This window comes from Pyrus communis, chromosome 9 (genome assembly GCF_963583255.1).
Source record: "Pyrus communis chromosome 9, drPyrComm1.1, whole genome shotgun sequence".
Classification (NCBI taxonomy): domain Eukaryota; kingdom Viridiplantae; phylum Streptophyta; class Magnoliopsida; order Rosales; family Rosaceae; genus Pyrus; species Pyrus communis.
The window spans coordinates 4804905-4876993 of NC_084811.1; the positions used below are offsets into that span (position 1 = coordinate 4804905).

At 37.2% G+C, this 72089-nt stretch overlaps 5 protein-coding genes across 5 annotated transcripts in view; 3 read left to right on the forward strand and 2 right to left on the reverse strand.

Moving 5' to 3' along the window:
• Positions 1-1359, forward strand: part of LOC137744973 (uncharacterized) — a 5089-nt gene extending 3730 nt beyond the window's left edge. Inside the window, exons 7-9 of the mRNA XM_068484810.1 lie at positions 1-243; positions 400-812; positions 905-1359. The exon at positions 1-243 is cut by the window's left edge and continues 974 nt beyond it. Coding sequence (XP_068340911.1) covers positions 1-243; positions 400-812; positions 905-965 — 717 coding nt within the window. The 3' untranslated portion in view covers positions 966-1359. The remainder of the gene's footprint in view (positions 244-399; positions 813-904) is intronic.
• Positions 1360-5396: 4037 nt separating this feature from the next.
• Positions 5397-9393, forward strand: LOC137745852 (probable serine/threonine-protein kinase WNK5). The gene is made up of 7 exons (XM_068485883.1): positions 5397-6265; positions 6877-7142; positions 7317-7540; positions 7615-7772; positions 7876-8215; positions 8334-8675; positions 8796-9393. The coding sequence occupies exons 1-7, from the start codon at positions 6164-6166 to the stop codon at positions 9173-9175; spliced, it is 1812 nt and encodes a 603-aa protein (XP_068341984.1). The 5' UTR covers positions 5397-6163; the 3' UTR covers positions 9176-9393.
• Positions 9394-10285: 892 nt separating this feature from the next.
• LOC137745853 (uncharacterized) lies at positions 10286-12574 on the forward strand. Its single transcript, XM_068485884.1, has 3 exons — positions 10286-10836; positions 11232-11592; positions 12028-12574. Exons 1-3 carry the CDS (start codon positions 10397-10399, stop codon positions 12235-12237), a joined length of 1011 nt encoding a protein of 336 aa, XP_068341985.1. The 5' UTR covers positions 10286-10396; the 3' UTR covers positions 12238-12574.
• Positions 12575-34125: 21551 nt separating this feature from the next.
• On the reverse strand, positions 34126-35721 carry LOC137746112 (transcription repressor OFP1-like). Its single transcript, XM_068486181.1, has one exon. It carries the CDS (start codon positions 35609-35611, stop codon positions 34445-34447), a length of 1167 nt encoding a protein of 388 aa, XP_068342282.1. The 5' UTR covers positions 35612-35721; the 3' UTR covers positions 34126-34444.
• Positions 35722-40981: 5260 nt separating this feature from the next.
• LOC137745397 (U-box domain-containing protein 16-like) lies at positions 40982-43388 on the reverse strand. The gene has a single exon (XM_068485348.1). The coding sequence runs from the start codon at positions 43190-43192 to the stop codon at positions 41135-41137; it is 2058 nt and encodes a 685-aa protein (XP_068341449.1). The 5' UTR covers positions 43193-43388; the 3' UTR covers positions 40982-41134.
• Positions 43389-72089: the final 28701 nt, after the last annotated feature.

Here is a 72089-nt window from a genome sequence, read left to right on the forward strand (position 1 = left end):
GTGGCAGTTCCTCCCATGGCGCCACCTCCGGTGCACCCACAGTTTCAGGGCAAGAAGCCATGGGATGCAGTTCGAGAGTCGGTGCAGCTCAGGCAGAATGCATTTTCCCATATGAATGTCAATGGTGTTGTCCCTAGGCCACCATTCTATCCGATGAACCCACCAATGTTGCCTAATGGCATAACCTTTGGCATGGAGGAGTTGCCAAAGCCACGAGGAACCGGAACGTACTTTCCCAATACGGTATACTCATTCTAAGCCTCTGAAATTTCTTGAAGTCATAAAATTTAAGGGCCAGATTGTTGTCAATCTGCTGGTCGTTTGCAGTTTCTCTTTTCAGCTATGTTTCAGTTGCTGGGCCTTTTCATCTGAAGTGCTTTTATGCATAAAATTTTGCAGAATCATTTCAAAGATAGGCCTGTGACGCCAAGGGGAAGAAATCAAGCACCGCTGAGGTCTCATCGTAACAATGGCCATGCCATGATACCATCTTCAGAGAATTATACGTCAGACAGAAGCAGTCGTGATCTGTCACAACTACAAATGTCTCTTCATAAAGGTGGGGGAAAAGCTGGGTCTTCAGAAAGTCCTGCTGGTTCCCCTAGAAGGAAAGTACACCCTAATGCGAATGGTTCAATTCATTCCTCTGAGAAAGTTGTAGAATTTGGGGCAATGGGGCATCCCCCAACAGAGGGACCTGCAAATGGCAAACATACAAACGCTGGCTCATCATTGGGTCAGAACTCAAGCAGTGACCATTTATCACCAAGGATGCAGTTGACAAAAGCTGAGTTGGTTACAGATCAGGATAGGTATTACAATTTCATTTGTTTTTAAGAATTCTTAGTCACCGATAGTGAACACAGATAGGACTCCGTTTAACCTTTTGTTTTTGGACATGTAGGATTGCTGCACAGTCATACCGTTTGAAAGATGAAGAAGATTTCCCTCCTTTATCGGCCTGACAGCAGCGTGAGTGATACTCTATTTATAAGGTTGGTAGAATGAAAGAGTAATTACAGTAATTGCTAACATACCGGATTGAGCCTGTTCTCTGCTTATATGGCTCTGCCGCAAACTTTTTTTGGAAGCGTTACATATGGAGTTAGATATTCTGTTCGTTGGAAGCCATTTGTACATTTCAAGTTATAAGTTTTACACCCTATAAAATCTTGATAGCTGTGCGCTGCACCGAGTAGTTCATGTATAGGTTGGTTTGGTTAATCCTTTTTCCCCAGGTTTTGTTCTCGCCGTTGCCCCCACAGGTGATTGTACGAAACGCTTGTTCGAAATATTGTTGCTGATGTTTGATGTAACTTACATTCAGAATCCTTTTAAGTAAGACAGATTGTCGATTCAGTGGTGCAAAGGGGCCTGTTGGATGGTTAATTGTTTCCTTTTAATGGCGTCCACTTGGTCGACTCTGTGGCATAACTTTGGGGTATTGAAATATCTTGGTCCTTCAGCAATAGCAGAGTCAATTTGATGTGCTGAGATTTGGCCTTTGGAAAGAAAAAATCAAACGAAAATGATTTTGGTTCAAACTTTTATATATTTATCCACGGCAAATGTCTACAAATAGAGTCCGGTTACAAACTCTTAATAAAAAATATACGGGATATTCAATAGTCAGCGGTCCATGGATAAATCATGGTATGGTTAACTGTTATTGACTTTTTAGTATATGTCCAATTCATATTTTATTTAAAAGTTCGTATTCGGTTTTGTATAAAGGTGGTGCTATCCGCACACTCATTGATTTCTCACATACCTATCTCAATTTTGGGCTGTCGGGTCTAATATATTAGAAAAGATCAATGGACAAAAATTAATAAAAGTGCGTGTGAGGTGAAAACAGGTGTGTGAATAGCACTACCTTATATGAGCTTATGGCCATTCACATGCTAGGGGCTAGTAGCTTGAGCCGGTTAAAGGAGCATTATCCCTGCATTTGAAATCGTATGTTAAATTCCTTCCTTCCTAGTATTGCTTGTATAAACCAATATTTAGTTTCATTGGCAGCACCAATCGTATAGACAATTATAATGTATACATCGTTTGTCTGTTAAATACTTGTCATGTGGTGAATCAGTTTGCAGCTTGTATAAACCAATATTTAGTTTCATTGGCAGCACCAATCGTATAGACAATTATAATGTATACATCGTTTGTCTGTTAAATATTTGTCATGTGGTGAATCAGTTTGACGAGATACTATATAATGGGAGCTTTCACATAAAATCATGATTGATTTTTGACGAATTTGGAGTTGAGGCAAGTATATATATTTATAGCCTTCCAGCTATTATGCTTACTCTGCGGGCAATGCAGACGGTCGTATTATCGGACAAAAATATTAAGGTGATGCAGGAACAGGAAACATTCAACCATCAACATTGTGTTACATAATTTCTCTTAGTTTTAATTCATTTATTGTTTAAAGCAATGTTTTATCCTTTCTCTCACTTTTTGAGACCTTCTCTTTGCCTGGGCTATTTTTTTTGTTTATTTATTAAAATCAAGCGATATTCTTAGTTTAAACTACATCAAGATAAGACGAGAGTTTGAATGCGTGACACAGTGGACTGAAGAAGAAAGTCCTAACTACCATAACAATCCATCACTTGCTTGTTTGGACTTATTTAGGTTCAAAAAGAAAAATTCAAATTTTGAGGTTAGCATAGGTTAGATTTTTTTAATTACGAGAGCAATCGACCACATGCCCCAAATTTAATCTTACTTCTAAATAATTTGAATTTAGAAATTCTACTGTGCTTTTTATTTAAATCTATGAAGTTTCTTAGTTCTATTTTCTTTTTTTGCCCCAAAAAATGAATAAATCAAGATTGCTGAAGTGGGTACTTGGTATTGAACCCACAACTTGGGAAGTGTAGATTTAGATTAGCCACTGACTATTCCAATTATTGTTCACCAAACGATATAAAACAGCTTCAATTATCAAGTCGGTCGATGACATAAAAATGTATATGCAGTGGTTCTTATAAAGTCTTTATTTTTATTTTTCATAAGACCAACTTCAATGGTTGGGTTAGATGCAAAATTTAAGTTTTAAATTCAACCAAAGTTCCCCTAATTATTGAGCTAAAAAAAATTTTAGGTTAAAATTTATTTTTGGACCAAATTTAATCCAGAAAATGAGTCAATATTAGTAGCTGGGACCTAGTTGCTAATGCTTTTATTTTTTATTTTTTTAAGTAAAGTTGGTCGCTTAGGGAAACACCACAACTATTTTTTTGATTTGACGGCCTAAGTGGTTGGACTGTTGGTTGAAACAACAATCTATATTCAATTAAAAAAAATTTAAATTAAATTTATAAATATATTAAATCCAACAGTTGAGATCGAATACGAGCAAATCTAACAGTAAAAAAAAGATCTAGCGACTCAAAATTAAATCCAACATACTTAAAATTTTCATATATCGAAATTAACTAAATAAAAAGCTCCATTTTTTATTTTAATTCTCATTCTTTGCAATATTCTTTTGAATCCTTTTTAAGTGCATGCACAATGTATTTTTGTCAAACGATTACAAGGCGTATGCCATTTGATCTAGCATATAAGAACATTATGTGCATATATAATTGTATTATGCTTTCTGAATTATTAAGTTGTTCACAAATTTGGGCAAATTGTATCATCACACATGGTACATATTATTTAATTTCCTCAAAATGTATTATTGTGTTAATTATTCAATCTTTATCGACAATAAAATATAAAGTAAGGGTTTATTACTAATAAAACAAGTAATTAAGGTCAACCCTACACTTGTAACAAATCACACATTCGGGACAAAGCTTATGATGTCAACAAATATTTTACTTTTAAAAATCAATTTTAGTGCACACGGGAGAGATTTTGCAATGTGGTGAGAACATGACCTAGTATACCAAGTGTAATAATATAATTAGTTAGAAACTTGAAAGAAAAAAAAATCTAACCAATTATTATGACACTTGGTGTACAGGACCATGTTTCCGACACATTAAAAAATTTCTCCACACCAAGGATTTATATAGAGAGAAGATAAGAATAAAAAATGGTGGTCGGACTCTTTCAACAAGATGAGTGTGTTCGATCAAAATGGAAAACTTGAAAATAAAATATTGTGATAATTCTTTGCCAACCACATCACTAAGTAGTACCTCAGCTAAAATGGATTAGGGTTTCTTATTTCGTGGTTGAGAATTTTTAACCATTATAATATTATATGTTTATGTTTAATCACTATTCTAAAAATCCCCACCTAGCGCCGCCTAGGCGGTTGACCGCCGTCCCGATTAATGTTTAGGCATTTGAAAATTAAGAAATGACACTCAAACTTATTGAGGCGCCCACCTAGACCCCCTAAGCACCCACCTAGACACCAGCCTAAGTTGCAACTTACTTAAACAGAAAATAGATAACTTTCATTTTGCATTTTATTTTTTCAATAAATTGTATGAGACTTGTTGAATACTTGAAGGAACACACATTGTATACTTGTGTTTAATTAGTGCCAACGAGGCTGCAGGCTCCATCTTAAGCAATATTTACTTGTCCAGCTTCAAAAGATAAACTTACGTATAATCAGAAATATATTCTCAAGTCATGTGATGAATGCGGTGAGACAAAATAGAGATGGAGATCAATCTCCGATTACATGTAAGTGTCAGCCAGCCTCCAGGCTCTAGCTAAGTGTAACTGAAGTTAATGATAGGTTTTGAAGAATATAAAAAAATTCACGTTGAAGAACTAACAAAATAAATTACAATATATATATGAATGGTGTACTGCTACCATCAAAGTCTTTTGTGATAATTCTCTCACACCTATCAGCCTTGCGAGTGGAAATATGGAAGCTGGAGAACAATATTAGCATGATTGGGGGTGAGCCGATGACTCGTTGTTCTGAAATCTTGACAATTCCCTCCTCTCAAACTATGTATGAAGCTCCAAAAATCAGATAAGGTTTAGGGTTTAAGTTAGAAAGAAACCAAAAAAGAAAGTCGAAGTCCTAGGGTAAACACAATCGAGATGAGGTATTTAATGTTACTGAGTGAATTAAAAGCCTCAAAATTGAAGACCTGGCATCTGAGTGTTCTGAATCTTTCCGCTATCAATACTGTGCAGTTTCCATCACAGAAAAACCTAGACTTCCCCTTCCCAATACAATCACTCACTTAAACAATATAAACCAGTTAACACTGTCAGCAATAATGTTCCTGTTCCCTTTGGGGCAAATTGGACTCCGTCAAATTCCGTTAGCTCCGTCAAATGGGGACCCCAAAAAAAAAAAAAAAAAAAAAAAATGGAACAAAGAATAGTCCCTCCTATTTTCGTTTATAACATGAACCCATATCCCAACATTTTTCCACCCCCACCTTTTTTTCTATCCATATTATTGTTTGCAAAATTTGCAAGGTTCCCAGATCTTTCCAAACTCAAAAGTCTCTCTCAAACTAATCAAATCTCAAATTTTTTTCCATAATTCTGATTGATATTAGGGTTTTTCTTACATCCACAAATGGTACCATCAAAGCACAGCCACAGATTCTTCAAGTTCAGGATTAATATTCCAGTTCCATGCCAAAATCCAACATGTGCTCATTTGATACTCTAGGTTTTTTGATATTATTGGGAAAATAGTCCTCCTCCACAAGCTAGGTTCAATTTATTCCAGTACATTAGTTGACAAATATTATTCTCTCTTCCCTACCACACCCTACATCTCAACAGTTTGCTCCATTTAGTCTGTCCTTTTCTGGAAAAAATATCTTTGATTTGAATCGGATCTTCTTCTCTTCCTCTATATTTAAATTCCTTGGTACACCTTCATCTTCTACCCAAATGGTTACCAAAAAGTTCGAAAGATCGTGTGGTGTTGTGGAAATGGCTTGGATCATGCTCAGCGTTGATTACTCGAGGCTTTTCTGGTTGCTGTATAGAGTCTTCTCTTATGAAAATCATGAGGGAAAGCCTCGGATTTCCTAGCACGTAGAGAAAAGTCTTCCACAAGCATCATAGTAAGTTAGTTAGTGTTGAATTATAAGTTTATAATTACTAGGTATTGCGTACGTAGCATATAATCAAGTGAAAAGCTGCTGGGACTTGTTTGTGGTCGGAGAGTTTCAGAGGGTTGTTTGATTAGTTCTCAACCATGAACAAGAACAACAGCCGGATCGGAAGCAGGTCTGCCAATGGAGGCAGGCCACAATCACCTGCTTACATTGAAACAGATCCATCTGGTCGCTATGGACGTGTAAGTTCCTTTTACTATTTCTATTTTTTATATGGTCTTTAATTAACTAGTTGCTTGGGAAGTATAATTTGTAGTTATATATATGTTTTCTACTAAACTATTTTAGAAATTTATATAGGGAATAAGGTTTACACATATTTGACAAAAAAAAAAAAAAAAGGCTTACACATATTTGCATGCAAGAAAATTACCATATGATGATAAATTTTTGAATTCGATACTCATTAACATTAACATTAAGTTTATATTTTCATTAACCAATATTTTAGAAGAACAAGAATATAATTTATGAACCAAATGGATGGTTAAATAAGTTAGTTCGTTTGCCGAGTCAAACTTTCATGTTAATTTGTACATGATATTAATTTAAACTGATTTAAAACGGAAAGTGTGTCATCCGATCAGTTTTATTCTTAAATTAGCCCAATTTGGTGATGCAACCTGATTGATTTTTATATTCTACACTAAATTTGTCCTGCGTGTCTATTTGTAAAGACATGCTTCCAGGGAAACTTGGAAATGGATTAATTAATTTGGATGATAATTAGTCAGATCATTAGCGCTAATTAAGAGGGCAGTTTTGTTCTTAATTGATGTTTCTTTCCAAGCAGTTCAGGGAAATGCTTGGCAAAGGAGCCATGAAGACAGTTTACAAGGCATTTGATGAGGTCCTCGGAATGGAGGTGGCTTGGAATCAAGTCAAGCTTAATGATGTCTTTAGTTCACCGGACGAACTTCAGCGCCTATACTACGAGGTCCACCTCCTCAGGAACCTCAATCATGACTCCATCATCCAATACTACACATCTTGGATCGATGTTAATCGCCGAACCTTCAACTTCATCACCGAAATGTTCACCTCCGGCACTCTCAGAGAGTAATTAATTAACCTCACCACTAATAACTAATAGCACACAACATGACTTAAATGTGTTAAGGTAGTAGTTGATCATGGTAAAATATGGCAACTGGAACTTCTAAGTTTAAGTTATTTGTGCACACACGAAAAATAAGGGTAGCGAATTTGACACTCCAATATTAATTTAAACAGGTACAGACAGAATTACCAGCAAGTGAATATTGGAGCAGTGAAAAATTGGTCCCGACAGATCTTGCGTGGTCTGGCTTATTTGCACAAACTTGATCCACCTGTGATTCACAGAGACCTCAAGTGTGACAACATCTTTGTTAATGGCCACCTAGGGCAAGTCAAGATTGGTGATTTGGGCTTGGCTGCTATTCTTCGTGGTACGCAACACGCCCACAGTGTCATAGGTAATGATATTGAACTAAATCTCTCCGATTATCTTCCTAATTTTTTCAATTTTAATTTGCTTCTGTTTCATCAGGTACACCAGAATTTATGGCGCCTGAATTGTACGATGAGGAATACAATGAGCTAGTAGACATATATGCCTTTGGCATGTGTGTGTTGGAAATGCTTACTTCAGAATATCCCTATAGCGAGTGCTCAAATCCTGCCCAAATTTACAAAAAAGTTACTTCAGTAAGTTTCGTTTTCAGTCTTCACTTGCTCAGCAATGTGAATGTGTGACATTGAATGACAAATGTATATATGACATGTTATATTATGTGACTTTTGCTTTCAGGGGAAGCTACCAAACGCATTCTACAATATTGAAGATTTGGAGGCTCAACGATTTGTAGGGAAGTGTCTGGAGAATGTTTCAAAGAGGTTGCCGGCACATGAGCTATTGCTAGACCCTTTTCTAGCCTCTGCTGATGGAGAGCTAGCATCTTCCCCAAGAATCCCAATTCTGAAGTTAATTCCTGATAATGATCCAGTCGCGGAGGCAGAGGATGAGGAGGATGAGCTACATTTTGCCGCTGAGGTTGATTTGGAAAGAAGCACAAACATGATCATCACTGGAAAAATGAATCTAGAGGATGATACTATTACTCTCAAAGTTCGAATTTCTGACCTGGACGGTAAATCCTCAACCCTAATTTAAATATTGCACTATATGACTAACTGGTCATGTAGATTGAAATAAACCCTTAAAATTAAGAGTATGTAATCTTCTGTATTTGTGATATTTTCTTACAGGGAAAAATGCTAGGAACATATACTTTCCCTTCGACATTTTGAACGACACTGCGATTGATGTAGCAACGGAGATGGTGAAAGAATTAGAAATCAATGACTGGGAACCACCAGAGATCGCAGGGATGATAGAAAACGAGATATCTTCTTTGATTGCGGGTGGTAAGAAATGTGGCTCACCCCAAGATTATCATCCTCATCAGCACAGCTTTAACTATGAAGAAGAAGATGATAATAATGGTGGTATCACTCATCATCCTTTCTACGCATTCTCTTCCTGCTCTTCATCCCAAAATTCTCTTCATGCTTTGAGCTCTCACTGCAAGAATCATGATTCGCTTCAAGGTACATTTATGAAAATAAAAAAATATCTACTCAATTAGTCTTGCTTGTCTAATATTTTTCAAATGCATTTGATCTGATATATTTTAATGTAGGTGATCGATCTGATATATTTTAATGTAGGTGATCTGTTTATGAATGATGATGTGAGTTCTCAGAGTTCATTCGACTCCTTCGATTACTCCAACATAAGTTACTACTCAGGCAATGAAGATGATCTCCTTGACATGAGCTTCGGAAAGACTACTCACAAATCTACTCGGTTTTGTCCTTCAAAAAGCAGGGTTGCAAATACTTACAAACATTGCAATTCACAACTAGATAACCATAGACCTCAGATATTGAATCATCATCATGAAAGAAAATTACCCAAGATTCAATCACTCATTGACGTGCGCAGCCAATTGTTGCACAGGTCACTGGTGGAGGAGGTAAACAAGAGGCGGTTGTTTAAGACTGTTGGGACAATTGAGAACGTTGGGTTTCAAACACCAGGAAGCTAGCAGTTGTAGTTTCCTTGGGAGGCAAGTAACAAGTTTCTTTACAATTGCAATGTACTAGTGTGTGCGTAAATAAATAATGGTTGTTAAAACATTCGAGCCATAAGAAGATTTTATGGTTCATGATAATAACCGTTGTAGATTATGATTGTCATGAACCTGTGACCTAATTCTGCAGAGTGGACTTCTCTTTTGTGTAAAATTTCAATCGATTCTCGGGAGTTGGATTGCCCATGAAGCGAATCATGCAGCTGACCTAGTTGCCTCACTGGCCTTGAAGAAGATGAGCGATGGTATTTGGGTCACGCGTTACCCATCTTCTTTGGTTCATGTTCTCTCGAGGGACGGCCTCCCATGCCCTCCTCTTAACCCATAATGCTTCTGGGCTCAAGCCATGGCCAGTTGCTCTCCCCCATGATTGTGAGCCTCAATGTTTTCGTAATTGCATGCTGGTTCGTACTCGAGCCTAGTGAGGTTGGTTGCTGCTGAAATTCTCTGTTTCTTTTAGTCTAGTCTGTTGTTTTAGCTTTCTATGTTTCTAGTTTTGCTTCACAAGCCGCCGTGTCTTTGTTTGGGCCAGTGTTTAAAAATATTGGCATAAGTGGAAATATCGATATGCAAGCTTATAAAAATATCGACGGATACTCGAATATGGATATTGGTATCGGTTGTTTTTTATGGAAATGATTGAAATTTAAAATGAAAATTTAGGGATTTTCAAACATTGGCTTGGAAGAAATATAACAGTTTTTCCAATATTTAACATATGTGTCCGAAATCTGGATGATATCTATAAACTTTTGCTTAAACTTAATGAGTTTTACTGATATGAGATGAAGTTTATACTTCACCTTCCATTTTTCTTTGATTTTGTGAATACTTCCATGAATATCTGCCGTATTGAAGAAATTTTAAATACTAGTTTGAGCCATTTTTGTTCTGTTTTAAAACTTTACACTGATCAACCCGTTTCGCATAAATTCACAAAATTTGAGTCAATACCATCACCAACGCCACTAAGGCCCATGGGCCATGGGTCCCATGACACCAAACTAACAACTCACAAACTCAAACAAGTCCAACGTGCAAGCAATTAAATCAAATTAAATTAAATTAAAGAAAAAGGTGCCACCTTTTCTATCTTCATATGAAGAACTGATCAACCAACCTCACCACTGATTACTGATCACCCTCCGATTCAGTTGGCTACTATCCTACGTCCCCATGGCTATGATGCGAGCCAAGGGCCGCTTAACCACGGCGGACCCGCCTCCTTCTCCAATCCCAACCGGTAGAGGCTCCCGCTCTGCAGCCAACCAGAACTTCATCCAATTCCTCGACAAGTCCCTGCAGATCCCGGAGCTCACCGCGTTGCCGCCTTCGGGCTCCGGCACACGGCACCAACTCCCTGCTGTCGTCGACTTCCGATCGCTCTCCGCCGAGTCCTTCGCCCGGCTTCTCGCCTCGGCCAAGCAGTTCGGCGCGTTTCGGATCAGCAATCACGGGATTTCGGCCGAGGAGTTGGGATCCGTGGTTCGGGAAGCCGAGTCGGTTTCCCGAAACGACGGAGTAATCGGAAAACGATTCATCGAACGCATTGGGAATCGCGAGGACATTAAATGGCGCCCGCAGGTATCGGATGACAAAATATATCGGGACTTATGGTAATTAAACACCGCGAAACACTAATCTCACTTATTGGTTATTGCAATTTGCAAATACAATTGTTATTAACACTTCAGAAAAGTTGTTCACCAATACGACTTCTTACTGCAAATTCCGAGTTGCAATTTGTTAACGAAGTATTGTGTCACGTTGATTACTTGAAATTTGTCACCTACACTTAATCTAGTTAATTTTTCCATGAAAATTGTTGTTGTAGGAACTCGAAATTTTGATGAAAAATTTAACGGAGTTAGTATAGTTGAGAAACTGCAACTAATTAATATGCGAATTGCAACTCGGGTAAATATTCATGTGAAGACTTGGAAAATTTCCCAATTTGCAACTAACCCTAGTTTAGTGAAGTTCATAACTTATGTTGTTCACTGCTTTGCAGCAACAATATGGAGAAGGTTGCAAGAAAAGTTCAGGCAATTGCTGAGCAGCTGAGCCAAGTTTTTAATGGAAATGCAGAAAAGCAATTTGAGAAGATTGGAAGTGAAATGGGAAATGTAAAGTTATTAAGATACAATCACCAAGATCATTCCATGGAGCAAAACCCTAGTAATAATTTTTTACAGAATGAGATAAATAATGGCAGTCACATTCACATGCGCGAGAGCGATGATGATCATGCTTTGTGCCTTCACCTTCCGCTTGAGCACTCTCAGTGTAATGTCCGATCAGAGGGAGGCTCTGCATTGCTGTTTGATGCAGGGCCAGAGACACTAGTCGTCACTGTTGGAAAGCAACTAGAGGTAACTTAGCTGAGCTCTTGCTTCTTTCATTTAATGTAGAACTCGGTTGAGATTTCTTATGTAAAATACCTATCTGCCTACAAGTATCTTTGTTGAAAACTTGAAAGCGTTTTAATTGCAAATAGGTTTGAAATTTTACTAAAAATTCAAATTCTTCCTATAAAAACACTTAGAAGTGTGACCTTGAGAAGAACGTGCTAAGATGCTTTTCTAAAAAGAACTAAAAAATGCATTTAAAATCTTTAAATACTCGTAATATTTTTCCATCAAACACTGTCATATGCGTCTTTGGTCATTTGAAAGCGTATTTTAAATGATTTTCACATGGTGCTTAATTATATGTTGTTCATGTATTAAACTCTAGCTGTCTAGCTTGTGACATTTTGCATTCAGTGCCAAAACTTACGTGGGTTTCTTTTGATTTGGAGCATGCAGGGATTTAAATGTGTTTCAGGGGAAATGATCTTTGTCCCAGACAGTAGAAGCCAAGCCTCTTTCTCCATACAACTCAAAGTTCCATTGGTTTCAAATTCTAGAAAAATTTGTAAGACAGTTTCCATTGCTGATCAAATCATCATTGCAGTCATTCTATATGTACTGTGCACATTTGTTGTATTTACATACACACACATCATCACTTCATAGAAACACACCATACTTTCTTTACTCTCTTTTTTGGGTGAGATAATTGATTGGGGTTTGAGGATTTTAAGGATTTTTCTTTCTCCTTGTCATCAAGAAACTTACACAAGCATTGTGTATAGTATGGGATCCGTGGCTTGAAGGGTTTTGGTTTGTTCATTCATTTGAATCGTATTGTACATCTAGATTTAAAGATTTTGTGTTGTCAGTTTGTCGATTTGTTGCAGGATTGTTGCATCTCATTATTGTATGTATTGTGTTGTGAATTTGTAAACATTTTATGCATTGTGGAGTTGTACAATGTACATGTTCAGCTTATACATGCAACTGGTTTTCATTTCTTGGAGTTGCAGCGTCTCTTGTAGCAAGATCCACGAAGCGAGCATCTACCATGTGATATGTCATGCAATAAACCATAAATGTACATCGTGTCACACAATAAAACTATAATTAGTTACTCGGTAATGTTATCTTAACACGCAACTGGAATATAAGTGACTAGAAAAAGAGAGTATAATTTCTAATAATTAGAAGCGTGAAAATATATCCACTATCAGGAATTGATGCTGTGGTGGTGGTGGTCGCGGAATTGGCACAATCTCGAGTAGTGAGTACTGAGTACAACCACAGGAAACTTCGAAGGGCGGCAAGCGCATCTTGCCCGACATGAAGGCAAGCAAAATGGATTAACCCAATTGCCAATCGTGCATAGAGAAGCACAATCCCTATGACACAACTCAGTAGGCGATTGAGCTGTTCCCAGCACAAGCATGCACATCAGAATCAGCATTCTCAAAACCCTATCACTCAGCTTAGCTCCTCTTTCTTTGGTTTTTCTTATTTTCCATATAAATTACTTCCCCAAGTTTGATGGTGGACGACGTGGAACTTCAAGCCACATTGCTACAACTGATAGGACCCTCTTTCTAAGAAATATTGTAGCTATCATAATTGATAGGGGGAATTGAATTTCTGTATCAATTGCATTTCCTTTTATGAGGTTATTAAGGATTACAGTGATGAGCACAGTAATTCCACCAAATTGGACCTTTTTTAAGAGGAGGAGGCGGGGGAGGGATGTTTGGTGCGCAAACTAAATTGATGGGTGCACCTAGAATTGTCTAAATCATTTTTTGGGTGCAATGGTTGGCATAAGGTCCATTTTATGACGTGTGACGAGGAGAAACTTTATTACTACTAAATCATGTCGTAGCCGTTGGTGTGTTAAGAAAAAAGAAATAGAATTGTTATAATTGAGTGGAATAATAACCTCACTTACCGGTGTTTCGAGTATAATGAAAAATCAATCATTGATAAAATCCATCCCGTTCATTGTTTATATATATTTTGTCAATTCCATTCCATTTTTCATGATTGGCATTTTGGAAAGGCATATTTGTCAATTTGCCCCCTAAACTTGTATAGTGTTGCTAATTTCTCCCTTGAACTTTAATTTTAGCCGATTACCCCATTGAACTATTATAATTAGCCAATTTTCCCCTTGAACTTTAATTTTAGCCGAATACCCCCTGAACTTTTATAAATAGCCAATTTCCCTCTTGCGTTAGATTTTAAAAGTTTTCCTCCAATTTTCCATCCATCCTGATCACGGAAACAATACATGACAACTATATGAGAGCAAAAACGATGAAAAATTGAATGAAAGTTTTTAAAATCTAATGCCAAGGGGGAATTGGCTATTTATAAAAGTTCAGGGGGAGTAATAAGCTAAAATAAAAGTTTAAGGGGGAAATTGACTAATTTAAAAAGTTTAAGGGGATAATCAGCTAAAATTAAAATTCAGGAAGGAAATTGGTAGCTGCATACAAGTTCAAGGGGTAAATCAACAAATACCTCTTTTGGAAATATATATAAAACTGTTGAAAATACTAGTGGGTAATGAATGCCCACAGTATTGAATACCTGCCACAACATTGAAAACATTGCCAAAGTGTTGAAAACCTTGGCAGAATATTGATATGTGGAGATTATATTGTGTGCTTGGAGTTGCTCTATAAATAGAGCACTCCGTATGCCTTGAATGCAGAGAGCAGAAAAAGAAGGAAAGGAAGAGGAGAGGAGAGAATACATAAAGTTATCTTTGTACTCCTATTATTCCAATTATAATGAAAGCACCACTACTGCCCGAGGACGTACTCCAGTCACACTGACTGTAGAGGAACCTCGTAAATTTTGTGTCTTGTTTTATTTATTCCACTGTACACACATCGTCGATTTTACAACACGTTATCAGCACGAGAAGCTCTCATGTCAGTGGAAAGCACAACACCATAAATCCGGTGAAGCACTATCCACCTCTCACTTCAGTCATCTAAAATCTCACAGAATAAATGGTATGTCTATTTTTCGTCTCTCCCACTGCGCCAGAAGCGCTCCACCGAATTCCGGTGAGAATTGAAATTTACGACCTGAAGTCGTCACGAGATGAGAAAACTCGTACTTGACAACTGGTTTCCAGAGATCCAGAAGAATCTCATCAGACTTGGAAACCCAGATCACGTTGTTTTCGACGGATCTTGAGAACTCCCATGAATACTTGGTTGTTTGAGATGGTGATGGCAAGAATGAATCCACACAGACCTCCCTCTCTTGTGCCTTCGTCAACCCCACTGTCATCTATGTCTCTGTAAGGAGGTTCTTGCTTAACGATGACATGTTCCCTGGGTCATGCAAGAACCACGCCAGTCTCTGGTAGCCTTTTTGGATTGAATTGAATTTTGGGCAACCTCCATAACTACCCAGCTGGCCCTGCGTTTCGAGATTGGCAGAGACAGAGAAGAAAAAAAAAGGGAGATGTTGACTGCAACCTAAGAAAAAAAAAAATATATATATATATATATATATATATAAAGGATTTGAATGGTGCAGAATGGTGCATGACACCATTTAGTCAAAATGATATAAATGGTTTCTGTTGGTGCATGGCATCATGCTACAGAAATAAGAAAAGTAAGGTTTGAATAAGTGCTGACAAAAAGAAAGAAAAATAATAAATAAAAGGAGGTATGATACTTTTTGTTATTTATGTGAATTGGTGTTGGTTTAAAACCTTTTCATAAGTTCTATTTCCTTTAAAGCAATTTATTTATCATGGACGGTTTTACCGCCTACCTCTTTAAGTTTTGATTTATGTGAATGGTGCTGAATTAAAGCCCTTGTCACAAGTTTTATTTACTTAAATGGAATTTATTCATTATGGCTGGAATTACCGCCTATTGCTTTAATTTATTTATTGTACTTCTTTTTGTTACGATGAGTACATACTGGACCCGAAGTTCATTGATCATATCAGAACCTGCAGTTTCTTGATCCTCATCAAATAAAAATGATTGGACCTGAAGTTCCATCAAACAAAAAGATCGGGCATGAAGTCCCTTGATCCTCAAGATCAGGACATGAAGTTCCTTGATAAGTACCTTAAGTTTGAAGTGCCGTAATGCCTCAACTTAATTGCAATAAAAGTCATAAAAGTCTCAGTCTGCAGACTATTAAACAAGGACCAGAAGTTCTTCATGTCCATACTCAAAATGGTTTAGCAGAAGCATTTATTAAGCGGATGAAATTGATTACCCGCGCTTTGCTGATGAAAATGAAATTGCCAATTTTCTACATAAGGACATGTCATTTTACATGATGCATTATTGATTTGGTTGAGTCATGTTGACAACCATCAATACTTCTCAGTACAACTCGTGTTTGGGAACCAGCCAAACATTATACATTTACGAGTTTTTGGTTGTGTTATCTATGTGCCTATTGCACTGCCACAACATACTGAAATGAAGCATCATTGCGGATTAGGCATTGATGTTGAACATCATCTATCATTCAATATTTAAAACCCTTGACTGGGGATATATTTATCACGTGGTTTGCGGACTGTCATTTTGATAAGACAATTTTCCCGCCGTTAGGGGGAGAAAATAACTTTGTTTCAGAAGAACGATGAGCAAATATCATTCCAGAAGAATGATGAGAAAAAACCGTTCCAGAAGAACGAAGAGAATTTGTCGTATTTTGATTCATGAAGCAATCAATATACAAACAAAGTGAGAATAATTGAATGATGCAACGATATGCAAATCAAATGCTAGATGCATTTAATGATGCAACGAAAGTGATAAAATCACATATGCTTGCTGCAAATGTGCCTACAAGAATTAATATCCCTGTTGGACAAAATAATATGGCAGCAAATGATTTATCTGTTACACGCCTGAAGCGTGGCAGATCCTTAGACTCAAAAGGTTCAGTCATTTGAAAGAAGAAGAATATGGCACTACTGAACTATTGCATAATTGTCGCATGCCAGACGCATGACAGTTGTTGCAAGGATACTTGTCCCGAAAAGGTCAATCCGCAGACATGGGAATATTGATGTCTCATGCATGAAGCATGATAGACGTATAGGTTCCAATAACTCAACTTCCGAAGTGGAGATTAAAATCCAAGCTCTATAACGCTCAAAAGGAGGTTATGATCCGTATTCTCTAAATTATAACTATCCTGGAAGAGATAGTGTAATGCCCTTGAAGAGGCAATGGATATCCAAAAGAAATGAAAAGCTTTTATGCATGCGCATGCACATGAGAATATGGGATCACAGATTGATGATAACCAATGGTAATTTTGGTTTTTACCAGTAGCTACTAAATTCATCAATGAGCTGTGGTGATATTGAGTCCCGTTTTTTTTCCATCAACAAAATTATGGGCTAAAAATGGATAAAGGCAAATCCATTATAATTTTGTAAGAACGTGGAAAAATAGACCTATATACTTGGATACAATACAAATAGCCAAAAGATGTTGAACCTAGAAGGTTACATATGGGCATTTGTAATACCGTGAAATACACTCATATGATAAGACACAGGGTTGGAAACGAGTTCATATGAATGGAGAATTATATATGAAGGGTTATGAGTCGCCCACATAATATCTCCATAAATAAATCCCTCAAATATACATGGAAGCAAATTGCTCTGTATAAATTCTAAAGGAAAATGTGTCATAAAATGTAAAAATCCCTGAAGGATTCAAATTGCTTGAAGAAAGCCCCGGAAGGGTAAAGCATAAAATATGTACTCAATACCAATAGATGATATAAATTGTTTTAGTGAGTATTTTCGTTATGGTATTGTTGCACCATACTAAAATCTCTTGTAAGAGTTGATGATATTAAATTAGGACTTCTGAAGAGTCAAGAAAGATTATAAAGTGTTGAGAGAAATATTGTCTCGAACTGCAGAATCGAACAATATGCCAACACGAATCTTATCCATGATGTTTATGACATTAAAGAATCATATGGATTGAAGATTATGAGTTGAATACTCAAATGATTTAGACACTGAGAATAATCATTTATCTTCGCGAGGGGTAAAGATAAATTGATATTTGGTCCAGAAGTACCACATCTTAGTGAAATATATGCTTTATTGTATTTAACACAATACACTGAATGAAATAAAGCTTATATATTAATATCTCCGAGAAATTACATACACATGAGTTAAAACAAACAAACAGAAATGAACCTTCACAAAGGTTACTCATGTGAAGCCTCAGTACTCGGAAGTACCCCAGAAGGGGAAGACACCAGAAGTTGATTATTTGGAGTCTCAATACTTGGTGAAACTCCAGACAGCTAAGACAATGGATGTCTTTGGAATAAAGACTCGAACCCCCGATTGTCATTTTGAGTCCGACCTTCGGATTTCAGTAGCTGGTCGAGCTTTCTTTTCATGCTCGTAGAGTAATTATTTGCAAGTATGTGTAACACTTTATTCTCATGCTTGAGCCCTCTAATCTCTTGTTTAAGACTTGCCACCTCAGCCATTAATGATTCAACTTAATGAGTTCGAGCAAGTAAGCGCTGGCCCATATTGGATACAGAGCCCGCACATTGAACATTGAGAGCCAATGAGTCTTGAACGGCTGCCTCATCAGACCGGTTTGAAAGGATTCTGTTGTCCTTTGGAGTGAGAAGATTCCTGGCTACCACTGTAGCAGTTATGTTATCCTTCATCACAGAGTCCCCAACCGTAAGAGGACCATTATAAGATGAGAAGGACGGGCGCCATATGTTATCCTGACGCTGCTCGTCTGTATCAATCCTGAGACTCAAATCTAAGCAAATGTTAGATGGGCAAGCCATTTTCAGAAATAATGAAGGAAGTCAGATAAAATCTCAGAAGTGCAAGAAAGGGAAATTTCTGCAGACAACAATTTTCTGAGTGTTTCTGAACAAAATTGATATCTCTATAAAAGGAGGGGCAACAGGACCACTTATTCAAAAATCGAAGAGACACTGATTTTCGAATTTCAAAAGCCGGATTTCCCTGCATGACTTCTGTCAACATTTCTCAGACGCAATCTCAGCTCTTGGATATCACGTGCAACTTTGTCAAAGATCTCTGATAAAGTTGAAAACGCGTGAATCTTACTGTTCTAATTACACCACAGTTGCTGACAAGAGTAAAGGCACATCACTACTACCTGCTATTGGGAAATCCATATATATGTCAACCTCTGTCCTCCATGGCAAGGCAGAACTGAAAAATATCTAACTCTTCCTCATCTCCGAGAATGCATCTTTCACAAAGTATCTCGAAATACTCAGTTTTCTTCCTCTCCGAGAATACCTCTACAAACAAGTCATACCAGAGTAAGAGTATCTCATATCATCAGGGACGAGAGCAAGAGTATCTCATATCATGCAATCTCCCTGTCCTTTCCTTTGTCCTTGTTCTTACCTGCCAAGACAAGGACAAAGAAAGCAATATGTCGGAACCTCCACTCAAACTTCCGCTGCCACCAAGAAGTGATGGTCCATTCAAATACAAGGTTTGCATCCCACTCCTGTATCAGAGGACAAATACTACACGAGAAGATGCCAAACCTGCATAAGGAAAATACCACTTCTGCAAAGGAGCAAGTAAGGCAAGTGAAAATGATACATTGAAGCCTGTGGAGACAACCACAACAAACACATGTCAGTTCATCCCCGACAAAGTCTAAGATCATTTGTCACATGAAGCTCCTCATGGTCTAATTTCATTCAAGATCAAGCCTAGACGGTCTTTGAAGAAATCACAAGTCCGATTCAAGATCAAGTGTCCACCACCCTTGAATCAAATTCAGCTCCAGATAAAATAGGTAAATTCAGACCTTTGGATGAAGTCTAGCAGAAGGCCCTCCAACCCAGTTCAAGAACAAGTCTGTGGAAAGTTAACAACAAGTGAAACACCTCATTCGGCAACTATCACCGCTAAGAGACTAAAGAAGCAGGATCAATGATCAGCCTAAAGAATTTGAAATCAGGGGGAGATACTCATCAAGAGAGAGCATCCAAAAATAGATCAAGATTTTAACGAGGCAACTAATGTTGATATGTGGGCATCCAAGGGGGAGTGTTGAAAATACTAGTGGGTAATGAATGCCCACAGTATTGAATACCTGCCACAACATTGAAAACATTGCCAAAGTGTTGAAAACCTTGGCAGAATATTGATATGTGGAGATTATATTGTGTGCTTGGAGTTGCTCTATAAATAGAGCACTCCGTATGCCTTGAATGCAGAGAGCAGAAAAAGAAGGAAAGGAAGAGGAGAGGAGAGAATACATAAAGTTATCTTTGTACTCCTATTATTCCAATTATAATGAAAGCACCACTACTGCCCGAGGACGTACTCCAGTCACACTGACTGTAGAGGAACCTCGTAAATTTTGTGTCTTATTTTATTTATTCCACTGTACACACATCGTCGATTTTACAACAAAAACAACATTTTCGATGATTTGGTTACATTTTATTCTTCGCCAAAGATTCTTGATTGATTGCCAGATTTATTCGGTTGGTTACAAATGAAAATTGAAAAGAGTGAAGCTTGGTTACCTGATTAATGTTTTATATTTCCAGCTGAATAGCAATTGGCAAGGGCAGATTAGATTTGTTTGGTTGAGACGTCACTGTTAGAGCCCCATATGACATAACAAGAAAAAGATTATGAGCCCTAGAATTAGATTGAATGTACAAATCAAACTCAAATTAGCTTGTATTAGGGGGTAAATTAATCAGAGAATCGTACATAATCTATTTATTGGTGTTGTCGGGGTCACTTTAATCATTTTCTCTTGTTAAATCACTAATCAATATCAACTAACTCTCAAGATTTGAAATCTGATATTTGGCAAAAGTCCATCTACCCTCATTAAGAAAGCCTGTACTTGGGACCCCCATTCATTTTTCTCCAATATACAACAATATCAACTATGCATGCTTTAACAAGCATGTGAGCACCGGCCTATGAAGTGAAATAGTGTTCCACAACTCGTACTATAGAGAAACCTAAAAAGGACATGCATTTGGTAAGACGGAGCTGTTACCCGATTTGCGAAACACAACTGGTTAATTAGGTGAGATTCTCTTTTGGAAGTCGACCGTGTTAACATAATGGTTGTTAACTATTGATGTATGTGATCGAGCCCATTGAATCATATAGAAACGACTATGAGAATCAAAAATTCAAGAAGTTACTAGTGTTTGAAGATGACAGAGAACTGAAGAAGTTTTTCTCCGACTTTTATCGAGTGAAAATGAATCATAAAACATCAGATCTAATCTAAGCTCACTCTGCAATCATAGTATGCATATATAGTGAGATAAAAGTTAGGATATTTTTTAATATATATTATGTATTTAAGACTTCTAGTAGGATAAAGATTATGATTAATTTGTCTGTTTGTTTATAGAGGTATTAGTTGATTTGCTCCCTGAACTTTAATTTTAGCCGATTATCCTTTTGAATTTTTATAATTGGCCAATTTTCCCCTTAAACTTTAATTTTAACCGATTAGCCTTTGAGCTTTTATAAATAACCAATCCCCCTTAGTGTTGGATTTTAAAAACTTTCATTCAATTTTCCATCCTTTTTGCCATCATACAACTGTCATGTGTTATTTCTGTGATCAAAATGGATGAAAAATTAGATGAAAATTTTTAAAATCTAACATCATGAGGGAAATTGGCTATTTATAAAAGTTCCAGGAGGTAATCGGCTAAAATTAAAGTTCAAGAGGGAAATTGGTTAATTATAAAAATTTAAGGGAGTAATCAATTAAAATTAAAGTTCAAAGGAAAATTGGTAGTTGCATACAATTCGCCGGGGGGTGGGTGGGGGCGGGGCGGGTGGGCCGGGTGGTGGGCAAATAAACAAATATTCCTTGTTTATTAGGGTTTCAAGATTGCTTAATATTCTGTTTGTTTCAAAATTAGATCTTTATAAATACTCATCTTGTAACTCTATAAGAATAAGTCTTATCCAGAGTTTGTGATTCTTTTTTTTTTTTCCTCTCGATAATTTGTTAACAGTCACGAGAGAATACGTTAAGAATTTTCAATACACTTTTATGTAGCTCAATAATTTGGTAACTGGCCACACTCCTTTTTCATGCCACAGATAAACAAGATGATCGACCACCGACACATGCATGCATTAAACTATTTGTGATTGACTCCTTCAATGGTCTGAAAATTTCACGTCGATAATAGTGCATAAGAAAGACACTTTCCCAACTTATTTCCATATGAACTGTAATTAAGAAGTCGATAAATTTTAGCAGTGTAACATCATCTATCAGCCTGAGACTGACTCATCTGGATTTAACTGTTTTCTTTTGTGTTTGGTAGCAGGGGAATTAGATGAGTTGTCTGGTTTGCGAGTTTATGACGTGCCCAAATCTTGAATCCCAAATATCGTTTTCGTCTCTTTCCTATTGGCAAGTGGTGGGGATATTGCATGCAATGCATGGTAATTAAATAAAGTAACAGTTAAATTGACAGAGTTGAGACTTTTTAGCTAGAGACAATCTGCACATAAGGTTCTTGAGATAAATGGTCGTCTATATCTAAACTCATAAATTCTCCAAAGATTTTTCTGTCTCCCTAACACACGTGCGCGCATTTGTCCCCCACCACGACCCTCTTCTCTCTTTCGACAAATTTCTTCTCTTTTTTTCTGCTATGTACGTGATAACTGAACTTGTCCAATGAGCGTGTAACATGTACACAGCAACTTCATACTTGCATTATACGTGGCTTTTTAGTCAAATGGTTTTTTAGATTGGTATAACTTTTCACATTGATTTTGAGATTCGAAGTCGATAGAAATGTGGTCATTGAGTTGTCCACCCTATTATTTGGAACTTCCGTAAAAAATCACTATTAAATAAGGTAAAGTAACAAAAATGCCCTCATTTTTGGCAAATCATTTGATCCATTGTTAATTAAATCAAGGTGTTTTTTTGTCATTTTGGTCCTAAAAGTGCGTTGCCTCCTCATGTGGTACCATAAATGCATGAGGAGAGACATTAGTCTGTCATATTAATTCATGTGTTAGGGGATTCCTATATTAAAAAAAAATTAAGTCAATTAGTTACACAAACTCTATGGCATGACGATGTATATTTAATGCAAACAAATTCAACAATGATTCACAAATATTGTACAAGTAAGCATCTCCAAGAAATTATAAAACCAATAGAATCTAGTTTAATTAATAAGGCAAATTCATAAAAATTCTCTCTAAGAGACTCTATAAAGGACTCGACATAATTGCAAAGTGAATAGTTGATCTTTAATTTTGTAGAGCCGTTGTTCAAATGCTAATGGTAAAAATTAATAAAATTTAAGAGTGGACCCGTGAACCAAGGAGAAAAAGGAAGAGAGTTACGGTGATTTTAGAAAATGAGTTGGTTGAGTTTTTTCTTTTTAAAATGATTGATAATAAAATATTTAAAGTTTGTTAAAATAAAGAGTGTTATTGAAGATGAAAAGTTAATTAAATAGACTAACAAATGTAATTTTTCGACATTGTTCATCCGCTAAACTATCAAAACGTTTAAAAAATTGTTCGAAATGTTTTAAGTAAATTAGGGTGTTAGATGTAAGAGTGTAAACAAACACAAAGATAAGAATCCAAGTAAAGGGAATTTAAGGGTCTAGATGATGACAAGTGTCACAAGAACCAAGGGAAGTTATAAGGTTGTTAGAATCTGTTGTTAGAATACTAGCTTATGCATTAAGCAATGTAATCATATAAATACAAATAGCAAAGGTGTAAGGTAAGTAACTTGACACTCAAGAAATACAAGAAAGCTTTTCTCTCTCTCTCTTTTTCTTTGTATATGCAAGTCTGCTTTTCTTAATCGCCTCTATTGAAGCTACTGCTTCAATCTTTACATGGTATCATCGCCAAACATCGACCTGACGCTTCCACACCTCAATTAAAGCATTTCTTTCTCTTCTTTACCCTCTAGTTTGCAATCTGTTATGTGATAAACAAAAACAATTGGCTTCTTCCAATCTCCACAGAGCTTCAAGAAATTACTCTTCTTTTCTGCATATCAATTGTTCGATAAATTGTCTCAGTGAAATAATTCTACACAACATCAACAATGGTTACTGCTGATCAGCTCAAGATTGTTCAGTCTCTGATCACCAGTCTTATTCCCACCATCTCTACATCCGTTACAATCAAGCTCGATGAGTCTAACTACTCACATGGAGTTCTCATATCACACTTCTCTTCGAAAGTCATGGCATTATGGGGTTTGTGGATGGATCAAGAAAATGTCCTCCACAGTTTGATGATGATTCTACAATTGAAGGGATTGAAAAAAATGATTATCTCGTTTGGAAGATGCACAATCGTGCCCTTAAGCAATTAATCATTGCAACTCTGTCTACAACTGCAATGTCATACATCATTGGAGCCGAAGTTCTCATGAAATGTGGGTTAACTTGCTGAAAGATTTTCAACAGTTACAAAAGCTACAATCTTTCAATGAAAACTGAACTCCAAGGGTCTGAATTTGTTTCTGTGTATCTGCAAAAGATCAAGGATGCAAGGGATTATCACGCAGCTGCAGGTGTTCATTTTGATGATGATGATATAATCATTCTTGCCTTGAAAGGTCTTCTTACAGAATTCAATACCTTTAGATGTGTCATAAGAGGAAGAGAGAATAATATTTCACTAAAGGATTTCAGGTCTCAGTTGTTGGCAGAAGAGACTATAATTGGTCAATATTTGGAGTCTTCAACATCTTTTGGTTCTGCAATGGTGGCTGGTACTGCAATCAACAAAAGGAAAGCTTTAGTTCTTGATCAAAATTACTCGCATTCTGTTGAAATTGGTTCAAGCTTTGGAATCAATGACCAAACCTATAAGAGTAATGGTAATGAGTTACCTTCTAGTCAAACTTTTGGGGGTCATTACAACACTAATGGCAGTCAATTTCACAACAATGGTGGTCATTATCAAGGCTTCTCAAGTTCTGGAGGTTACAAAGGAAATAACTCAGAGGCAAAGGAAAAGGTAGATCATATTACTCTGGACCAAGGCCTTATAATCCTCCACCAAATGCAAGTCCTGGAATTCTTGGTGCTCCAAGACCATTTCAAGCTTGTTGTCTAGATCATCCTTCTGAGATTCCCACATAACAAAAGAGGGCATGTTGCAGCTAATTGCTTCTAGAGACATAGTGCACCAGTCATAGGTTCTCATTCTCCAATTCAATGCCAAATTTGCTGGAAATTTGGTCATTCAACTATTCAGTGCTATCACAAAGGGAATTTTGCCTATCAAGGCACGTCACCACCCTCGAATCTTTCAGCCATGCATGTCAATCATCAACCATCTGCAACTATGGAACAGTTTTGGGTTGCAGATATTGGTGCAGCCTCACATATGACTTATGAGCTAGCCAACTTGGGACTAGTGAATCCATATCAAGGCAGTGACACAATAACCACAGCAAGTGGTGCAAATTTGCAAATTTCTCACATCGGAACTTCAAAATTACACATTTGTACTTGCATTGAAGAATGTGTTACATGTTCCAAAAATATCTTAGCATCCAGTATCAATTTATCAGCTATGTAAGGTTAATAGATGCAGCTTCATATGTGATGATGTTTCTTTTTTGGTTCAGGACAAATTCACAAGGACAATCCTACTCAAGGAGCTGTGTAAGGCTGACTATTACCATATACCTTTCCTTATTAATTAGAAGCCATCATCTGCATCATCTCGATCACAAAAATGCTTTCTTGCACAACCTGTTAGCATAAGTTTATGGCATCAAAGGCTAGGACACCCATCTAATGCAATCACCTCTGCAATGCTCTATCAAAATAAAGTCTCTGCATCTTTTAACACATGTAAATCAGTTTGTACATCATGTCTAGAAGGAAAATTCACCAAGTTACCTTTTGTTTTTCCTACAACCAAGTCTATACATCCACTAGAAGTCATAGATAATGATGTATGGTGACCTGCCCCTCTATTGTCATATGAAGGATTTCGATACTATGTAACCTTCATAGATGAATGTACAAGATTTACATGGATTTTCCCATTGAATAATAAATCAGAAGTGTTTGCTCTATTTGTCAAATTTCATGCTTTTCTGCGTACTCAGTTTTCTGCCAAAGTAAAAGTTCTACAAAGTGATAGAGGTGGAGAGTATACCAGTTCTCAATTTCAACTTTTTCTAGCTAAAAATGGTATTATTCAACAAAAATCATGTCCATACACCCCTGAACAAAATGGTTTAGCTGAGAGAAAGCATAGGCACATTATAGAGACTGCGATTACCCTACTTCAAACTGCAAAATTACCTAATCTTTTTTGGTTTCATGCTTGTGCTATTGCAACATATCTAATCAATAGAATGCCCTATGTCACTTTGAAAATGCATTCTCCTTATCAACTGTTATATGGTCAAATTCCCAATATTAATCATCTCAAAATTTTTGGTTGTGCCTATTTTCCTTTCTTAAAACCATATAACACTATTAAGTTACAACCAAAAACAACAATATGGGTCTTTCTGGGTTATGCAAGGAATTACAAAGGCTTCATATGTTTAGACATCGCTCAAAATAAACTATGCATATCTAGACATGTCTTATTTGATGAATCAGTTTTTCGATACAAACAGTTTTCAAGTTCTGATAAACCTTTCCAACTATAGTCATGCCTCCTTCACTGTACTCTTGTCCATTTCTGACATGCATTACATTAACAAATCGAGTCACATCACCACTTCATTCTCATGCATCTCCATCAAATATCACATATTCAATAACTACAAATGCATCTAATGCCCCATATTCATTGGCTGCATCTAGTGACTTAGATTCTTTGCCTGCATCTAAAGCCTTAGATTCCTTGGAAACACATGCATTTGTTAACCTACCTTTGACTCATTTTTGCTTTAGCAGCTTAGTTCAAATGGCAACTAAGGCAATTAGATATAAAAAATGCATTCTTACATGGCTTTTTACAAGAAGAAGTATATATGGAGCAGCTTCCAGGATTTCAAAGCTCACAACATCCATCAAATTATGTCTGCAAGCTTCAAAAATCGCTCTATGGGTTCAAACAAGCTCCAACAGCTGGGAATGACAGATTCACCAGTTTTCTACCTACTATGGGATTCAAGCCTTCATAGGCTGATCCATCTTTGTTTGTTCAACATTCTAACCAAGGCATTGCAGTATTACTGCTTTATGTTGATGATGTTATCTTAATTGGAAGCTCATCTCAGTTGATTTCTCAAGTCATTAAAGAACTTACTACAGAGTTTGAGATGAAGGATTTAGGTAATCTGTATTATTTTCGGGGTTGCAGATTAGTCACACAGATGAAGGCTTATTTGTTTCCCAGTCTAAATATATTAGTGAGTTGGTTGACAAAGTGGATTTGCAGGATTGCAAACCCTGTGCTACTCCATGTTTGCCATATCACAGACTTCTAAAAAATGATGGAAAGCCATATCATAGCCTTGATCAATATAGAAGTGTGGTTGGAGCCCTTCAATATCTCACATTTGCAAGGCCAGATATAGCCTTCTGTGTGAATCAAGCATGCCAATTCATGCATAATCCTATGGAGTCCCATGTCATTGCAGTCAAAAGAATTCTCATGTATCTTAAGGGTACATCAAATTATGGAATTCGCTTTACACCAGGGCCAATACATCTTTAATCTTATAGTGATGCAGAATAGGCTAGGGATCCAAATGATAGAAGATCTACCTTAGGGTTTGTGATCTTTCTAGGGTCCAATCCTATATCTTGGGCATCAAAGAAGCAGCACAATGTGTCGAGGCCATTCACAGAAGCTGAGTATCGGGCTCTAGCTATCACATCAGCTAAAATAGCTTGGATAAGACAATTATTTTTTACTTACACATTACTCTTTATCAAGCACCAATGATTTATTGTGACAACATCTCAGTTATATCTCTATCAACCAATTCGGTGTTTCATGCAAAGTCTAACATATCGAGATTGACTATCACTTTGTTCGTGAAAGAGTTACAAGAGGAGATCTTCAAGTGCAACATGTTTCATCTGCAGAACAATTTGCTGATATACTCACAAAGGGTTTATATGCACCTTATTCTAGCAGCATTCTAGCAATCATGCTTAGTTCACTCGAGCATGAGATTGGGGAGGGATGTAAGAGTGTAAACAAACACAAAGATGAGAATCCAAGTGAAGGGAATTTAAGGGTCTAGATGATGACAAGTGTCACAAGATCCAAGGGAAGTTATAAGGTTGTTAGAATCTGTTGTTAGAATACTAGCTTATGCATTAAGCAATGTAATCATATAAATACAAATGGCAAAGGTGTAAGGAAAGTAACTTGACACTCAAGAAATACAAGAAAGCTTTTCTCTCTCTCTCTCTCTTCTTCTCTGTATCTGCAAGTCTGCTTTTCTTAATCGCCTCCATTGAAGCTACTGCTTCAATCTTTACAAAGATGTTCCTCCATCATGTTTTTGTGCAATTAATTGGTGTTTGGGTTTGTAGACATGGCTTAGCCAAGTTAGGTAGAACCCGACTAATCCAAATTCAAATATCAATAGCTTAGATGAATTTTAACTAGAATATGGCTCAAATATGTTTTTCGGGTTTTGGTCCTTTTGGAGCATGGTGTGCCCTTTAGGTCTCTGCAACTCCATTTGGTTGATTTTAAGACCGCTGTAGGAACATCCGAACATGATAGCCGCAGTTTATGTCTGTAGATAGATTACCCTAATTCAATCATTTGATTGGTCAAACTCCATCCTTCTATACCTGCACGGGCATAGTTAGTTGGATTAAATATTATACTGCACGGGCACATCCAATGCATGCATGTGAAATGGTAGGTCAAGCTGCTTGTGGTTTGTGTATGCATAAAATCTTCTCCACAAGATCACTAAACTATCGTACTAAATAGATATATTTATTGATTACTAATTTATCGCGTGATAAACGTTTGTTGAACGAATGATTCATTTTTTAAACACAATATAAATATTATTTGAGCGAGTGAAGCTATGGAACTATATTTTAGTTGCAAAAGATGTTGAGGCTATGAATTAACAGGTGAGGAACAAACAAAAATAAAAACAAAAAAGGAAATGTCGAGGTTGGCAATAGTCACACGTGGAAGAATAAGATTTTATTAAACGAATGCTCACCAATTATCGGACATTTTAGTTGAGCCCCTAGGCCCAGCTAGGGTTTAATCTTGCTTACCAAAGTAGCCAAGGAGTGAAGTGTGGAACTACCTAGCTAGCTTTCTGCATGTACATTTTACTGGTTTTACATTGCATGACAGTGGCGACGATTCGGGTCGGACGACACTGCAAAAGCCCAGAATCTGCGGATAGATGTTGTGGTGCTTTGTTTTTCTCTTTACGTCATCGACCCTTTCATCAGTTTCTTCTGACCCTTGTCTTTTTTTTTCCCGTCCAGCACGCCGACACAACCTGGATATTAAACCTTTTAATCTCAACCGTCCAATCCTTTGAAGTTTGAATCATCTTGCAATGATTCTCTAATAAATATACCCACAGCCATAGGGCCATAGCATAAACGTAGGATAAACGTAGCCATAGTATGGTCAAATAATTATTGTATTATTAGGCCTAGATACATAGCAAGTAAAATATTATATGGTTGTAGCTTGCATGTGCATAACGTATAGATTAATTCAGTGGTGGAATCAGAATTTTAATCTAGGAGGATCTCAAAAGTCTCAATCCGAAACGCTCATCTGATCTTACAAAAATTACTTTGTCTTGCAGTGAGCAACCAAACACCGTCGTTTGAGTTTGGTATGGTGTTGTTCTTATCATCCTCTGCTTAAACCTCCCAAGCCTCATTGAATTTCTTCCTCTCTTCCTCTACTGATCCCCAAACCAGAGTCCTCCTCAAAGCGCACAAGCAGCAATTACCTAAACTCTATTGAAACCACCATCCTCAAATCAAATAAAATTAAAATAAATAAATAAAATAGTCGGATAATGGCCCTTACCCTACGAAGAAATCTTAAAAATCATAAGCATAGCATTAATTTTTTGTACATGTCTGAATGGACCTGAGATCATCCTAGTCGCTCATCGCTTTCATTTTGATCACTCTTTGGTCTCACCTTGGTGAAGATATATTTGTCAAAAAATTTAAGTAGAAAGTGTATATATATATATATATATATATATATATATATATATATATATATTGTACTTGTGATATGTGGATTTTTTATTTTATTTACCAGATATGATAGGTCAACTAAGTTCTAATACTGAAAATCAGTAATCTCACACATCCTATGCATGTGAGAGAAAAACGTGAAAAAGAGATGGGAGAAAAGTGTGGAAGAATTTAATTATTTTATTTTGCATTTTAACTAAAATTACTATATTATTCTTATTATGTCGATGTTGTTGATGTTTTATTTATTTATTTATTTTTGAACAATGTTGTTGATTTTAAGTGAAGTGTGAAACTAATAAAGGAAAATTAGCAACATTTTTGGTATTTTCACGAAGAAATACATTGTTGATATTTTGAAGAAGAAATTGACAAGTCCCTTTCTCATGTACGAGAAAAACTTGTGTAGGGCTAAAAATGTCACTGGACAATGCCTAGTAGCATTACGATTCAATCAAAATTTGACATATGGTTAAATTTAACTACAATTTCCTATTTACATAAAAACTAAAAAAATATTAACACCCACTCAGACTTCCTCCACCGGAAAAGCCTAGGAGATAAACTTTAATATGGGTTGATGTTGATAAGTTTCCTAAGTAAGGGATTAATTGGAATTGTATAGACTTTGGTCATGAAAACGATTACATACAATTGAATCCATATTTTTTTTTTTCCAATGATGAATCATTTTCTGCAAACACAAAAGATTTCTGCTTTATTTTTCAAAGAATTAGGCTAACCATGACAAGAAAATCTATGAGAATGGAAAATATAAAGTTTATTCCCTTGAAGTTTAGTCAAATGATACCAACATTTGCGCCAGAGGGGTGAATTCTTAGATGATGGAGGACTGGTCCGATTGGGTGACTGGAGTCTATTTTTAATTTTACTAGTCTTTATAATATCTTTTAAGTTTTTATGTAATTATATATGAAATCTTTAAAAGGTAACATAACTATGAAATCATAATTAAAAATTTTACGACATGTTAAATTTTGATTGAGTCATAGTGCTATTAGCATTGTCCAGTGACATGTTGAGCCCCTCACAAGTTTTTCTCCTCATATACAGATATTGAAGATATGCAATATATTAGAACAACCGTTCACAAGATCAATAGTTTAGCATGTGAATTAATTATATATATCGTGTATAACAATAATCTTTTGATATCTTTAAATATTTTCGCGGTGGATAATTTTATTTAGCAGATTGGTTTTTATTTTTTACTTTATACAATTTGTTGCGACATTTAAACAATTTTTTTTTTTTTTGTCTTAAGCTGCAATTGCATAAGTTGTCCGTTTGGTTCTTTTCTCAGAGTGCTTCATGACACTGCAAAAGGGCAGGAGAGTGACGCTGTGATAGATACAAGCACACACTTAACTTTTCTCCTTCTTATTTTTTTTTTTTTTTTTTTTTATCTCGGTCCAATATCAACTCGTTTGTTTCTATGTGGGTCTTGACATAGTTTCTCTGCTTAAATTTTATCCATTTACTTTCATTATAATCAATAAATTTGGTGGAGAAGGGACGAACGGAGGGTTTCATCATTGCTTACATTAATCGTCATCTCTCTTACAGGGAGGATAGATGCCGTGCACACGACTGTTGCCAAAAAGCTAATTTTTGTTTTTGTCAAATGATATTCGAATAGGATTAAGATATACGTGTATACACACACACACAAAAATACAACATGTTTTTTTTGTTTTTTCATGGTTAGTATGTATCCAAATAAAATATATTTCTGGTTGCTGAATTTCAATCCGCATAGTAAATTGAGCAAATAGGTTGTTCAATATTTAATCTCATGTCGTAGCCCAGTGTGTTTTGTTGACTCAACAAAAACTCTAAAAATGACACAGTTTTACTCTTTGTTTTAACACTCCAAGTGTCTGTACGTAGTCTTAACCAATAAGGCTAGCTTGCTCTAGCTAAAGTTGAGGTGGGTTAAGTGTTACATCCAACTAATCTCCTGTTATACATATAGTTTGTCTCTATTATATTCTTAATGGAATCCTCAAATTAATAAAGTGATAATATACAGAATTCATTTAGCTATTAGGCAAAAGTTAACAAGCTACTAATTCCCATTTTCTTGGTTGTTTGGATTTGTGTAAGCTAAAGTTAACAATAGTTCAACCTAGCTAATATGGAAATGCGTGTGGACATTTTATGATTAGGTGAAGATGAGTGATAAAAATAAATCTGTAATGGAACGGCAACGACGCCGTATAGTATTATTAATCTATTATTTATATTATAGTTGGATAACATGATTTATATGTTTTGGACCTAGTTAGAATATTATAGTATTAATACATACATATAGATGTTTCGAAATAAGTGAATTTGTAATATCACATGTCAGTATAACAATCATGCGTACGCTGAAGATTTACTTGTTAATTAGTTCGACCCTACCACTTTCCTTCTTTGTGCAATATGTGCCTATGACTCGAACTCGACGAAGCAAGACATTGATTCTGAGGCGATTACTTATGCTCAGCAAGCGGATTCCAAGATCAGCGAGTTATAGGTCAAGTCCTTCTCTCGTTTTTGTAATTCTGCATTTACTTTGAAGTGAGTTCCTTCATCTGTTTTGCCATCTGCACCAAAACCTGATTACAGTTCTAAGCCTGAAGTTTTTAGAAGATTAACTGCGGAGGAAATCCAATTAGGAAGAAAAATGGGTTGTGACTTTTGAATTGATACATTCCAAATGTCAATCGAAAATATAAGCAAATGACTCATGTTTAATTCAGTTGGTTAATAACATTTCTCTTTACACTCGAAGTTTCTTTAACTTTATATGAAGTTTTTTTAGAATCTTACACCAATAATATTGAAACCGCAAAGTTAGGGACTTACAAGATTGAATAATAATATATCACATGCATGAGGATAATACATGCTCTACTTTTCTTTTGTCTAATGGAAAGAGTGCCAAGCTTGAAGCTCCATGTCCCAGAAAGACACTACACTAACTGGGTGCTTTCTTTTCATGTATTGGTTAAAACTGTTACTGCCACAAAAAAACAAGTCAATTAACCCTAAGCGACAAGTGCAGGCTCAAATTACAAAAAGATGAATGTTAGGGAACTATTTCAAAAGTGTAGCTTTACGTTTTGTCACATCGCAGTTTAACGTTAATTTTTATATTAATAATATAAAATATTGTACCAAAAACATAAAATATTAGCAAATCTATGAAGAATTCTATTTTTTATAAAATCCCGCTAATATTTCTCTCACAAGAATATTCGTACACAAATGGAAAATTCACCAATTACCTATAATACTTGTTTTCTTTTGCGAAGCCAATCTGATTCAGTCGCCTGGTCCTATATAAAAACCAAACACAAAACAAATCCTCTTGCTAGGCCGCATGATTCTCTTTTCATATATTACACTGCATGCCATGTATGAATCCAAGGGTCTGAAAAGTACTTTGTCTTTGAAATATTCGAAGTCACTTTTTATTTTGAAAAATAAAATAAAATTCGTACTTCCAACAGATTTTATAGGGTAGAAGTCTAGGCCTCTAGCAAAAGCTTTTAGTATTTGAATTTTCACTTCACTTTTACAGCCAAATAATGCAAAAATCTACTATGCTCTAGTTTATTTTATAAACCGCAATATTTGACTGTTAGATTTTGATAGTTAGTGCTAGAAAATTCCTAATGTCAAATTCTTTAATTTTAAATCATGAACGATTCTTCAATCACCTCCGAGGGATACTTGACAAAGAGGTTTTTTTAAGTTATCTTATCTCCTCTCTCTTTCCAGAAATGGCTGAAAGATGAAGGCCAAATTGCCAGAAGTACCATTGAATTTTTCGGGGGAAAAAGGCTTGAAAACATGAATTTTGTCCTCGAAGTGTGTCTTCTTTTCGTAGGGAAAAAACAAAAGTTTGATTTGAGAAGGTGTCGGTCTTTGATGGGGTCCTCCCACAACCAGTTTGATGTGTATAGTCCTGTATATGTTACCCACAATTTGGTCGGGGTTCATGAAAATTGAAATGCTCAATTTCAGAAACCAAAATTCACGTATCCTCTTGGTTTCTCTAGCACGACGACAAGTGCATATAACACACGAGGATAACCACACACCCTCTGCCCTTCAAGAAGAACTACCTGGGGATGCTACGTTGTCAATATCTCAGCAAATCATATCACATGTAAATCAATATCTTAGCGTAACATTTCAAATGTAGAAAAGTTTCTCTGCTAGTCTTTGGCCGTATTCAAAATTTCTTGAGACACCGCAATAAATATATCTTAAGTCAATGACGCGCTGATATATGAATAAGTTAAGCTAAACTTAATGCCTTATACATTTGAGATACATCATTGTGACATCTCGGATCTCTTCTATACCCTAGAAGCATAACATGGACAAAAACCCATCTCCACTTTCACATCCAGAAACACAAGAAACTTGTGAACAAATTAAAGACTGAATTTTGACAACAGGGTTGTCTTCCAAAACTGAAAACATGAACTCCTTGATTAAAAAGTTATGAAATTTATTAGAAACAAGACAAACTAACCAAGGAAATTAAGACTAACAATTTACAGTTAACAGTTTTTTTTGTTTTCTCGAAATTTGTAATTTGTAATTACTTGGACCCAATGTCAGTGAGATCAAACCAGATTTGCTTGAACACCTTGATGATCATCTCATGGTACTCATCAGAATTTAAAGAAAGATAACATGCAAGTAGATCTTCCATATCCTTGGACGCCTTGATGTTGTTCTCCATGATCATCTCCACCATTGATTCCCTGAAATCCCTCTGGGGATCAAACGATGACTTGACAATTGCAAAGCTGTCGGAGATGCTCCTCCGCTTCGAGCTCGAATTCGACGACACGCTCCGCCGGCTGAGGCAGGCCTGGTTGATCTTCCGGTTGGAAATCCTCGGCGAATTCCGAAGGCGGAAGCCGGGAGATATAGCTGCATTTGATGAAGGAAGCCTTCTACCAGCGCTGTTGGTAATATTCCTCTGTTCTTTCTTCTTGTTCTTGCTCTTCTTCACTTCGCTCACCATTTCGCTGAATTTTGCTGGCTTGGTTATAATCGGAGGGAGATCGAGCCCGGAAAACGAATCCAAACCATCACCAGGCGCATCTACAATTCTCACATCGGATAATTTCATGGCCAGTGACGCCTTTTCGACGTCGACAACGACGTCTTTTTTGCCGGAGCCAACATGGTAAGCGGAGAGAACGCGGTCGCACCGGAATTCAGGCTCATCGTCGTCGTCGAGAAACTCCGTCTCTGACGGCGGGTCTGGAGAGCTGTCGAAGGAGGAAGACGACCATATCCCAGGTGGGGATTGGGATCTAGTCCAGACGGATTCAATGGTGGTGGAGTGGCAGCCGCAGCCGGCGGAAACAGAGGAAGTTCGGAGGTTGGGATCGGAGGAGGGCAAGGTGGTAGTTCTGTTCCTCGGTTTTTGTCTGTTGGATTTTTTTGGTGGTGGGTCATTGGTGGGGGAGGAGGAGGTGGGGCATCCGTGAGATGGGGCAGGCGCAGGGGAGGTGAGCTCTCTTGTGAAGTAGTAAGACTGTCTTGGGGGGTAGTGGAGGTGGTGGGGCAGTTGCAGCTTTGGCTTTGAGGGCTCTGTAAAATTTTTTGCTGGTGGAGAAGAAGCAGCAAATGGGGGTTGTTTTTGTTGTTTTTTCTTCTTGGATTGCTTTTTTCTGGGTTTGCTCATGTCTTTCAACTTGCTAAACCAGGAATTGGGCATCATATCTGATAATTTAAACTTGTGGTTTCCCATCACAACCCCTCTCTCTCTCTCTCTCCTCTCTCACTTTCTCTCTCTTCCACTCAGTAATCTGTTAAACAAAGGAAGGAAGGAAGAGATGAGTTTTATGGCACTCACACTCACACAGTCACACTGCCGCTGATGTTGAAAGATAAATAAGGGGGAGTTTTATTGGAATTTTCTGAGGGCCCCTAGGGGTCCACCAAGGGGAAAAAGTTTGGTATAAAGAAAGAGCGCCAGGTGGAAATGGAAATGGCTATCCTTCTGGTAGCCTGCCCATAAAGAAAGTTTGTTTTATTGTCAAAGTTACCATGATGACTATTTTGTTTACTTTTTTAACAACCTCTTTTGTATTTAGGATGGTACCATCACACTTTTTTTTTTTTTTTTTTTAACTTTTTACACATTTATTTTAATTTTTAGTTATTGAATCGAATGAATAAAAATGATCGAAAGATATAATTAATAAAAAGTGTGTGAAAGATAAAAATAAATGTAGAGATAACATCATTCAACATTTATGTCTTTCAATAAAATGATGCCCTAAGTTGTTGTCTTTTTAAGGAAAATGATTCTTTATTTAAAGTATTTTGACTAGTATTGTATAACAATCTCATCTTCTTAGATTTTATGACTACTGTCCGTTCTTAATTTAACGATAAAGCAAAAAGCACAACATTAAAAGTTATATGACCACCTACCATTAGATTAAGATTGAACGGTGAGTGACAACAAATTTCATAGATCATAAGGTCCAGAAGAACAAAACTCTGCATTGTAACAGTATTACCCTCTTTTATAAGTAGGAGTAAGGACGGAGCTAGAATTTTGTACATCGATGGGATAACATTACTTAAGAAAAAGGGAGAAAAAACCAAGGATCACCAAATATGGCCTAAATGACTGAAACACTGAAATTAAGATCATCTCTAGCCAAGAGCCATATGCAGCAATATATCTTGAAAACTTCAAAAACCATCTCCACACAAAGGAGCTATATTCTAGTCAGCAAGCCAGGTCAGCTCCAAGTAAACTTCGAGCAGGTCCTCGAGCAGGCCACATTTAGCTCTTTGAGAAAGTTTTTATGTGGAGGTCACATGAGATTCCTCTCTCTCTCTCTCTCTCTCTCTCTCTCTCTCTCTCTCTCTCTCTCTCTCTCTCTCTCTCTCTCTCTCTCTCTCTCTCTCTCTCTCTCTCTCTCTCTCTCTCTCTCTCTCTCTCTCTCTCTCAATACACGAAACTATTAGTGTATAACCATATACTGCTGAAAATGAAAAAAAAAAATATAGTCTAAAACTACACATTCAAAATATAATATTTTAAATAGCTAAAATATAGTCCTCATGGTTAAAGATGGCCTAAAAGAAAAATGAATGATAATAAGTTTAATGTGCTTCCTTGCACATATAATGTTTATGTCATATGGGGCTAGATTGAGCTTATTAATATGGTAAGACGTGAGCTAGATATGTCTAAAGTAAGTTGTCTTAGGCTATAATCCATCCCATGGAGGCTAAGCACAATTCTGTTCTTAAATGAAAGGGCGTATGTTCGTCTCTCATTAATATGAACTCGATATCTAATTATGATTAGTTAATTGCGTGATTTTGTCCAAATTTTACCCCGCTAACATTTTATTTAAAGAAAAAAAAAACTGAATCTCCCTCTCTCTCTTCTTTCAGTTTTGTCAATATTTTCTTTGGGAGCTATTTTATCGTGACTGGGAGGTTGTTTCTGATAGTACCACGGCTTATCAATGTCCTCCAATCCTTTTCCATCCTGTCAAAGTGGCTTACATGCAGCCTGTGCCGGTAGGGTCCGGAATCAATTTTGTGGGGATACGAGGGATCCTTACATCATAATTGTTTATCATACATTGTGAAGTCAATTTTTATCTGATACTATTTGTGTTTAATATTAAATAAAATCAAATCAAATGAGTTTTGACTACACGATGAATGACTAAGATGTAAGGATCCTAGGATCCCCACAATTTAGATCCGGATGAGATCCAAATCCATAGGGTCCTAACCTGCACAGCAACACAAGGGACCCAGATTATCACAGCTCTTAGGCCTCTTTGGTCACATATGGATAAAACGGACCAGGATCCTCTCCTAATCTAAGGATGAGGATCCTCATGATCAAGAGATGTGGACCGTTGGATAAAAATCCAATGATTATAATTATTATAACTTTAATGGGATCTCATGTTTGTAGCCGTTGGATAAAAATCCAACGGTCCACATCCCTTGATCATGAGAATCCTCATCCTTATATTAGGAGAGGATCCTGGTCCGGATAAAACTACCCCAAAGGACAACCTTCTTACGATCACTGTTACTCTTGGACTTTGGGGACCTCTCTGAGAGTTGCCACTCATTCAACTTCAGAAGCAAACACAGATTTTTGCCGTACAATGAATGGCCATAAGCACTTGTTTTTATGCATAATCTATTGTTTGTTGGAGACTGACTGACCCATATTTCTTTCATCATCCAAGTCCAACCCGAAATGAAACCCTAGTCCAAGTAACAACAAAACCCTAAACCACAAACTCGGAGTAGTGTACAAAATGGGACAAGGATAAACTAGAAGAACCACTGGCGTTCCAAGAAGAGGATTATATCGGCATAAGTCCAAGAAAAATTTGTTTTTTGGTTTTTTGAAATTGGAGACCTGGTGTTGGATATGTGACTTAATATGTCGTTTTTTTATAAAAATGGCAAGACTTGCTAAACACATTGCTTTGTTGTGAAATATGAGTTTTTATTTATTTATTTGTGTCAATAATTTTATAATTTATTCATGTTTAGCTAGGGCTTTGTAAAGAGTTGTATTGTATTCAATTTGAATATGATTTATAATTTTCTTATAAATAATGCATATATTTGTACTCATTAGTTTCAAAAACAGAGAAAAGTTGAATTTAAGAAGGAAAACAGGCCCTAAAGTTTGAGTTTGTAATCCAGTTACTCTTATCTTTTGTTAAATAAACTTGAGTTTTCTTATCATTATTGTTCCTAGCTAGCTAGGGTTTAAGGCTGGTTTGCCCATTTATAAGACAATTTTAAAGTTTTTTTTTTTAAAAAAAAATAAAAAATAAAAAAGAAACAGAGACTTGCAGATACACACACACACACACACACACACACACACACACATATATATATATATATATATATATATATATATGAGACAGTTTTAAAAGCCAGCCAACAAGCGAAACAGTGGGTGAAATGGGCATGGGTTTGATTCACATTCAGAAGGTTTGAGAGCCCTATAATTCCCGGTCAAAAAATATTGGTCCCTTTCGTCCTGCTGCTGCTGAGCCGTCTGAAAGTAACCGGACCAAACCCACAGCCAAAACAGTGAGTACTATATGGTATATACATATAAAGAAGCAGAGAGGGGACCAACTGGAATTTGTCCTTCTTAGGACAGGTTTTTGGAGTTTATCACAATTATTTGTGCGTGGAAGGAGGAGGAGGACAACAAAGAATTAAAACTCCAGGCCTGCCCAATATTTATGCCAATTGATATGTGTGAATTGTGGAAGTTTTGGGAGCTTTGGTTTTGGTTTTGGTGGGAATGTTTGCTCGGCACATGCAAGAGTATGGCTATATATACTTCTAGACAACTTGGTCTTGGATGGAAATTAGGGTTGATGATAGAGCGAGACAACGTAGTCCTTGGATTCATTGGAAATTTGGTTTAATCTCAACTATTGAACTGAATAAATTTAATATATTGGTCATAATGACCGCCTATTGATGTATTGACAACACAGAGGTGAAAGATTGATTATATCGCAAGGGTGGTGTTATCTACACAAATATTTTTACAATCTACGCGCTCCTCTCAATTTCCAGATCAAATAAATTGAAGAAAATCAAATAATAGAAATAATTGATAATGTGTAAGAAGTAAAGTGAGATGTGTGGATAGCACTACCCATATTGTAATCATATATCTACGCCATATTGAAATGTTGATCATTTTAGCAATCGAGGTTTAAAAATTGATCATTTTGGACAATTTTCCAAAGAAAAACCTCATTACTTTCACTCACAAATGAGGATGCATATATCTGTCTCTGTAAAATTCCCAATTTGGAAATGGCTCAATTCCAGAAGTTTGGGCTTAGACTTAGGCCCGTTCGTTATTGGGCTCTTTGAACAATTATATCCAAACACATTTTAGTGGAGGAGATGAGGAAGTCGGATTATTATGCCTCAGTCAATCAGCTACAACTACTCTTGTTAAGTGTTTTGTAGTTCATCTAATTTAAAATTGAAACTAATGTGGTTACTAAGTTAATCTTTTTTCTAAATAAATAGCTTTATATGTTAGTTAATGATAAACTAAATGGGCAAAATTAGAAACTTAGAAACAACGTGAACATATATATTGAGTTGGACAAACATAGATACCTGATGGTCGTTTCTCCAACAATCATAGTCCCACCCCCATTTTAAGTGTCAAATTCCTCCTAATTCACAAACTAAATTCTTTGAATTTCTTGATACTGTGGCGTTACTTGTTGTGGATGCAAATTTCTTCCTCCTTGTCCTTGGACAAAATTGAACCTACAAAACAAATAACACCTTAGGTCAAGGCCAAGAGCCTCACGCGTCCACGATGAATTTTTTTTGGGGGGGGGGGGGGCTTTGGCCGAAGAACCTCTGATACCAAAGTTAGAATTTAGAGAGAAAAGTGTTTGGAGAGTTTTTGGGAGTTTTTTAAGAGTGTGGAACTAGCTTTTTAGAGAAAAATGAGGTTCAGTATATAGAGTATGGCCGGTCCCCTTTGGAGAAAAGGTGGCTGGCCCTTTGGGGTATTTTTGGTGTGTAATGGGTGATAATTTGTGTAATGGGTGATTAATGGATTAATTAGGAATTAATCCATTAGTTAGCCTAATTAATTTAATTTATATGGAAGGTTTTGAAGGTTATGAAATGATTTCCTTGTAGAGGATATGGAGTAAAGATGGATGAGATAAATTTGAACTTGTTACCTATTTTGGGCACTCTTGACTCGGTTGATGGATGATTGCCCGCTGCTTGCGCATAGAAATCCCAGTATGTCTCAAGGGTATTTTTGTCATCTTTTATCCAAAAATACATGTGCCGCCTTGTGATTATTTTTGGCTCCACACTCATGTTTTCTTTCCATTTGCTTAGTAAACGTTAAAGCAATCCGTAATCATAATCTCTAGTACTTTATTTTAATGAGATTAATTCTGAATAAGTAAATATATGGGCGATGAATACCGACATTTTTCTCTCATTAAGAGGAGAGATATGGTGAAGATGGCAAAACAAATACACAAGAGATATTGGTATGTTTCTCAATTCAAGAGATGTGGTGAGACAAATGGAAACAAATATATTAAAGAATGAATGGGATTTTTTTTTCATCTAATCGTGAAACAAATCGAAACAAAGAAAATGGAAACAAATATATCAAAGAATGAATGGGATTTTTTTTCTCTTTACAATCAAATTCGACCAAATTAGTGACCGCCAAATTTAATCAGCTTGCCACTACTGTCGTTGCCGATGTACTCACATGATTCACCGTTGAATATCCCCCCTCCGCTACCTCACTATCCAAACCGGCAGCCCATCTCCTCAGAATCCTCAATAGAGACGCCGCCTTCCGCCTCGCCCTCACCGTCCCCACCCCCATCAATTCCCATATCACCCTCTCAATCCCCGGCATTGACGCCAATTCCGCCACCATCTCCGATCCCCCTTTTCGACAGATTGTCACCAGCGTGGCCGCCGCGCTCTCCCTCGCCCTCTCCGACCCTTCTCTCAACACACTCCCCAATTTTCTAATCGCGCGATACGCCGCCGCAGTGGCCAGTAGTCCGCCGCTTCTCACCACAATTTCCAACACAGTAACCGCCTCCTCCGGCAGCCCGTCCATCACTTGCACGGTCATCTCCACCACCCCGCCTTCCACCAATCTCGCCACTGCCTCCCTCTCTCCCGCCAAATTCAGTATCGCCACCATGGCGTCCTTTTTAAAACACCCGCGCTCGGGCCCATCCCTCGCCAGCTCCACTAATCCCTTTATGACACGTGTCTTCTTCCCGAGTCTCTTCCTGTACGCGTGCACACCTGATAAACTGAATATCGTAGCCGCCGCATTCCCTTTCGCCTCCCAGGTGGCCCCCGACCTCAGCACCTCGATAACGCCGTTAAGAGCTCCGTCAGTCTCCATGATCCGCGTTTTGTTCGCTTCCAAAATAGAAAGGTTAAGAATCGTCGTCACGGCGTTAACCTGCAGGTTCGGATGGGTCTCTCCCACGTCCGAGCTTAAGTACCGTACCAGCAAAGGAATAGCCCCGGCCTCCGCAATGCAGGCGCGACAGTCGGAGTCCGTCTTCGCCAGACTCCGGAGCTCGTAAACGACGCCGTTCGCCGCCTCCATCGACTGAGACACCGAAAGCTTGTTGACCAAAAACGAGCCCGTCATCCGCGTAGCTTCTAGCGCCGCCTTGTTCTTTTTGACGGCGTTGACCAGCCCCTTATTGTTCTCCGCGGTTTCGAAAGGGACTCTCTGCTCGCGGCACCACATGGCGATGAGATTTTTCAACGCGCGATTCGGTATGAGCTCCGTGTGGGCCAGGGCCTGACCTGTCTTGGGACACGTGTTGTGTCCTGATTCAATCCACAGCTTGATGGAATCACGATCGTATGTCTGGCCGGTGGCCACGGTGACCGGGTCCCGCATTAGCTCCAAACTGATCGGGCACCGAAAATCCACCGGGAAACTTAATTCCGATGCCGATCTACGGCGGATTAGGTCCGATCCCGGTGTGGATGCTCCAAATAACACGCACTTGCCGTAGCGAACGAGTCCGACGAGGGCGATGAGCTGCGACTTGGATTTCTCCTCGGTCTGGTTCTGGAACTCGTCCTGGAGGCTCTCGAGCTCCTCTCTGCAATTCGAAGCGTCGCGAATCCCTAATTGCGCGAAAATATCAGAGAGCTTGGAGTGGTCGGGGGCGATCTCGCTCCTGAGGCGGTCGAGCATCGAGCAAACCTCGCGGCGGAGGGCGTCGTCTCTCGGATCGACGAGCGATTTTGTGGTGCTGCGGGAGCACTGGCTGCGGAGGAGGGAGACGACCTCCCCGACATCGTCGTTTAATCGGAGCTCCTTGACGGGGAGGATGTCAAGCAAGGTGGAGAGGTCGAGGGTGAGCTCGTGGAAGCTGTTGGCGAGGGACTCGGTCTGGAGGAGGAGCCACATCCGGCTCCCGTTGGAGGAATCTTCCATGAGAGTCTGGATCCTCTGGAGCAGGATGTAGAGCTCCTGGAAGCAGAGGAGGGCGGAGGGGGAGAAGACGGCGGTGGAGCTCCTGATGATGTCTTCGAAGAGGATGGAGAGGAGGGTTGACTTGCGGATCATGGAGCGGGAGGTGCGGCGGCGGAGGAACTGGAGAGGCTCGAGGGAGGAGATTTCATGGGAGAGTTGGTGGAGGGAGCGGAGGAGGGTCTGGTCGGAGAGCTTGGGCGACATGAACGCCCCCGCCGAGGGCCGGCGTTTTGGCGGCAGGAATGCTTGGGGAGATATTGTCATGAGAAATTAGGGAAATTACAGAAAGGGGAAGGGGTTTGGGTGGTATTTTGTAATTTACAATTTATATAGGGGGGAAATTTGGAGAGGGAATTTGACTGTGTTTGGATGTATTGAGGAAAGTGATAAGCAATGGAGTTGGCGTGAGGTTGAAAGGGCAGGAAGGAGGCCTTTGTGTCGACAACAAAGATGTGACCAAAGTTGGAAGGTGCGGGGATATTGGAGCCGTTGGATGACTGGATAGAGACCACACAAATTAACCAAATGGCCAAATTGATAACATGTCTTCTCAAGTTTTGAACTGCCGCCGTGCCTTTTCTTATTTCCCAATTTTGTAAAGAGTTGTCAAATTTCTCCATAAACTACAATTTTAGCCGATTACAATGATGAACAACATATAGTTTTTTTTTTCTTCTTCTCTTCCACTAATTCACTCCATACACTTGAACTTTAGGGTTTAGTGGGGAAAATACAGTTTGGGAGAAAATTAACTAATTATAAAATTTCAGAATGGTAATCGATTAAAATTACAATTCAAGGTGAAAATCGGTCGATTATAAAAATTCAAACGTAATTAGATAAAATTAAACTTCAGAAGAAAATCGGCCATTACCCCTTTTTCTTCAAGTCTATTGGATATATAAATGAGGAATGCTATCATCATGGGTCTAGAAGAGTTTGGTTTGGGTTTCATAATGTGTCTCATAGTCATCTACAATGCATTCACAATTTCTTAAACACCTAAGCATTCTGATGTAGGTCTCACAATGCACCAATAACTTACGTACAGTAGCGGAGCTAGCAACAAGACTACCTTGGGATATAACTTAAGTATTTCTTATTCATTAATTCTAACTCTCCATGTTTTTCTAAATTTCTTGGAAATTCACTTGATCTGTCTTTGAAAATCATGTTAACAACAAAGAGAGTCATTCCAAGGCATCCACAATGGAAAGTCGCCTAAACATGTTTTATGTCGGATTTCACAATAAATTAACACCTCACAATCATTCACATCGCAAATTACGATCATTCAAAGTTAATATCTCACCGTCACACTCGGCAAATTGATTGTAGCATAGTTTCACAACGACTAAAGTACGATTTATGCACTCTTCTCTCCACCGTCGGCACTTCAAACTAAATATTTTACCATTTACTTTTAGGGTTAGTGAAAGAAACAAAAGAGAAGCCCTAAAGTGACTACATCCTTTGCATATGGTCATCCACATGTGTTCAGCACTAATCATCAGATATGGCATGGCATGGCATGGCATCGCATTGGAAGGCAACGTCGGTAGGTGGAGAGTTGTTAGTGGATTTGGCTTTCCACCGTCACCCACATGCCATCTGCAACTGCATCATTTCGTTTGCTTCCCACTTTTCCTTTTTATCAAAGATTATTTAAGTTGGAAATCGGTTGGCACTGGCTTTTCCTTGTCCCGGACGTCATGGCGTTTTGATTAACATAAGCCACCATATACAAGTTTGTCCCCAAAAGGACAAATACAAGATATTGATTTAAACGAATTGATTGTTGCTTTATCTCTAATTACAAGTCACATTTCTGGTTTAATTTCAAGGTTCTTTTCATAATTAGATGGAGATGGGTTAAGATACATAAGCAACAAAAGATTGTAGGGTTAAGATACATAAGCAACAAAAGATTGTAGGGTTAAGATACATAAGGTTCCAAAACCCTAGCTTCAAGATAGAAACAACAGAGAAGATTACAATATTACTTGCATGTGGTCCAACATCTTAATGAATAAGATGTCGGGTTTTCACTCATATGTCACGAGTTCAAAATTATCCTCCCTCCTAAATTATTGTAATAGTTTCAAATCATCTCAATCTCCTTAATAATAATAAAATTTAAAATCAAATTACGATATTACTTGATAATACTGTGTTTAAATACTCACAGCATTTTCTCGGTTTATGTTCTTCCATTTTTTCTTGTATTTTATTTTATTTTTTTTCACTTTATGAAGGTAAGGTATGCTCGCCGAATTTTTTGTAAACTTCTTAAAATACGTATTTGGCCTAGCAAATTTCGTCATTTTGCCATAATAATAAAACATAAAAACCCTAAAATTAACGACACGAAATACGTAAATTACCATTTCCTTACAATGCAGAATGACACGAAATGTGGCCGAAATTGGACATCGAAGATCCCCAACTTTAGAATTCTTCAAACATGTTATTCTTAGACGTACGCATGTCGAGTTGTTCCATGATTTTCCCCACTAATTGTTCAACATCATGCATACTACTTACATAATTTTGATGTAATGGTGCACCAAATTGTCGAGCTCTTGTCTTCAGCAACCAAAAGCTGAAAAGATTACCCCCAAAACCAAACTCAGTGAAATCCTATTATTTTTTTTTTCTTTTTGTGGCAAACAAGTTAATAACTAATTTCAGAGTTCATTTTGAATTGATTTTAAAAGGATTCGAAATGTTTTTGGCGAAAATATTTGTAGAACCAATTATTTGTAAAAAAATGTAAGTAAATTTTAGAAAAATACTTCAAGCATCTTTTAAAAGCACTTGTAATCATTTTAAAACCATTTCCGAACGAGTCATAAGATATCTTCACTTGTGCATCCAAACCAAATGTATGTTGGCTAAAATAATAAGCACAATTGCTCTCGGGTCAAAAAAGAATACGCGCTCTGTGACCTTCGTTCTACTTTCTACGAATGTTTCCGTCTTTTATGCCGTTGAATAATTAGTATTAGCTACATACTTTGAGCTAACTATTTTAATTAGTTATTAATTAATATGTGATTAGATTAATATGGCTGTAATGGTTGGTGACAACCACCTTAATGATATGATGATTGAAAGAAGGGCACACACCTGGCAGGCTGGTGCCTAATTATACAGCTAGCTAGATGGAATACGTTCTCTTTTTAAAGAACCTTTAAATTGAAGTATAAAATTAGGATGTAGTTATCCACATACTTATTTTTACTTTGCACGTACTTTTCCTAATTTCGGACCATCAGATCAAATGAAGCAAAGAAGATCGATGAACAAAAGTTAACAAAGATGTGTGGGAGTCAAAAAACAGTGTGTGAATAGAACTACCCTAAAATTATGAACTCCCATGTTTGCCACTTGGCCCTCAATAACTATTAGTTTTAGCAAAAAGGTAAAAATGAGTGTGAATAGCATTATCCTAAAAAAAAACCAAAGCACTTATGAATTGGTATTTGTCAGATTTCGCGCATTGGAAAGCAATCAGCAATTAAAGTAGTTTACTTGCTTGCTTAAAGCATAAGAAAACAGAATACGGAGGGATTATTCCACCGAGAATAGGTCTCTTATTTTGGAAGGAACAATATTATAAAGAACTTTAAGATAGTTCTAAGAAGCTTTCTCACCAAACAATAGTTGAATCGATTCGTATGCAATAACAATTTAGGGATTTTTTTTTTCTTTCTTCAAAGCGGTTTTTTAAGTGTTTTCACCTATAAAATTAAGTATTTGGTAAACTTCTTCGTGACACTCCAACACATGGGTGTTTCGGGGCGATATGTCTTGCTATTGTGGTGATCGTTTCCAATGGGCTATCGAGTTTACGTGGTTGGAGTTGGATAAGCAATAAGTAGAAGTAACACATGGCATATGTCGCTCTTGAGCTACATATAACCAATTTGTTAGGCTGCCCCCAACACATCAGCACCTTGAAGCCATCGAAAACGCACGACATGACAGTGCCAAGTTTCGTTAATTGCAAGGGCCAGCTGTGTTTTATGTTAAGTAGGCACTTAATGAATCAATTAGAGCCATTTTTTTGGACAATGCAATGACCTAACCAAACCAGATAAACCAGTATGATAAAGGGATTAGGATTCTCTCCCCTCCTCTTTTCATTCCCTTCCATCCCCTCCTCTCACATTCTCTTATTTTGTCTTTCTCTTGCTATAAAAAATTAATATAAGATGTTGAAGTGGCTTAATCGTGACCCTTCAGATAGGAGGGGAGGGAAGGGGAGGGAAATAAAGACTCTGATTTACAAGCATCAAAATAGAACCAGTATGTGGAACTGGAGAGAAACTGTCATAGGTTAGTGATAGTTGGTTATCGGTCTAATCAATATTTTTTATCAACAACTTATATGACACGAGTATTAGTGGTTTCATTTGTAGTCTGTTACCTCGTGGGTAACATATGCCGTGTAGAGAGAAACTGACACATGCATTGTATCATTGGCACATAATATCACAATACTAGTGTGCTCGTGTCATGAAAATCATTCTCATTAAGTAGCATCATTTATGGTATGTTACCCACCTATTACGTGTGGGGTGCCTCCTAACATGTGGGCTTAGGGCCTGCTTAATTTGATCTCAGTAAAAGATGATGAGGTCACAAACTTGGCATATCATCCATCGTAAAACAAGTAATTTCATTACTCTCAATTCTCTACTCGGTTATAAGTCTACAACACTTGGTATTTGGTCATGACTGCAAGCAATAATCGATCTCCTAGCATGGAAAAAGAAATTTCTATTCTTGATTAGTTAAGATTGCAGACAACTTACCATTTACCATTTCTCCTATTGGTGAGCGTTTAAAGTGTCTAACCCTGCATAAGGAGCTGATTCACCTATTTATAGGCTATAAGGAGCCGATCTAAGCTATCTGACATTTCTCTAAGTCATCAGTACAAGTGGGGGTCAGTGGCAAGACCTGTTTACTCAAACATGCCCTCTGTCTATAGTAGGGCCGCCAGCTCCCTGCACAATATGGGCAGACATATCAACCACGCCTGTCACGCCCCAATCCCGACATACGTCCAGAATTGACACGTGACGTCACCAAAAATCCGTATCTATCATATCCCACCTCCGGGATATGGGCAAGCACAACTCAAAAATCGAATTGCATAGTTATTTTTCATATGTTTTGTGGCTGCATCTAACCTTCCCGTTAGACTGCCTACGTACCCTAAACAGGGATCAAGCCATTCGTAGTTCGTCAAGCACAATAATTGACATATAATACAGTCTGATTAAGTCGAAAGGTATAACATTTCTCCATCAATCAATAGAACTGGACAAGCATGAAAATACTAGACTCAGGGTTACATAACAAACCGATCTGAAAAACATGATTTCCCCTTCAACTATATATAAATCATTATGTCGCAACATGATACCGCAATTCACAACATATATCACTTCAAAGAACCAACGAAGCACAATACCATTCTCTAGCCACATTTATCAACAAGTCTAATCATAACAATAACCATGATATCCAACATAACAATCTCACATGACGATTAACCTTTCCACTTCATCCATCACATAAATCATCACGTTTCCCACATAAAATCGCATTTCATAATGTGTAACATAGTTAAGAATTAACCAAGTACACTTTATTCTCTAGAAATATTAATCAACTAAAATACTCATGATAATCACACTCATATCCAACGTCATTCCATAATCACATCAATCAATAATGTCAACCATCACATCATCAATAACACATACAACAAGTCGAAACGCAAGGCTAGAGCAACACAAATCAGTTGAAGACTACATCTTTGGAAAAGGGGATTTTGGACCACCCAACGGACCAAGGCTCCAAAGGGGATTCCGGACCATCACTCAACGAAATCCAAACAGAACTCAGTTCCAGACCACCCAACCGAATTGAACGGAAGTCCAAGAAGCATAACAACGGCTCGAAGGAACAAGACATGATTCAAGTTACCCAATTCACGAAACTCAACGAAACGAAGCAATATTAATCAACTAAAATACTCATGATAATCACACTCATATCCAACGTCATTCCATAATCACATCAATCAATAATGTCAACCATCACATCATCAATAACACATACAACAAGTCGAAACGCAAGGCTAGAGCAACACAATTCAGTTGAAGACTACATCTTTGGAAAAGGGGATTTTGGACCACCCAACGGACCAAGGCTCCAAAAGGGATTCCGGACCATCACTCAACGGAATCCAAATAGAACTCAGTTCCAGACCACCCAACCGAATTGAACGGAAGTCCAAGAAGCATAACAACGGCTCGAAGGAACAAGACATGATTCAAGTTACCCAATTCACGAAACTCAACGAAACGGAGCAATATTGAGCACAAATCCACATCACAATGGGTTATCGGTCATTTACTAGACCTCACATCTCCCAAGCAATTCAATATGCATTTCAATCACATGTCACAACCATTTCCAATACACAAGTCAAATCACATTTCACTTCATCATACCAATCACTATACTTCCAACATTAGATCTCAATACATAGTTTGTAACATATCAAGGAATCACAAGGCACAATGTTAATATTTAATTATGTTAATCAATCAATGAGATAACATATCATTTCACGAATTTAATTAAAGAACTCTACATAATTCCCAATTTGGGTTAAGAATAATAACATGGTAATTCTAATTATTTTCACAATATCTATTTTAGGTAATTCCCATCTACTCGAATTTAGGATTCTAAGATCACCTTACAAAATGAACAAGAGCAAGGATTCCGAACCACTCAACGGAATCCAACAACATTGGGTTCCGGACCACTCAACGGAACCAAAATATCAAGCGGTTTCTCATAATCTACCCAGACCTGTCATATGTAAAATCAATGCCAATATTATGGAATTGGTGCACTGGCAAATCAGGGACCCAGACAAGCTGAGAGGCTCGGGTGAGGGACAATAAAATAAGCACGTGATACAATAATAAAACTAGACATCAATCATAATTTATAAACCTTGAATATAAATCTTTCATAAGAAATCAATACCCAACTTTTGAAAACTCCGAGAGAGTCACCCAGACATCCAAAAGTTCATTTCAAACAACCATAACATCTCACACCCATATTCACATACACACAATGAAAGTAGAATTAGGGCGACACTGTTCATCCAAAGCCTACACCTTTGCAACTATCTCAACTAAACTCAATGAACTAATGTGGATACAATCCCGGACCATCACTCAACGGGATAGCGGAGTATGAGGGATTCCGGACCATCACTTAACGGAACCCAAACCAAGATACAATTCCTGACCATCACTCAACGGAATCCAAACCAAGATACGATTCCGGACCATCACTCAACGGAATCGCGGAGTACATTGCATAACCACCAATCAATGAAACAACACATGAATCAAGTTGCTCAAGTTATAAAGGCTCAATGAAACAAGAAATGAAATAATGAAACGAGCATTGACACATGTTTCAAAGCAACAAACCCTATGACAATGGGTTAACGGTCCACCACTAGCCCTCACCTTCATCAAATCAAGCCAATCAAACAAAACAATCCATATTTCCAATATGCACGTCAAATCCTACTTCATATAATAATATCATTGGCTAAATATGAAAATTAACAATTTATAGGAAAAATGATTATAAAACCATTTCATATTCACATATATTAAAGTCACTCACATTTCATCATAACATACCATCTATGTAAATCAACCACCTTTCGAATATGCACGTCAATTCACATACCACGATCGTCATCAGTACACAAGCCAAATCATGTTTGATAAACATAGTCTATGGCTAAATGTATATATATATATAATCACATTTCAATAAAATCACATTTCAATAGAATCACATTATAAGACCAAGTCAAATTCACAGATGATACCAATATAAGAAATCAAGGTAATAACCATATCACATATGTTCAAGTCACTCTCTAACCAATGTAGGCCCATTAGACTTCACTTAAGTCTCCCATAGTACTAATTTTATTATTTAGAATATTCTGAGACATGTTGACCATAAATCAATTCTCGGTCAACGATGGGGTCCACAACAATCCGCAAATCAGCTTTACGGTCCATAACTTCCCAAAGTCCACATTATGCTTCGAGGATAACATACTAAAGTTTCATTTTGATCCAATGGTCGAATTGTCGTCAATCACACAAACAAATGGCGGTCCAAATTGATCACCACACCAAACAATTGAATCTTTGGAAACCAAGCTAGACATAGGTTCACATGGTCACTAGAAGGTATTTGAAACCTAGACAACACTCGTGAACGATCCCACGCACTGCCACACGCGGTGGAAGTCAAGATGGAGGGTTTGCAAACCCCGAATTTCAACATTAACTAGATGAGCTCAAATTTACGTGGTAGCTAGAGCTCAACAAGGGAAACACTTTTCACAACTAGGCCGACGATAAATTCTAACCGGAAACCGTCCAATTTCACCAGAGAAAACCGGATTTCTAGGGTTCTAAACACCCAACTCTAAAATGAATACGAAAGCACAAACTAAGCATACCCACTTGAAGATTATGAAGAGTAGATGAAGTTTCATACCTCACTCGAAGGAAATTGTTGCCGGAATCGCCGGAAAAAGGATAAAACCGCCGGAAAAGTCATGGACTTTGTGACCTTGAACTGCAAAGATGGAAAAGAAAGGGGAAAATCTAACATCACAGAGATGTAGGGCTCGTCAAGAGCTTTCCATGGACACCAAGATCATCCAAAATGGAGCTCGGATGAAAAAGATACAAGCGGTCAAGTTTGGTGGGTTTATGGGTCAAATTCCCCCTAAAACGGGTTAGGCAGCACCCATTTTTCCATTTTCTGAAAACCCTCTCTCTTTTCTAGAGGTTTCCCTCCCATTCTGGTAATATTACCAAAATGCCACCAACTTTAAACGACTCTAACTTCTCCGTTCGAACTCGGAAATAAGATCTGTTTACGCCTACACGCTCATGGAATCGAACTCTACCTAACCAATTCAAGAGTTGACCGAAAAGGTCGAGAAAATTGGAAATGACTAAAGTAACCCTCACTTCGTTTTTCTCAAATTTGGAGAAATAAAGAACTAGTTCCAATCAAATCTTCGAAATACGTCAAGAATAAAATAAAATAATAATTTTAGGGACGGGATATCACAACGCCAATTAGTCTAGCTTGATAACCCACATGGTTAAGTGAGTGTTGCTCAGACTAGACAGGGCAGTTTAATATATGAGTGGGAGCAGTTGGTATAGCTAAGTTGCCGAAGTCGACTTACTCCGCCCGGAATAGTTTCATTCAGCGAAGCATTGTTTCCTCTCGAGGCCAACTGGTGGAGTGGGCTTGAACATTCATTGTTCCAGGAAGGTGAAAATCATGGTCTCACTACCGACGAGTGGGATACTCATGGTTGTGCATGACCCAGGTTGCTAATTGAACTCGAGCCATACTGTGCTTCTGCTTTTCTTTGTCACCCGGAATAGCTTCATTCAGCGAAGCATTGCCTCTACTTGGGGCCAGCCTATGAAGTGAGCTTGAACGTTCATTGTTCTAGGAAGGTGAAAATCATGGTCTCACAGTCGACGAGTGGGATACTCATGGATGTGCATGACCCAGGTTGGTAATTGAACTTGAGCCAGATTATGCTTCTGCTTTTCTTCGTCTGATGCGTTGCCTACTCCAATGCGAGGTGAAGGAAACTCTTTGCGGGCCAAGCCGCGAATGGACACTTCAGTTGAAATTGGGTTTAGAATACTTGTCAAAGTGTAGGCTCTACCATGAAAGCATATTTGTTCATGGACCTAGTCAGGAGTAGACACTACTCTGCTCACTAAGGCGAGAGAAACATTACCCTAAGGCCCAAGTGGGAGTGAAATTGCCCAAACACTCAGTTCGTGACTGTTTGCCGAGATGTTGTTGGAAAGAAACATCGTCGCTTGCCCTCGTGTCTAGATGTGCTAAAAAAGCTGATTAACCAAGGTTATCTGTTGCGCGAAGGCACTCATCAAATTTGCAACATACTCGGATACGTGTTAATTTTTATTCAGGGTGGAAAAGCTTGGATAGTAGGCGTCTCCATGAATAGTGGAAGTGTAGTGGACTTTGGGTTCAAAATTTGAGCCGAGACGAGTCAAATCTACAGAAAAGGGAGAAAACTAGGGCAAAAATACCCTTGGTTTAATCGCTAGTCCAACGGTTTATCCGATCAAACCGACCTGGGTTGGGTACGATCAGAGAACCAAAAACCAATTTGACTGAAACGATCTGGAATCGATTGGGCCGCAAAAGTTGGCTAGACTGCTGGTATAGGCTGGGTTGGGTTGTGGGTCGGTTCGCTGGTCCTTGAGGCTCCACGGGCTAAACTCTTGGGCCATAGGTTTCGGTATGCTGCGGTGCAGCACAAAGCCTAGGTCTAGCTTTGAGCCACAACGTGAACTGCTTCTATAACGATTTAAGCTTGCTACTGGTATGTTGCGTGGCAGTGGAGCTGTCTCACGGCTACAAGAGTGGCAGCTGGGTTGCCACTGCTGCATATGCGGCAATTTAAGCTTTGCCTGGAGTTGTCTCATAAGCCACTGCTGCAATAGTCACCGCTATCGTAGCCGCAATGGTGCTTTGCAGTCGCAAAGTTGCTCTGATTGCAGTTAAAGCGACATAAATTTCATGCAAGCATAGTCAAAGCAAACAAATTGTTATGTGGTATTATCCCACCATGTAAATTCTTTATCTCTAAGATGGTCTAGGGCTTATGTGGTACCCAAGGTTTATTCACATAAGGCTGTGGAGATTACAAATGAGGTTACAGGTCATGAGTTCAAGGTATTAGGTCACAAGCTAGAACTGTACTTGGATTCACCCTATGATATTGCACGTGAGTCAATGACTCTGGAGGATCCAGTGACTTAACCATCAAACTTCTGTTGTGTCTAGCCATAGACGTTAGACAACTCAATTTTCTAACTTTTTCCTTACTTTTCTTTAAGTTTTTTATTTTATTTTATTTTCAATAGTTTCAAAAACAAAAATTAAAATTAAAAAACCTTGAAAAATCTTTTTATTTTTTTAATTTTTTTATTACTTTGTTTCTTTCCTATTTAGTTCTAATTTAGATTTTGTGTCTTACATTCTGTTTTTAATTTTCAGAAACACTTGGTTCAAAAATTCTTAAGTGCTTGTGAACTTACTATGATGTGTAAAACTGGGTTAGTAAAACATGTTGTTGATTAGAAAATTTGGGCTTTTGCAAGTAGCAAAACATACAATATGGTCTTATTTTCTGTCACATCCCGGCCCGGGGCAGATCACTTCCCGAGCCCGCTCCACCACCGTAGCACGATATTGTCCGCTTTGGGCTTACCATTCCCTCACGGTTTTGTTTTTGGGAACTCACGAGCAACTTCCCAGTGAGTCACCACCCATCATGGGATTGGTCTAGCCCCTTTCTCGCTTAACTTCGGAGTTCCTACGGAACCCGAAGCCAGTGAGCTCCCAAAAGGCCTCGTGCTAAGTAGGATTGGAATATACATTTAAGGATCACTTCCCTGGGCGATGTGTGATGTCACAATCCACCCCCCTTAGGGGCCCGACATCCTCATCGGCACATTTCCGACCAGGGATTGGCTCTGATACCAAATTGTCACATCCCGGCCCGGGGCGGATCACTTCCCGAGCCCGCTCCACCACCGTAGCACGATATTGTCCGCTTTGGGCTTACTATTCCCTCACGGTTTTGTTTTTGGGAACTCATGAGCAACTTCCCAGTGGGTCACCCATCATGGGATTGCTCTAGCCCCCTTCTCGCTTAACTTCGGAGTTCCTACGGAACCCGAAGCCAGTGAGCTCCCAAAAGGCCTCATGCTAAGTAGGGATTGGAATATACATTTAAGGATCACTCCCCTGGACGATGTGTGTTAGTTTTTGGCTCGTCAATTTGTGTCCTTTTTCTGTTTAGGATTGTTTTAGGGAAAGGGTGCACCAATTCTTCTCCTAAAAGGGCTAGGAAAGAATCTTAGTTTCCTTATTCAATGTAGATTAGAAATCCTAGAAGTCTATTTGGAATTGGAAAGGAAGTCTAAATTCCTATTCCACTTAGAATAGGAATTATAATCTGTAAAGGACATGTAAGCCAACCCTATATCTATAAATAGGGTGCGGCAAGGCTGATTTTCAGCAGAGAGGTTTGAGATTAGTTCTAGGGTTTGCATAAGTTCTGTAATCTCTATTATTAATCAAAGAAGCGGTGATTTCTCTACCTAGGGAAATCACAACTGGACGTAGGCATAAGTTCTGCCGAACCAGTATAATTCTTGTGTGTTTCTAAGTTTTCTATATTTGCTAGTTTAGTCTATTGTCGTTGGTTACATCAAAGAACAAGGTCCGGTGAAGGGGTTTTTTCAACAATTGGTATCAAGAGCTAGGATCAAGTTGTTCTACGATGTTAAAAGGGAAGATGAATGCGGATCAAGGACCTGCGTTAAAACCCTTTGACGGCAAGGATGACTTCACGGACTGGCAAAGGATGATGAAGAATGTACTGATACAGCAGGATTTGGATGATGCACTTGATGGTAAGAAGCCGGAAAGCATGACAGAAGCAGCATGGAATAAGGTTCTCAAGAAGGCCAAGAGTTCTATCGAGATCCATCTCACAAGATCAGTTCGGTCACACATCACCGAAAAGATGTCTGCCCAGGAAGCATGGGAAAAATTGGAGAATGTTTATATGGGAAAAACCGTGTCCAATAAACTTTTTCTAAAGGATGAACTATTCGGGCTTCGACTAGAAGAAGAAGGTGATATTGAAGATCACGTATGCAGGTTCCAGAATTACATAGCTAATCTTCAGAAAGTCGAAGAAACTTACAAAGATGATGATATGGCTATTATCCTGCTAAGGTCTCTACCTTCGTCTTTCAAGCACTTTCGAACAACTCTAATGTTTGGAAAAGAGTCATTGAAGCTTGAAGACGTAATTCAAGCTCTTCAGTCATATGCTAAACTTGATGATATAACTGAAAGCTCTCAAGGCCTTTATGCCAAAGGCAAGGAGAGGGGGCGGGAAAAGACAAGATAAGAGAAAACTGGCAACAGAGGTAGGTCAAAATCTAAGAAGAAAAAGGAAAAGAAGGAAGGTTGCTTCGAATGTGGTTCAGCTGATCATTGGAAGAGGAACTGCAAGATTTGGAAAGAAAAGAAAGCCAAGATGGAAGGAAGCTCAGGTTCCGCTAGTGCAGTCACTGAACATGAGGGTGACGGGGAACTTCTTTCGGTAACATCGGACTCCAAGGCTTTCAATTGGATTTTGGACACTGGATGCACGTTTCATATGTGTGCAGTAAAAGAATGGTTCGATACTTTCAAAGAAGTCAGCAGCGGGGAAGTCTTAATGGGGGATGATTCTTCATGTCCTGTAAGAGGAATCGGCACTGTTCGAATCAGAATGTTCGATGGGATGATACGAGCTTTAGGGAACGTCAGGTATGTCCCTAGACTAAGAAAGAATTTGATTTCCTTGGGTACTTTAGATGAGGCCGGTTATGGGTACAAGTCTAAAAAAGGAAGACTCAGGGTAACCAAAGGATCGCTAGTGGTAATGCGGGGTGACCTACAACCCAATAAGTTGTACAAGTTAATTGGGACCACTATAGTTGGGGGAGCAGATGTTTCTGTAAATCAAAGTATAGAAGACAAGACTGAACTATGGCATCATAGGCTCGGGCACATAAACCAGAATGGATTGCAAGAATTACACAAGCAAGGCCTGTTGGAAGGCGTGTCAGCTTGCAAACTGGACTTTTGTGAATACTGTGTTCTTGGGAAGCAAAGAAAGGTATCATTCGCAAGTAGCAGTGCAGATAGCCGAAGTAAGGAGCAACTCAGCTATATTCACTCAGATGTTTGGGGTCCTGCTCCAACTAAATCAAATGGTGGAGCCAGGTATTTTGTTACTTTCATGGATGATTTTTCTATGAAGGTTTGGATTTATTTCATGAAGCAGAAATCCGAGGTTTTTGCAAAATTCAAGGAATGGAAAACAGAAACCGAGAATCAAACTGGAAGAAAGATCAAGTATCTGAGAAGTGACAATGGAGGTGAATATACAAGTATTGAGTTCACCGATTACTGCAAGCAGGAAGGCATCATAAGGCACTTCACAGTAAAGAAGAATCCCCAACAAAATGGAGCTGCTGAGAGGATGAACCGAACTCTCATGGAGAGAGAAAGGAGCATGCGATTTCATGCAGGATTGCCTGATAGTTTTTGGGCAGAGGCTGTTAATCATGCAAGTTATTTGATTAACAGATCACCATCTACAGTTCTCGGTTTTAAGAGTGCAGAAGAGGTATGGTCTGAGAAGCCGGTGGATTATTCCAAGCTCAGGGTGTTCGGCTGTAGTGCTTATGCACATATTCCAAGTGATGAAAGGTCCAAGCTCAAACCGAAGTCTATACATTGCATATTCCTAGGTTTTGAGAAATGAGTGAAGGGTTTCAAGCTTTGGGATTTCAACAACAGGAAAAAGGTTGTCAGTCGAGATGTTGTCTTTGATGAGACAACCATGCCTCTGAATAAAGTCGAGAGCAGTAGGGAGAAGAAGGATGATGCTGGAATTGAAGCAACAAAGAAGAATCCCCAACAAAATGGAGCTGCTGAGAGGATGAACCGAACTCTCATGGAGAGAGAAAGGAGCATGCGATTTCATGCAGGATTGCCTGATAGTTTTTGGGCAGAGGCTGTTAATCATGCAAGTTATTTGATTAACAGATCACCATCTACAGTTCTCGGTTTTAAGAGTGCAGAAGAGGTATGGTCTGAGAAGCCGGTGGATTATTCCAAGCTCAGGGTGTTCGGCTGTAGTGCTTATGCACATATTCCAAGTGATGAAAGGTCCAAGCTCAAACCGAAGTCTATACATTGCATATTCCTAGGTTTTGAGAAAGGAGTGAAGGGTTTCAAGCTTTGGGATTTCAACAACAGGAAAAAGGTTGTCAGTCGAGATGTTGTCTTTGATGAGACAACCATGCCTCTGAATAAAGTCGAGAGCAGTAGGGAGAAGAAGGATGATGCTGGAATTGAAGCAACAAAGATTCCGTTAATCAGTTCAGATGAAGAAGAAGCTCAGGTGGAGCAAATTGAGCAAGAGGCCGAATCTGATGGTTTTGAGGAAGAAGAAAAGCATCAGCATCATTCACCAGTTAGGAATCAAGTGGAGCAAGAAACAGGACAGATTGAAGGTACTTCAATCCGCCAGATATCCCAAAGGAGTCAAACTCCACCCAACAATCCACCTGCATTCCAAAGATGCATAGCACTGGACAAACCTAAGCGGAACAAGAAGAAACTTGACAGGTTTAGGTTTGACCAAAACGAAGTTAATTATGCTCTTAACATTAGTCAAGGAGATCCGACTACTTATCGGGAAGCTATAGCAAGTGATGAGCGAGATAGTTGGATAAGTGCTATGACAGAGGAAATGGAGTCTCTTTACAAGAACTCTGTTTGGGAGTTAGTTCCTAAACCCAAAGACAGAAAGCTAGTTGGATGCAAGTGGGTATTTAGGAAAAAAAGAAGGACTACATGAACAAGATGTCGTGAGATTCAAAGCAAGGCTCGTGGCTAAAGGGTACTCACAAAAGGAAGGGGTGGATTATGATGAGATCTTTTCACCTGTAGTCAAGCATACTTCTATCCGATTGCTTTTAGCAATGGCAGCTCAGCATGACATGGAGATTGAGCAGATGGATGTGAAGACAGCGTTTCTTCATGGGGATTTAGAGGAGACGATATTCATGGCTCAACCAAAAGGGTTTGTTGAATATGGGAAAGAAAACCTAGTATGTCAGCTAAGGAAGTCCCTGTATGGCCTGAAATAGTCTCCAAGACAGTGGTACAAGAGGTTTGATTCATTCATGCTGAAAATTAATTTTAGAAGGTGTTTGTATGACTGTTGTGTGTACTATCATGTGTTCCAAGATGGGATGATCATATTGCTATTGCTATATATGGATGACATGTTAATTGCTTGTCAAGACAAGTCTAGGATTCAAGACTTAAAAAGGATGCTGAGCGAGGAGTTCGACATGAAGGATCTAGGTGCGGCACAGAAGATCCTTGGCATGGAAATTCAGAGAGATATGACTGCTGGAAGGATTTGGATATCACAAGCCAAGTATATTCAGAAGGTTCTTGAGAAGTTCAACATGCAAGAAGCAAAGGTAGTTTCGACTCCTTTGGCAGCTCACTTCAGGTTAAGTGGACAACAGTGTCCTACATCCGAGGAAGAGCAACAAGAAATGAAGAAGGTGCCTTATGCTAATGCCGTGGGCTGCCTCATGTATGCAATGGTATGCACACGTCCTGACATAGCTCAAGCAATCAGTGTCGTTTCCAGATACATGGCAAATCCAGGAAAGCAACATTGGGATGTAGTCAAGTGGATTTTGCGTTATTTGAAGGGTTCTTGGCGACAAAGGATTATGTTTGAGAAGCAAAACAAAAATGCAAGGGTGTTAGGATATGTGGATGCCGATTATGCAGGGGACTTGGACAAGAGAAGGTCAACTTCTGGTTATGTATTTACATGCGCAGGAGGACCAATCAGTTGGAGGGCACTACTGCAACCAATTACAGCTTTATCGACCACAGAGGCAGAGTATATTGCATTGGCCGAAGCTGGAAATGAAGCAATTTGGCTTAGTGGCTTGGTAAGTCAAATGGGAATCACTCAAGATTGTGTGAAGCTTAAGTGTGATAGTCAAAGTGCCATTTCACTTGGCAAAGAATCAGGTTTTTTCTGGAAGATCAAAGCACATTGAAGCAAGATATCACAGAATCAGAGATTAGGTGGAGTCTAAGGAAATTTGGATTGAAAAGGTTCATACGGATGACAATGCCGCAGATTTCCTTACAAAGATAGTGCCGGCCAAGAAGTTCAAGCATTGTTTGAACTTGATCAATCTCTTTGATTGATTAAAGTAGAGCACCTCCTCACCTGAGGTGCAATGAGGCAAGGAGGTTGCCAAGGTGAAGACTCTTGAAGTTTTTCCAGAGCTACTTCAAGAAGGTTCAAAGATACTCTGGGGTGCAAACGATCAAGAGGTTGACTCACCAAGGTGGAGATTGTTAGTTTTTGGCTCGTCAATTTGTGTCCTTTTCTGTTTAGGATTGTTTTAGGGAAAGGGTGCGCCAATTCTTCTCCTAAAAGGGCTAGGAAAGAATCTTAGTTTCCTTATTCAATGTAGATTAGAAATCCTAGAAGTCTATTTGGAATTGGAAAGGAAGTCTAAATTCCTATTCGACTTATAATAGGAATTATAATCTGTAAAGGACATGTAAGCCAACCCTATATCTATAAATAGGGTGCGGCAAGGCTGATTTTCAGCAGAGAGAAAACAGCCAAACAGCAGAGAGGTTTGAGATTAGTTCTAGGGTTTGCATAAGTTCTGTAATCTCTATTATTAATCAAAGAAACGGTGATTTATCTACCTAGGGAAATCACAACTGGACGTAGGCATAAGTTCTGCCGAACCAGTATAATTCTTGTGTGTTTCTAAGTTTTCTATATTTGCTAGTTTAGTCTATTGCCGTTGGTTATATCAAAGAGCAAGGTCCAGTGAAGGGGTTTTTCAACAATGTGGGATGTCACATTTTCAACTACAGTGCACATAAGGAAAAGTAAAATCGAATTTTGCATCCAGCAGCAAGTCTACATTATCAACAACCACATCACTTTTACATTATTATCAATTGGCAGATAACTTAAAGCAATTAAAGCGACATAAATTTCATGCAAATGTAGTCAAAGCAAACAAATTGTTATGGGGTCTTGTCCTAGCATGCAAATTCTATGTCTCTGAGATGGGCTGGGCATTATGTAGTTTCTAAGGTTTAGTCGCATAGGGTTGTGGACATTAAAAATGAGGTTATGGGTCATGAGTTCAAGTTTAATGGTCATAGGCTTGAATTGTACTTGGAGTCATCCTATGATATTGCATCCGAATCATTGATTCTGAAGGATTCAGTGACTTAACTATCGGACTTCTGCTGTGTCTAGCTATTGGGAGGCAGCCCTATTTTTTAACTCTTTCTTTACTCTCTTTAAGTTGTTTATTTTAAGTTTCTAGATAGTTTTAATTTCTTAATCTTTATTTTATTTTAGTTTATTTTCAACAGTTTCAAAGACAAAAAATAGAAAACCTTGAAAAGTCCCAAAATATTTTTGTTTTTACATTCTTTCCTAATTAGTTCTAGTTTAATTTGGTGTCTTACATTCTGTTTTTAATTTTCAAAAACATTTGGTTCAAAAATTCATGAGTGCTTGTGAACATACTGTTGTGTAAAATTGAGTTGGTAAAACATGTTATGGATTAAAATATTTGGGCTTTTGCAAGTAGCAGACAAAACATACAAGCTGGTTCTATTTTTAGCTACAGTGCACATACAAAAAACTAAACCTAGATCATGCATCCAGCATGAAGTCTACCATCAACCACATCAGCTCTACACTACCAATTTTGCAGATAATTTAAAGGAGTTAACACGACAGAAATTTCATGCAAGCATATTCAAAGCAAACAAATTGTTATAGGGTCATATCCTGGCATGCAAATTCTATGTGTCTCAGGTGGGTTAGGTCTTATGTAACCACTAAGGTTTATTCTCATGGGGCTGTGGAGATTTAAAATGAGGTTACAAGTCATGAGTTCAAGATTAATGGTCACAGGCTGGAACTGCACTTGGAGTCACCCTATGATAGCACACGAGTCATTGACTCTGAAGGATCCAGTGACTTAACCATCGAACTTCTGCTACGTCTAGCTATAGACGTCAAATAAAGCGCTCATTGCGAGACAGCCTAATTTTCTAACCCTTTCCTACTTTCTTTAAGTTGTTTATTTTAAGTTTCTAAATGCTTTTAATTTTCCTAATCTTTATTTTATTTTAAATTTATTTTCAATAGTTTCAAAAACAAAAACAAAAAATATAAAACCTTGAAAAATTCAAAAATATTTTGTTTTTACTTTGTTTCTTTCTTAATTAGTTCTAGTTTAATTTTGTGTCTTACAGTCTGTTTTTAATTTTCAAAAACACATGTTTCAAAAATTCATGAGTTCAAAAATATTTTGTTTTTACTTTGTCTCTTTCTTAATTAGTTCTAGTTTAATTTTGTGTCTTACAGTCTGTTTTTAATTTTCAAAAACACTTGGTTCAAAAATTCATGAGTGCTTGCAAACATATTGTGCTGTGTAAAACTGGATTAGTAAAACAAGCTATGAATTAAAAAAATTTGGGCTTTCACAAGTAGCAGACAAATACTACAAGATGTTCCTATTTTCACACATAAAAAAGGTAAAACTGGATCCTGCATCTAGCAGCAAGTCTACATTATCATCAACCACATCAATTGTACATTATCAATTGGCAAAGAATTTATAGAAGTTAAAGCGACAGAAATTTCATGCAAGCATAGTCAAAGCAAACAAATTGTTATGGGGTCCTATCCTAGCATGCAAATTCTATATCTCTAAGGTGGGGTGGGCCTTATGTGGTATTAAGGTTTATTCGCTTGGGGCTGTGGACATTAAAAATGAGGTTACAAGTCATGAGTTCAAGATTAATGGTCACAGGCTTGAAATGTACTTTGAATCGATATTGTACGCGAGTCATTGACTTTGAAGAATCCAATAATTTAATCACTGGACATTGTTTACCCTTTCCTTACTTTTTTTTAATTTATTTTAAGTTTCTGGATACTTTTAATAGAAAACTAGATTTTAATCCTTAAATAAGATGAAGTTTAGAAAAATGTCTTATACAAGATTAAAAATTGATTTTAGTCCCTAGACTCTATTTAATGTCAGCATATGTATTCAATGTCTCTTTTTTTATTTATAATTTTATGAAGTTTAAATTTTATGAAAATATTATAAATTTTAATTCTCATTATGGTAAGCATCTTATATAAGAAAATATCTTTGTAGAGATTTTTCGGTATTTGCATATTTTCTTATCTACCACTAATTCATTACAATATATTTACGTACGAACATTTTGGTACACTGGGTTAGTATATTATGTTTATGTACGGACATTTCGGTACACTAATTTAGTATAATATATTTAGGTAGCGACATTTCGGTAGACTAGTTTAGTATCATATAGTTAGGTACAGAATTTTCGGTACACTTATGTTTTTACATATTTTCTTACGTGTCACTAATTCATTCAATATATTTAGGTACGGGCATTTCGGTACACTAATTTGGTGAAATATATTATGATACAGACGTTTATGTACATTAATTAGAGAAAGTTAAATAAAATTAATGAATTAAAACGTGTATAATAATAATAAATTTAAATTTTAATGTAATAACATTAAATAATTTATCTATTAAATATAAAAATAAAAATATAATTTGAATTTGAATTATTCAATCTAACACTATGTTTTTATTAAATTTTATTTTTCTTAAAGGATTAAAGTTCAAAAACCCCTACTTTTAATTTACTAAGCTTTATTTTAGGGAATTGTTATTGGCACTTCAAAATTCTCATTCTACACCCAAACTTTCTATATTTAGAAAGAAAAATAAACTTGTGAGAAGTGTAGAATGAAATTTTTGGAGTTTCAATATAGCACTTCCCTTATTTTATTTTAGTTTATTTTCAACAATTTCAAAAACAAAAAATAGAAAACCTTGAAAAATCCCAAAACATTTGGTTTTACTTTGTTTCTTTCCTAATTAGTTCTCATTTAATTTTGTGTCTTACATTCTGTTTCAAATTTTCAAAAACACTTGGTTAAAAAATTCATGAGTGTTTGTGAACTTTCTGTGTTGTGTAAATTTGGGTTCGGAAAACAGGTTATGGATTAAAAACCTTGGGCTTTTGCAAGTAGCACATAAAACATACAAGATGGTTCTACTTTCAACTACAGTGCACATACAGAAAAGTAAAACTGGGTCCTACATCCAGCAGCAAGTCCACCATCAACTACATCAGTTCTACATTACCAATTGGCAGAGAATTTAAAGCAGTTAAGGCGACAGAAATTTCATGCAAGCATAGTCAAAGAAAACAAATTGTTATTCCTATCCTAGCACGCAAATTCTATGTCTCTAAATTGGAGTCACCTAATGAAATTGCACGCTAGTCATTGATTATAAAAGAATCAGTAACTGTTAACCGGACTTTTGCTGCGCCAAGCCTATGGTCATAGGCTTGAATTGTACTTGGAGTCATCCTATGATATTGCACACGAGTCATTGACTCTGAAGGATCCAGTGACTTAACCATGGACTTCTGCTGTGTCTAGCTATTGGGAGGCAGCCAAATTTTTTAACTCTTTCTTTACTTTCTTTAAGTTGTTTATTTTAAGTTTCTAGATAGTTTTAATTTCTTAATCTTTATTTTATTTTAGTTTATTTTCAACAATTTCAAAAACAAAAAATAGAAAACCTTGAAAAGTCCCAAAATATTTTTGTTTTTACATTCTTTCCTAATTAGTTCTAGTTTAATTTGGTGTCTTACATTCTGTTTTTAATTTTCAAAAACATTTGGTTCAAAAATTTATGAGTGCTTGTGAACATACTGTGTTGTGTAAAATTGCGTTGGTAAAACATGTTATGAATTAAAATACTTGGGCTTTTGCAAGTAGCAGACAAAACATACAAGATGGTTCTATTTTTAGCTACAATGCTCATACAGAAAACTAAACCTAGATCAGCTCTACACTACCAATTTTATAATTTAAAGGAGTTAACACGAAGAAATTTCATGCAAGCATATTCAAAGCAAACAAATTTTTATAGGGTCATATCCTGGCATGCAAATTCTGTGTCTCAGGTGGGTTAGGCCTTATGTAACAACTAACCTTTATTCGCGTAGGGCTGTGGAGATTAAAAATGAGGTTACAAGTCATGAGTTCAAGATTAATGGTCACAGGCTGGAACTGCACTTGTAGTCACTCTATGATATTGCACACGAGTCACTAACTTTGAAGTATCCAACGACTTAACCATTGGACTTCTACTACGTCTAGCTATAGACGTTCAATAACTCTTTCCTTACTTTCTTTAAATTGTTTATTTTAAGTTTCTAAATGCTTTTAGTTTCCTAATCTTTATTTAATTTTAATTTATTTAACAAAAACAAAAAATATAAAACCTTGAAAAATTCAAAAATATATATTTTTTTACTTTGTTTCTTTCTTAATTAGTTCTAGTTTAATTTTGTGTCTTACAGTCTGTTTTTAATTTTCAAAAACACTTGGTTCAAAAATTCATGAGTGCTTGCGAACATATTGTGCTGTGTAAAACTGGATTAGTAAAACAAGCTATGAATTAAAAAAATTTGGGCTTTCGCAAGTAGCAGACGAATACTACTAGATGTTCCTATTTTCACACATAAAAAAAGTAAAACTGGATCCTGCATCCAGTAGCAAGTCTACATTATCATCAACCACATCAGTTGTACATTATCAATTGGCAAAGAATTTACAGAAGTTAAAGCGACAGAAATTTCATGCAAGCATAGTCAAAGCAAAGAAATTGTTATTCCTATCCTAGCACGCAAATTCTATGTCTCTAAATGGGCTTGGAGTCACCCAATGAAATTGCACGCGAGTCATTGACTCTAAAGGAATAAGTGACTGTTAACCGGACTTCTGCTTCGCCAAGCTATTGGGAGTCAACTCAACTTTTCTAACTCTTTCCTTACTTTCTTTTAGTTGTTTATTTTAAGTTTCTAGATGCTTTTAATTTCCTAAGCTTTATTTTATTTTAGTTTACTTTCAACAGGTTCAAAAACAAAAACAAAAGATAGAAAACCTTGAATAAGAAAACTGCTACTAGTACTAGACAGTAAGACACACATACCATCCTACTTCGGTCTCTTAGCTTCCTGATCAACGTCCTGCACAGCTGCGGATTTGCAGCAAATGAACTCACAGACACTTCCTTGGTTTCCTGATTACATGTAACCAATACCAAAAATTGTAATTCGAACTAAAATCGAAAAACCAAAATGCAAACAAAAGATCCTTGTCATCGGTCCAACAGGTACTACCTTTGGCTGCTGCTGGAGCAATTGCGCAAACCTCGTATACAAACCTCGTACTACCTTTGGCTGCTGGAGCAATTGCGCAAACCTCGTATACAAACATCAAAATATAAGAATCAAATTCTTTGAATAGCCTATTATAACAAACACAGGAAGGCAAATCGACTAAGAGTAGATTCAAACCTTCTCACTGGTCTATGTGGCAGATCTGGCACATTTTTCTTACATTCCGCAGCATCCTTCCTGAATAACGACGATTATAACGTCTCAAATTAGTTCATTTGTAAACGAAAGGCTAAAGAATCAAACATATTAAAACATAAACGTGGAAACCTAGGACATTCTTTTCTGGTGATGTTATGGACATCCCTCAGGCGCTGCCCCCAAACAAATTCTCGGACGTTTTCCAAAATTTCAAAGAAAATAAATGCAAACGAAGAACATATATTTTTTAAAAATTCAGAAATTGAAAACTATTTACATCCTGGGGTTCTGCTACGTCTGTTACCTTGGAAATTTGAAGGCCTAACGAGAGCTGGGTTGTTCTCCTTTGATCCCATTTCGATCACCTTCAATACGAAATCACCATCAAACAACAGAAATCAAAAACCCCAAATTAATATTGGAATGAAATCAGAAAAATTCATGATCTAACTTGAAGAATAATAAGAAACCGTCCGAATCGAAACCCAGAACATACGAAATTTCAAATAAATAAATAAATAAATAACCGAAAGATCGAAAGTAACCCACAAACCTTGAAGAGAAATCAAGGGACTTGACCAAAGTAAGGCAAATATCAAAGCCTTGAATCTTCAAAATCCGCTTTCTCTCTCTCTCTCTCTCTCTCTCTCTCTCTCTCTCTCTCTCTCTCAACTATGTGCGTCTGTGTTTCTTGTTGGGTTCTTTATAAAGGGTTTTAATTAAAGAAACTTTAATGAAAAATTCCTAGTTTATTTTAACAAAAAATTATATTTTTACACTAAATTATTCACTTTATTATCATTATTTTTTCATTATTAAAATTCAAAATTTTCAAATTATTTTTACTAGTTTTCGTTTTAATTAATCAGATTCAAATTGGGAGCGAAGGGCATGTTCTCGTCTCGTTTTGAATATAACGGCTACTAATTCCGGACCGTCGGATCTTCATACCACCGAAAAGTCTCGATGATCTGTCTATAACGGCTATCTCGTTTTTGTGCCCGTGCCCAATTTATTATTTCAATATTTTTTGTAGGTCTCCGGGCTTTTATGGTTTTTTGTTTTATTAGTTGGGCTGGGCCTTTGACCATTTTGTATCTCGTGGTTTCTAATTTTACCCACAAAAATCCAACAAAGAAAAATAATAATTTTACCAACAAAAAAAAAAAACCTTTATAACAAATTTCTTCTAAAGTTTCAAACCTAGAATATCACGTGCAATAGTAATTTTTTAAATCAAGATAAATAACCTAATCATTTGAGCTACAAGCTCTGTTCTACTATTTTCATTTGTTTTTTATTTTTAGTAGCAATGAGTAAGTTGAAAATGAAAAGAGTAGTGCTATCACACACCCATTTTTACTTTATACACATCATTTTTAATTTTCGGTTATTGAATCGAATGAGTTGAAGAAAATCAATAGCCAAATATTAACAAGGCTGAACAATGGATGTGTTATTATTATTTTTATTTTTTTTTGGAAAATGGGTGGGCGTGTTTCTTTTGATACAAGTTATTGTGCGGGATGGATTGGTCACAAGATTTCGAATGCATAGATAACTGTTTAACATTACATATGGTTGAAGCCTTTTTCATGGAAGCTAGACATTATGGTTTATTTGCCTTGATACAAAGATATTGGGAGGGTAGGCATTTGTACTAAGTCATATAACTAGAAGAAAAAGTTAAAGAGACTAGTTAAAGTAGTATTTATACTATTCACCCGCTAAACTAGTAAAAATTTAACAAAACTGTTGCAGATGCTTTAAATCCAAAATGTTCAAAGTTATGAATTCTCACAACCGAAATTCGACAGACCAAAATCTAAAGTTGAACCAACCCAAGCCAATTCAATTGGATGGGTAAGTTTAGATTGCACAATCTCAGGTGCGCAAGCCGCAGTACGTTGCTCGTGTGCGCAAACCCATGTAGCCGCATGATAAAAATTGAATGGTGTTAGGGCTGGTTTGGTATTGCTGTGCTTTGAAAAAAAACTGTTTCTGCTGTGCTGTGAGAATAAGCAGCTGTGAAATAAAGCAGCAGAGTGTTTGGTAAACTTTTTTGTAAAAGTGCTTTTGAAAAAAAAAAAGCAGTATTAGAGTGTTTGGTAAACTTTTATGTAAAACAGATGTGAAAAAAAGCCGGTTTTTCAAAGCTGGGTTTTGCAGCTTCTTGTTTTTGGCTTTTTTTCACCCAAAACTGTGAAAAAAAGCTGAAGCTGAGTGTTTACCAAACACAAAAATAGCTCCCAGCTTTTTTTGATAGCAGCTTTTTTCAGAATCACCTCAGTACCAAACCAGGTCTTAATTTGAACGAGTGTATCGTACTCCCATGTAGAGGATCATCCCATTCTACGATGGGTAGACCCAAAAGACTAAAAAATTTACATTAGAGAGTCGCGCCCTCATCAATGACGGATCCAGGATTTCAACTCTGGGGGGTTTTAGTATAGTATAAAAGTTACTATAATGTTAGTATAGAAGATAGTACTAAATGCTAGTTTTTTTTTAGTACAACGATATATTTTACACTAAGGGAAGGGGGAGTTCGGCTAAGCCACACAATGGGCAACCTAATTTGGTATCGAATTCGACATCTACGAGATTCGAACCTAAGACCTCTCACTTACAAGTGAAGATGAATACCACCAAATCGTAGTACTGAGTGGCGAATGCTAGTTTTGAAGACTAGAAAATAATCTATTAGCAAACCGTATTGGACAATGAAACTGAAATATTATGTTTGTGAAGCCATTAATCTGTTACTAGGTTTGCTTCGCGATATATATGTTGAACTTGAGTTTGCTTCGTGATATATACGTTGAACTTGAGTGACAACGATTAATCAACAACTTTTTACAATAAGCGATAGAGTAATTTCATTAATAAGAACTAAAGAGATACAACGAGTAACAAATGAGTACGACTTGTAGTTAGAGATCAATTTCTTAATCTGAAAGGAAATCCCAACTTCTTTACCTTTTGAACATGTTCTTTCTGTTTATTAATGCCACTAGCCAACCACTGCCAAACGTTAAATCTGTTCTTAAAAATGGTGTAATGGAAATGTCTTCCGATTAATATATTTCTTCACTAAGTCAATTTCTTGTAATCAAATCGATCACAATATGAAGCTTGAGATTAGAATACAAGAAGAGACAATAGCAGAGTTGAATGGACTTTAAGTATATAATAAAGTTGTATTTATACATGTGGGATCTCTTGTTTACCTAACAAAGTACGTGTTTGAGTTGGATATAAACTCCAATATATTCATGTACTTTAAAGAATATTTTTAGTTGGATTAAGTTGGCTCGTTACGTATAAAGAGTCATTTTATTTACAAACAAATCACAGTTTGATATGTATATAAAAATTTTACTTTAAAAGAATGTCAAATTTTATTTTCCTTATATTACATATAAGAAGCAAAACGATTTCCGTTGCAAATGCAACTAATTTCCTTCAATTGTTGAAATATTAATTAGTCTATTACTTCAGAGTACTCCTTAAAGAAAGAAACCCTAATTCGTATTTGTTAGTATGCGGGATTTAATATATACAAGCTATTTAGTACTACAGTATGGTGGTATTCCTCTTCAGTTGTAAGTGAGAGGTTTTACGTTCGATTCTCGCCAAAGGTGAATTTAAACTACATTATTGCTAGCCCATTTTGTTCAAAAAGAATTTATATAGATATATACAGTGGACCGAATAATTAGTCTTTATTTTTATTTTTATCAAAGACCGAATAATTAGTCTTTTTTTTTTTTTTTTTCCCTTCAAAGACCGAATATTATATTACCATGTCAACCCTAAACATAGAATACTGATCTTTTGCCAGCCGTCTGGCAGAAGATCAAGGATTTAGGATTGCCAAAGCATGTGCTGTGGTAAATATGAGACCAAAAAGTCATAGTATCTTGCTAAACAAAACTTATACGAGAACTTGAAAATTTTAATGGATCAGTCAACCATTGCATAGGCTGCAGTAGCAGGTAATATACACAATAAAAGACCAAAAATATGAAAAAGCAATCGCAAAATCGTTTATAAAACAGAAATGGTTTTGGCCAAATTTTAAACTTTGAGTCAAGCAATAAAATATATGAAAATATTTGCTTCTGGGCTTGTAGCCACCTTTCGAAACTTGTCGAAGAAAAATTCATGCATACCAACCATACAAGTAAAAAAGGAAAACCATAACACGGATTTGCCTTTTGACAGTACTCAAAAAACAGGAATGTTTCCTGCCTCCTATTTTGAATTAATGGTATATTGAGGAAATAAGAAAAGGTCCAATATATATCCTTTTATTGGATGAATATTTCAATGGAACGCAACACACCGATTTGTGGCGTCCTCTTATTGCATGAATGTTGAACATCAACGTGAAGTGTCTGCAAACTTACACTCTTTGACTGCGGAATGCGAACTGCATAATTTGTGAGTACCACTGAGTCTCACATTTGAGGCAAGTTCGTCTGAACTCTCTTGGTTTCATATTTGAACACGCAACCCCCCCCCCCCCCCCCCCCCCCGCCCCACCCCAAAACCACCCCCATATCTTTGTTCACCTCAATGGCAATGAACTACCGTCAACATCAAGTTAGTGTCGTGTTAAGTTACTATATCTAAAAAATATATTATTGTTGGATTAACTTGTATTGAGGTTCAATATATAATCTAAGGTGTCTAGTTTTTAAATCACCAAAGAATCATTCGATTCATTCCTACAAAAAAAAAAATCGTTGAAATTCAAAATTGTTTGACCATATGATACATCATCATGAACATTTTATTCTTTTGGAAGAAACATTGTGTTTGTCTATTTATTATGTAGTTGTTTGATAAGTAAATGACATAAGATTTAAGTGATTTTTCGTAACATGTCTTTGAATGAGATCCTAAATATTAAACACTTCGAATGATAGAATTGCATTAATGGTATAATAGTAAAAATATTTAGATTAAGAAGAAGCGAGATCCATTAATTAGAAGCATGGTTACGAAAGCATCATAATTAAGCAATAATATTCGCGATCTCTTCTAACCAGTAAAGAACAAACCTCCTTCACTTAGAGCAAATCAAGCAAACAGAGCCACCATCCGATATGAGAATTTGACGTGGCAAGTATCTTATCAATTCCTTCCAAGCAACATTTCTTAATCTCATTCCTAATGGCGTTAGTTATAAATTATAGCTACCAGGAGACTCAAATTTCAATCTTTCAGGAAGATGAGGACTGGAAATTAATTATTGTGTGACCAAAATTTTTGTAATCATACATAAAATTGGTTCTTGTACCTATTATTCCCAGGCAATATACTTATTTCGTTGATAACATATGTTGGGAATTATTTATGAACCATACACACAATCGGATAATAAATGGACTTTTTATTGATAACATCTATGGTTTAAATTATGAACCAAACACATATATAAACCCTTATGAATTATCAAATAATTAGCAATAGTCCGACAATGTTATGAATTAGGATAAAACCCTATTTAGCGTTTGATTATATAACTATATTTCATAATTGTTTAGAAAACTTGCTTCTATATTTCATCTAATATAGAACAATTATCAAATAGTTATCCTAATTTTCTTGTAGAGTAATGCTAGAGAGATCAAATTTTTTGTACCACATACATGATATGACAAATGATTCATACAGTCAACATCTAATATGATGAAGTCATTAATTAAAGGGAGTTTTAACAAAAGCCCATGGTACTGTTCACTTTAACGTAAAACCACATTTTTACACTAAAAAGTTAATCCTGGTACTATTCACTTTACCCTTTATTTTGTCCTTATCA

Excerpts from the sequence above, each read along its gene's own strand:
- LOC137745397 (XM_068485348.1), bottom strand. The coding sequence starts at position 43,192 with ATGACAATATCTCCCCAAGCATTCCTGCCGCCAAAACGCCGGCCCTCG.
- LOC137746112 (XM_068486181.1), bottom strand. The coding sequence starts at position 35,611 with ATGGGAAACCACAAGTTTAAATTATCAGATATGATGCCCAATTCCTGG.
- LOC137745852 (XM_068485883.1), top strand. The coding sequence starts at position 6,164 with ATGAACAAGAACAACAGCCGGATCGGAAGCAGGTCTGCCAATGGAGGC. Across the intron at positions 7,773-7,875 it reads TTTACAAAAAAGTTACTTCA|GGGAAGCTACCAAACGCATT; the intron begins GTAAGTTTCGTT and ends TTTTGCTTTCAG. Across the intron at positions 8,676-8,795 it reads GAATCATGATTCGCTTCAAG|GTGATCTGTTTATGAATGAT; the intron begins GTACATTTATGA and ends ATTTTAATGTAG.
- LOC137745853 (XM_068485884.1), top strand. The coding sequence starts at position 10,397 with ATGGCTATGATGCGAGCCAAGGGCCGCTTAACCACGGCGGACCCGCCT. Across the intron at positions 10,837-11,231 it reads AAAATATATCGGGACTTATG|CAACAATATGGAGAAGGTTG; the intron begins GTAATTAAACAC and ends ACTGCTTTGCAG. Across the intron at positions 11,593-12,027 it reads CTGTTGGAAAGCAACTAGAG|GGATTTAAATGTGTTTCAGG; the intron begins GTAACTTAGCTG and ends TGGAGCATGCAG.